Here is a 72,089-nt window from a genome sequence, read left to right as displayed (position 1 = left end):
AACAGACTGCACTTTGGAAATACTCCATCCCCACAACATGGAGCAAGATGTGAGCAGCATAGCTAGATATTAAACTAGACACTTTAGTGCCTGTGGACAACTTCAACTGTATTCAACAATGTCCCCTACAATAAATGGTTGTGCGTACAATCCTGTGGTCACGTAGGTATCCGTGATCATGTCAACAGGGCTGCTGACAGAAAAGTCAAAGATAAATTTGGTGCCACAGCAATAGCCATAGCAATTATTTGGCATGAACATGACAACAGAAAACTATTTGCGAAGTCTGTTAGACTGCTAATCAATCTGCTTTTCCTCTCCCTCAGTCAGAAAAGGAACCAGATACTTTTTAAAACTAGAGTCAACATACATAGCCAAATATAATGTTTTCCTATGCAAACACAGGAAAAGATTTTACCTAGCCTTACAATTCCTAGGCCTGTTTATTTCCTGATCTATCACCCTAAAGTTCTCTCCACGCTCTCGTTGGGAGATTCAACACCCCAATGTTTTTGTCACACACTGGTTCTCTTTATAAAGGTTAGGCCAGTTAATCAGGGAACCATGACTTGCTGACCCGTCATACAGATCAAATAGCAAACATAAAATTTTTATTAAGATGATGTTAAAAAAAAATAGTGAACAGAGTTTGAGCATAGAAGTTTCTGGTTATCAGGGAATAACATACAGATTATAGAGGGGGCAAAGTTTGGTTTAAGATAAGGTGGCATGAGGAATACATAATCTGCAATATCCCTGATTGGGGGGTAAAAAGTTGATGGGTCAAAGTATAGACATTAAGATATGAGGGTATTAAGTTCATAAAGTGGCTATGTTCAGGTGTGGATTATAATGAGTGGATATGATATGTGGATGGATTAACCCTCATTTGGTGAGATTTAATGTTCAGGGAGTTCATGGTTCCAGTTCATATGATCCAACGGAGAAGGTCACTTGGTCCCTTTCTCGTAGTGAGAGAACGATGTCACTCTGGCTCACACCTCCTGGTACTGTTGGTGGCCGGTGATGTGCTCGATGTAGATGTCCCTGGACCATCGGATGGCGTCTGAGACCATGAGGTGCCGCATGAGACGTGCGTAGTGTCGACCGATCCCGCAGGTCCGCAGCACACGCTTGTTGCAGGGGTCCCAGGTGCCCAGGGCTCCAACAATCAGGGCTTCCATCTGCACCTCATAGCCCTTCGCTCTCTAAATACTGAACACTTCTTACATGACCTCCGGCACCACTGGTTCTGAGCACCTTGCTAGGTACTTACATGACCTCCATTACCATTGGTTCTGAGCACCTCGCAGTCTTTAATGTATGGAGCATCAAAACACCCCTGTGAAATAGAAAAGTATTATTATACTCATTTCATACATGGAGAACTGATCTAGAGAGTCTTGGGGTATGTCTAGCTTCAAATCAGTGATATAAATTCCAGCTTGAGGAGATATACTCACTCCAGCTCTGATCTAGCTACCATGTTAAAAATAGAGGTAGCCAGAAAAGGTAGTTGACCGAAGTATATTCCTAGCATCTTAGAGAGGTACAGACTCAGGGTATCTAAGTCCTCCCACACCTACACTTTTAGCATCATTACAGCTAGTTCAGGTATATCTAGGATTTATTACTCTAGCTTGAAGTGTAGACATGCCCTAAGTTATAGCGGAGTCTGGAGTGGAGTAAGGAATTGAACCCAAGCCTCTTGAATCCAGACTGGCATCCTAACCATGGGGCTAGTCTCCCTCTTAAAGAGGCCAAAACTGATGTTCCCATTGAACTCTACACTTATTATTCCAGCTTGTTCTCGGTGCAGCATGAGCCTTAAGTAGGATAGGGAGATGAATGGCCACCCTTTCTGTTTCTCAGTTGAGTTGCCAGAGGTTCTCCGTTAAGAGACTGGCTTGTTTCAGAAGTGTCCACTTAGTGCACAAGGCCTTGACAATGCCAGCAGAAGGATCCTGTTGAAGTAGAGGCCACTCAGCAACTCCCCAGGCTTCCTACCGGAGTTAATAACATGAGGCAGCGTGCACAGCTGGTATGAGATAACTGCACAGCTTGGATACATAGAGAGGCATGAGAAGCTTGGTATTCTCACAACAGCTGCATGGCCTAGAGTGTGTTATTCCACTTAGAGCCAATTAAAACATTTTGAGGGGAAACAGAGATTTAAAACCTGTTTTTAAATAACTGGCTGTTAAAACAATATTTGGAGTTTATGAGTTCGTTCTTTTATACTCTGTCTGGCCTTGAAAAACTTTGAACCTTACTCTGATCTCACTCGTTTCACACTAGTGAAATTCAGTGGAGCTAATCCTGATTTACAATGGTGTAAGCCAGATCAGAATTGGGTCCTTTGTCTTTATTGTAAGCAAGTCACAAAAGACTATTCTTCATGATCGTATAAAATGATACATTGATATTGATTCAAAAAAGAGGTCTCTTGGCACAATCATTACTTTTTTCCATTTTCTATAGACAAACAAACCCATAAAACAGAACTGACAGATGTTATAACCCAAAAAATGAAAGAGAAAGTCCCACTGTATGGAAAAACAAAAGAAACCCCAAATAAACTCATACAGTGGCAACTCCTGCAATACATCTGTCCATATTCCAATATATGTGGGCCATATAATCCAAAGACAAAAGTTATTGCAGCTACTGTCCCTGTCTGATCAGGATGTTGGCATATATATCAGAAAGTTAGCATAACTCTTGTCTTGGTTTGTGCTGTAAAGTTTTCTCCTGTCTGAAATAAATCAGGTTTGACAAGTTATTCCAGGGTGATGGGAGAGTCCCCTCCCCCCCCAATTCTTAGTAACTGTGTGTTCTGCAATAGTTCAGCAAGTGTCACATACTAATCACCTCCCTCGACCCTCAATGTCCAAAATCTCACCCCATATAATTGCACAGTTGATGTCAGATCATGTTTTTATTTAAAATGTATTTGAATATATATCGCTACCCTGATATAACGCGACCCGATATAACACGAATTCGGATATAACGCGGTAAAGCAGTGCTCCAGGGAGGGGGGCTGCGCACTCCGGTGGATCAAAGCAAGTTCAATATAACATGGTTTCACCTATAACGTGGTAAGATTTTTTGGCTCCCGAGGACAGCGTTATATCGGGGTAGAGGTGTAACTACATGCTTTAAGAACCAAAATCTCTATTCTATTCAGACACATTTACATTTGACTGTAGTCTGAAGCCTCTGGAATAATAATAATAATAAAAAATAATATATGGAGATATCCTATCTCCTAGAACTGGAAGGGACCCCAAAAGGTCATCAAGTCCAGCCCCCTGACTTCACTAGCAGGACCAAGTACTAGTTTTGCCCCAGATCCCTAAGTGCCCCCCTCAAGGATTGAACTCACAACTGTGGGTTTAGCAAGCCAATGCTCAAACCACTGAGTTATCCCTTCCCCCCCAAGCAGCATCTTGGGGTGAAGCCACCCTCAACTCATAGAAAACATCAGTTCCTTTTTAAAAAAGAAGCCTTTTGCAGCCTGTCAGGACTGAGATCCCCACTTTGAACTTTAGGGTACAAATGTAGGGGCCTGCGTGAAAAACTTCTAAGCTTAACTACCAGCTTAGCTCTGGTTCGGCTGCCACCATCAATGGATTCCCTCCCTGGGAAGCCTTGAAAAACCCTCACCAAATCCCTGGTGAAAACAAATCCAAAACCCCTTGGATCTTAAAACAAGGAGAAATTAACCATTCCCCTCCTTCCTCCCACCAACTCCTGGTGAATCAGTTCCAACCCCCCCCTGGGATCTACAACAGGGAGAAATTAACCATCCCCCCTCCTTCCTCCCACCAACTCCTGGTGAATCAAGATCCAAAATCCCTTTGGATCTAAAACAAGGAAAAATCAATCAGGTTCTTAAAAAGAAGGTTTTTAATTAAAGAAAAAGGTAAAAATCATCTCTGTAAAATCAGTATGGAAATTAACCTTACAGGGTAATCAAACTTAAAGAGCTCAGAGGACTCCCCTCTAGTCTCAGGTTCAAAGTACAGCAAACAAAGATAAACACTCTAGTAAAAGGTACATTTACAAGTTGAGAAAAACAAAGGAAAACTAACACGCCTTGCCTGGCTATTTACTTACAAGTTTGAAATAGGAGAGGCTTGTTTAGAAAGATGTGGAGAACCTGGATTGATGTCTGGTCCCTCTCAGTCCCCGAGAACGAACACACTCCCAAACAAAGAACACAAACAAAAACCTTCCCCCCCCAAGATTTGAAAGTATCTTGTCCCCTTATTGGTCCTTTAGGTCAGATGCCAGCCAGGTTACCTGAGCTTCTTAACCCTTTACAGGGAAAAGGATTTTGGAGTCTCTGGCCAGGAGGGATTTATAGTACTGTACACAGGACAGCTATTACCCTTCCCTTTATAGTTATGACACGCCCCCCAAATCACAGGTAGTGTTGGATGTTCGGTTCCACACTGGCTGTGATTTCTTCCTGGAGTTTTAGGAGAAAACAGAGTTAATAAGACACATGTACCTTTAGACATACGACTGATTATATAAAAACTAACAATATGTTTCATTCCAAAAACAATTGTTAACCAGTTAACTCTGGGAAACTTTCCCGGGAGAGTGCATCAGCCACTTTGTTAGAAGCTCCCGAAATGTGTTGTATTTCAAAATCAAAATTTTGGAGAGCTAAACTCCACCGAAGAAGTTTTTTGTTATTTCCCTTGGCGGTATGAAGCCACTGTAGCGCAGCATGGTCTGTTTGTAGTTGGAAACGCCGTCCCCAAACATATGGGCGTAGCTTTTCCAGCGCATACACAATGGCATAGCATTCCTTTTCGCTGATTGACCAATGGCTTTCCCTCTCAGACAGTTTCTTACTGAGAAATACGACAGGATGGAATTCTTGATCCGGTCCTTCCTGCATTAAAACTGCTCCCACGCCTCGCTCGGACGCATCTGTGGTTACTTGGAACGGTTTGTCAAAGTCTGGGGCCCTTAGCACAGGGTCAGACATGAGTGTTGCCTTAAGCTGGTTAAAGGCCTTTTGACACTCATTAGTCCACTGAACTGCATTTGGCTGTTTCTTTCTGGTTAGGTCTGTCAGCGGGGCGGCGATTTGGCTGTAGTGGGGTACAAATCGCCTATAATATTCAGCCAAGCCTAAGAAGGATTGGACCTGTTTCTTAGACTTTGGAACCGGCCACTTTTGGATAGCATCCACTTTGGCCTGTATGGGATTTATAGTTCCTTGACCCACCTGGTGCCCCAGGTAAGTCACTCTGTTTTGGCCTATTTGACACTTTTTAGCCTTAACAGTTAGTCCTGCCTGCTGGATGCGCTCAAAAATTTTTTCCAGGTGCTCCATGTGCTCTGCCCATGAATCAGAAAAAATGGCCACATCATCGAGGTAGGCAACTGCAGATTCTCCCAATCCCGCTAGGAGACCATCTACAAGTCTTTGGAAGGTGGCGGGTGCATTTCGCAACCCGAAAGGGAGTACATTGAATTCATACACCCCTGCCTGGGTGACGAAGGCTGACCTTTCCTTAGCGGGTTCATCTAGTGGTACTTGCCAGTACCCCTTGGTTAAGTCTAAAGTAGAGATGAATTGGGCATGTCCCAATTTCTCCAATAGCTCATCTGTGCGTGGCATTGGATAGTTGTCAGGACGAGTTACAGCATTTAGCTTACGGTAGTCCACGCAAAAGCGTATTTCCCCATCTGGTTTGGGAACTAGAACCACTGGAGATGCCCATGCACTCTTAGAGGGGCGGATTATACCCATCTGTAGCATGTCCTGGATCTCCCTTTGTATAGCAGTTTTGGCATGAGGTGACTCCCGGTAGGGTGGGGTTCTAATAGGGTGAGCATTACCTGTGTCAATGGAGTGGTATGCCCGTTCGGTCCATCCTGGAGTGGCTGAGAAAATTGGTGCAAAGCTTGTGCACAGCTCCTTGATCTGCTGTCGCTGCAGACGTCCAAGGGTCATGGAGAGGTTCACCTCTTCCACGCCACCATCCTTTTTTCCTTCATAGTAGACACCTTCAGGCCACTCCGCGTCATCTGTTTCCTGGGCTGTAAACTGGCAAACGTTTAATTCTCTGGAATAAAAGGGCTTAAGAGAATTAACATGGTATACCTTAGGCTTTATGTTGGAGGTGGGGGAGGCTATGAGATAGTTAACAGCTCCTAGGCGCTCCTGGACCGTGAATGGTCCTTCCCACGACGCTTCCATTTTATGGGCCTGGAGCGCCTTTAAGACCATGACTTGGTCTCCTACCTTGAAGGACCGTTCTCTGGAATGTTTATCATACCAGGCCTTTTGCTCTTCCTGAGCATCCTTTAGGTTTTCTTTAGCAAGGGCCAAAGAATGTCGGAGGGTGTTTTGTAGGTTGCTTACAAAGTCTAGAATGTTTGTTCCTGGAGAAGGCGTAAACCCCTCCCATTGCTGCTTCACCAACTGTAATGGCCCCTTAACCTCACGGCCATACACAAGTTCAAATGGTGAAAACCCTAAACTGGGATGTGGTACAGCCCTGTAGGCAAAAAGCAACTGCTGCAACACGAGGTCCCAATCATTGGAGTGTTCATTTACAAATTTACGTATCATGGCCCCCAAAGTTCCATTAAACCTCTCCACCAGGCCATTGGTTTCATGGTGGTAAGGGGTGGCAACCAAGTGATTCACCCCATGAGCTTCCCACAGGTTTTCCATGGTTCCTGCCAGGAAGTTAGTTCCCGAATCTGTAAGGATGTCGGAGGGCCAACCTACCCTGGCAAAAATGTCTGTTAATGCCTGGCACACACCTTTAGCCCTGGTGTTGCTTAAGGGTACTGCTTCCGGCCATCGGGTAGCAAAATCCATGAAAGTCAGTACGTACTGCTTTCCTCTGGGTGTCTTCTTTGGGAAAGGACCCAGAATATCCACAGCTACGCGCTGAAATGGGACCTCAATTATGGGTAGTGGCTGGAGAGGGGCTTTAACCTGGTCTTGGGGTTTTCCCACTCGTTGGCACACCTCACAAGACCGGACATAATTAGCAACGTCCTTGCCCATTCCCTCCCAGTGGAAGGACTTCCCCAACCGGTCTTTGGTTCTGTTCACCCCAGAATGGCCACTGGGATGATCATGGGCTAAGCTCAAGAGCTTTACCCGATACTTAGTGGGAACTACCAACTGCCTTTGAGGATGCCAGTCTTCCTGGTGCCCACCAGAAAGAGTCTCCTTGTATAAAAGTCCTTGTTCTACAACAAACCGGGATCGGTTAGAAGAGCTGAGAGGCGGTGGGGTGCTCCGCGCCGCCGCCCAAGCTTTCTGAAGGCTGTCATCTGCTTCCTGCTCGGCCTGGAACTGTTCCCTTGATGCTGGAGACATCAGTTCCTCCTTGGACTGTGAACTGGGGCTTGGTCCCTCTGGAAGCGATGCAGGTGCTGGGGCTGTTTCCATTGACTGTGAACCGCTGTCCGCTGGTGCACTATGTGGTATCTCAGGCTCTGGCTGAGCCTCTTGGGTAGGGTTATCTGCTGCTTCTGCCAGTTCAGGCTCGCTGGTGCCCTCTGGCGTTGGAGTTGTAGACGGGTTTGCAAGGGCTGGACTCAGGGCTGGCAATGGTTCTGGTGCTGGTTGCGTTGCCAGTTCCGGTTCTGGGACTGGCTTTGGCTGGGTCTCTGGGATTGGATCCACTACGGCTGTTGCAGTCGTTGGCAGAGGATCCAGTTCCACCACCTTTGTCTGGGTCTCCGGTAACACAGACGGGGCCCTGGTGGACGGCTCAGGAACAGGGATGGGGGTGAAAGCTTGCTTAGCCTGGCTGCGGGTGACTATTCCCACCCTCTTGGCTACCTTCACATGGTTGGCCAAATCTTCCCCCAGCAGCATGGGAATGGGATAATTGTCATAGACTGCAAAAGTCCACATTCCTGACCAGCCCTTGTACTGGACATGCAACGTGGCTGTAGGCAAGGTTACAGATTGTGACACGAAGGGTTGAATTGTCACTGTAGCCTCTGGGTTGATGAGTTTGGGGTCCACTAGGGATTGGTGGATAGTTGACACTTGAGCCCCAGTGTCCCTCCAAGCGGTAACCTTCCTTCCGCCCACTCTCAAGGTTTCCCTTCGCTCCGAGGGTATGAGAGAGGCATCTGGGTTTGGGGATCTTTGGTGTGATTGGGGTGTAATGAACTGTAATCGGTTGGGGTTCTTGGGGCAGTGAGCCTTTATATGTCCCAGTCCATTACATTTAAAACATCGCCCTGCTAAGGTATCACCGGGACGAGGTTGGTTGGTGGAGACTGGTGTGGTGGGGTGAGAAGGCGTCTGGGGTTTCCCTTGGGATGTGGGTGGGGCCTTGGGTTGTCCCCGGTGGTAAGGTTTTGTTTCGGCTTGCCCCTTCTGATATTCGCTCCAACTGCTAATAGTTTTTTTCTTTTCTGCCACCTCCACCCATTGGGCTCCAATCTCCCCCGCCTCAGTTACAGTTTTGGGCTTCCTATCTAGGATGTACCTTTCTATTTCCTCCGGAACACCCTCTAAAAACTGCTCCATTTTTACTAGGGAAAGCAGATCTTCCAGAGATTTAACATTTGCTCCTGATACCCAGGCATCACAATTTTTGTCAATGTGGTAGGCATGACGGGTAAATGACACATCCGGTTTCCACTTTAGGGCTCTGAACCGCCGACGGGCATGCTCGGGTGTTAGCCCCATTCTGAGTCTGGCCTTGTTTTTAAAAAGTTCATAACTGTTCATGTGTTCCTTAGGCATTTCAGCCGCCACCTCTGCTAAGGGTCCACTGAGCTGCGGCCTCAGCTCTACCATGTACTGGTCTGCAGTGATGCTGTATCCAAGGCAGGCCCTTTCAAAATTTTCTAAGAAGGCCTCAGTATCATCGCCTGCCTTGTAGATGGGGAATTTTCTGGGATGGGAAGTGGTACCTGGAGGGGGGTTGTTAGCATTGGCTGGTGCATCCTGCTTAGCCTTTGCTACTTCCAGTTCATGCTTCCTTTCTTTTTCTCTCTCCTCCATCTCTTTCTCTTTCAGCTCCATAGTTCTCTTGTGAGCCTCCTCTTTGGCTTTTTCCAGCTCCATCTCTCTTTCATGGGCCTCCTTTTTGGCTTTTTCTTCTCTTTCTCTCTGCTCTGTCTCGAGTTTTGTTAATTGAAGCAGTCTCTGATGTTTTCTTTCATTTTCTTCTGCTTCTAGTTTGGCCAGTTCTATTTTTTTAGCTACTTCTTTGATAGTCATTTTCCTGTTTTCTTGTGCTGGGTCACCAAGTTGACTGAAACTGGGAAGCTCTCAGCTCTGGCTGCTGCTGAGTTAACAGAGAGTTTCTAACTAGCTACTCCCGAGGAGGTAAAAAGAAAAAAAAAAACAATTCAGCTTGTAAAGTCCTTTTACCAGTCAAGTTTGCTAATTGAACCCTTCTCTTAACAAAGGACCTGTTAAAAAAACTTAACACCTCTGCCTTCAGGCAAGGAGAGATAAGATATGCATCTATCTACTTCCAGCTTGGCTTTCCAAGCAGCTAGAAGGAAAAAAAAATCTCACTGGCTTTTGGGTTTAAAATGATCCCACCGCTATTCACCATGTCAGGACTGAGATCCCCACTTTGAACTTTAGGGTACAAATGTAGGGGCCTGCGTGAAAAACTTCTAAGCTTAACTACCAGCTTAGCTCTGGTTCGGCTGCCACCATCAATGGATTCCCTCCCTGGGAAGCCTTGAAAAACCCTCACCAAATCCCTGGTGAAAACAAATCCAAAACCCCTTGGATCTTAAAACAAGGAGAAATTAACCATTCCCCTCCTTCCTCCCACCAACTCCTGGTGAATCAGTTCCAACCCCCCCCTGGGATCTACAACAGGGAGAAATTAACCATCCCCCCTCCTTCCTCCCACCAACTCCTGGTGAATCAAGATCCAAAACCCCTTTGGATCTAAAACAAGGAAAAATCAATCAGGTTCTTAAAAAGAAGGTTTTTAATTAAAGAAAAAGGTAAAAATCATCTCTGTAAAATCAGTATGGAAATTAACCTTACAGGGTAATCAAACTTAAAGAGCTCAGAGGACTCCCCTCTAATCCCAGGTTCAAAGTACAGCAAACAAAGATAAACACTCTAGTAAAAGGTACATTTACAAGTTGAGAAAAACAAAGGAAAACTAACACGCCTTGCCTGGCTATTTACTTACAAGTTTGAAATAGGAGAGGCTTGTTTAGAAAGATGTGGAGAACCTGGATTGATGTCTGGTCCCTCTCAGTCCCCGAGAACGAACACACTCCCAAACAAAGAACACAAACAAAAACCTTCCCCCCCCAAGATTTGAAAGTATCTTGTCCCCTTATTGGTCCTTTAGGTCAGATGCCAGCCAGGTTACCTGAGCTTCTTAACCCTTTACAGGGAAAAGGATTTTGGAGTCTCTGGCCAGGAGGGATTTATAGTACTGTACACAGGACAGCTATTACCCTTCCCTTTATAGTTATGACACAGCCATATACCCAGGCTGGAGAGATTTATCAGTTTCTCTTATTTGAGAGTGGTTTCAAATGTAGAGATTTCAAAGCCCTCACTTAATAGATGCCATGGCTCAGGCTGAAGTTGAAAGTGCTGGTTAACACAACACCGCAGGTTTTAGGATTCCTGGAATTAATAGTGGATTACACTGAATAAAACAAAAAAACATAAACCCTACACACACTCAAAGATTGTTTCCTATGTTCCCCTTTTCCTTGGATATGGGGGTGTATAGGAGACAAATGTAACTCCTATTCCAACTCATGAATTATTATCTCATAACAGAGCACCATTATATCTAGTTATTAAAGCAGAAGACTAGAAGTCAGTACTTTGAACTCCTTTTCTATTCCCAATTCTGCATTTGACTGACTGACTGACTGACTGACATTGGGCAAATCCTGTAGATACCATATCTGGACTCGATATTCAAACGGAGAGGACTGAGTGTACATGCATTTCTGTGTGCCTATGTTTGCAATTGGACATAGTAGATTATTGTGGCATCCATCTAGTTATTTATATGGGCAATCACTGTAACTGGAAGTGAAAATGTAGAAGTTCAATTGCACACACAAAACTTAATATACAAGAGGGCATCAGTTTTAATTATCAGGTCTCTGTGCCATCCTTTACCCAAATTAAAAGATATAATACCCATCTTCAGTAAATATCACACAGTGGTAATCTAAGGCTCTCTTAATGTTTTTAAAGTGTTCTGAGGTATGGGATAAACTGAAGCTAAAGACAGAATGAACTGATCGTGCATGTTTATATGTGTTTAAAAGGTATAGAACCAGATTTATTGATATGATCTGGGTGCTGAGTGTTACTCCAGCAACACAAAGCAGCCATAAACCTGGCTTATCCAACAAGCTAAGCTAAGCTAATGGCTGTTTTACATCATGGTAGTGGATGCTTTGGGTCACCGGAATAACACAAAGCAGCCACAATGTACTGGTGAATCCAGCCTATATAGTACACCAGATCCTTTAGAGCCTAATCCAAAGCTCGTTGATGTCAATGGAAGTAAACTGCTGATCACAATTAGTCTAATTTACTGGAGTGCATCAGGCATTTCCCACTGCGTTGGTGATCTGAAGATTTGCTTTCTTTAGCCTTTTCTCTGCTGTCCCTCTAACAGGCCTTGAACAATGTCTTAGGACTGAAGGTCTCTTGAGTCCATTCATGAGTCCATTCATTGTTGCCTGGAAACACAGCACAAGTAGGTAGCTGCTGTGTATTTTAAAGGTAAACTTATAACTATCCCTATGTTGTGGATGGGATTTCTGCAGTTAAATTCTCAGCCATAGCTTTGCTTGCTTTCAATGACTGATGCTGCATGAGTAATTCTCTGTTGCCGAATATTCATCTTGACTGGTTTGGGTTTTGTGGCAGCTTCAATGATGAATGCCTAATCTCTTCACTATAGCTTGTTTTTTCTTATTCTTGCCTGCCACAACCTCCTTTGCACAGATTCCTCCAAAGGCTGACATCGCTCTTCCCTCTGCTTCCTCTCGCTAATCACTAGAATCCAGAAAGCTTTTCTTCAGAGTAGCATAAATATTGTAATAGAAAAGCAACCAAAAATGACAAGGCTTTTATTCTGGTCCAGTGTCTGCCAACTTCATAAGTCACGACAATGTTGGTTATTTATGATAAAACCTGGATTCTAAAATCTTGTATTTTTAAATATTTTTTTCTATCTTATGTTACCCTAATTCTGTTCTGCCTCTCCACGCTCTTGTTGCTGATTTGATACCCCTTGTCTCTGTGCTAAAATTGAAACTGCCAGACATAGCTTTCTATGGCATGTTTTAAACACAAGCTACTTTAGCTTTTATCTTTAAAATTTTATTAAGAAGTTAAATCCAGTCTTTGTAATGTTCCCAATATGGGGATTTTCAATATAAAATTAAAGTTATAAGTGCATCTGTGGTAAATTCTATGGACAGCCAACTTGCCAGCTGGCAGTTTCAGCTTTTAAAATCAGTGGGGGTTTTGTTTTCATTCTGGGCAGTTGCTCAGCTGTCAATCAAAAATCTTGTTATACATGAATCTGAAGTCAGATCAATATTTGACAAGATTTTTGACTGGCAGGACAAATTGTTATACATGGATGCCACATCCACGTATAACAAGGTCATGTATAATAGTTGCCTAATCATGGAATTCTGCTATTTATATGTTATATCAGGGAGAGCTGCTCCCAGCATTCTCATATGCTCAGTAACTTTCATATCATGAATCCATCTCTACACCTAAACCAAAACTTATTAGAAGCATAGGGCTCGGTGGAGGAAGTAAGGAACCTTGAACCTTTGAGTTTCTGGGTTTGACATTCAATAGTAACATTAGAGTTTTCTCTTCCAGCAACATTTTCTTCAAGGTAACGTCTGTACAAGAGCAAGGTACATACTCTATTGAAGCTATGGCAATAGAGATGTGGTGTGTTAGTGTAGTAGATCACTAGGGAAATCTGGGGACTATAATGGCAATAAATGGAAGGAATGGAATTGAAAAAGAAATAGTTTCATTACATAACCAAGGAGCTGGAGATGGGTCACATCAGTATATTCACTCGTAGCCCTCAAAATGCTAGCATCTATAGCAAAGAGTCACATTGTGCATATTTATTGGAAGCTCTACATGACTGTCATGGAGCATGGCTCCTCTCCAGCCTTCTCCTCCCAGAAACTGCACCGACTCCCTCGGTTGTGCCTTTACCGTGTTCTTTTAAGTTCCCTCCACCCTTTTCACAATGATTCCCATGAAACAGTCTATTTATAATATTATCCTAGCTTTTGGCCCTTTCACCAGGAACTTAAGTCTCCCTACTCTGAGCCCTGGTCTACACTGGGGGGGGGGAGGGAATCAATCTAACTTACTCAACTTCAGCTACGTGAAGTCGACGTACTTAGCTTGACTTACCGTGGCAAGTCACTGCAGTGAGTCGACTGCTGCATCTCCCCCGTCAGCTCTGCCTGCACCTCTCGCAGCACTGGAGTGCAGGATTCAACGGGAGAGCACTTGGGAGTTGATTTATCATGTCTAGACTAGACACGATAAATTAATCCCTGCTGGATTGGTCGCTGCCCGCCGATCCGGCAGGTAGTGAAGACATACCCTAAGTCTCTGTGTGGCTAGGCTCAGCTAGCCCCTGTTCCTCCCTCTCCCCTTTCCACTTCCTTCCTGTGCCTCTTCTTATCAGCCCTGGGCTAATGGGGTAATTGGCTCAGTCCACCGGCCTGACTGGCTAATTACCCCCATCAGCTTCCTCCAGGGGAACTAATAAATATCTGAGTGATCAGAATGCAGGCTCACCTGTTTGCTCCCTGCACTCTGTCACAGTGACACTTCCTGAAACAGTGTCACAATATGGCTTTAGAAGGATAAGCAGGGAACAACAAATATACAGTTTTCGTGTATACTGTGATGAGCATGATCCAAGTTATTCAGAACCTTGGCTCTCACAGAGTTGCGAGAGCTCTAAACTGAAAGGGAATGGGAGGCATTGTGGGAAGCATGTTTGGAAAATAGATTCCCTGTGAAGAGAGAAGTTGAATTTTAAAGAAAGTGAGAAAAGGCACATAGATATAGGAGACAGAGAGGTGTGAAATGGAAGCTGACAGCTTACCTTCCATCTGTGTACCATAGGTTTTTCTACAGGGCCCATTACCATGGTATCTAAGCACAAACTACCATCCCATTATTATGGTCCATCTCAGATCCAAGCTTAAACCACTACTGCTGATGTTTAGATCATTCCATCAAAGCCTAAAACCTCCATTGCTATTGTTTGTAAGACAAATGTGGTGGGAATCTCCCCCTTCTCAATGGTACCCATAAACCATCTCTAGACTTGGTCGTTCATCGGGTATCTGACCTTAAATCTGTCACTGACCCAGGACTGATTATTTCCTATTCCTTGTACTTTGCAAACCCACAAAGAGATAATTTCATCCACCAATGAAGTGCAGCCATCTTTGGGCTGAAACACAGCAAATGTTTAACAGAGCACAACACTACAACCACAGTTTCTGGATGAGATGTGAAGTACACATTATCCAAGTGGCACTGTCAAGGAAATGTAATGGGTAAATATTAGTCCTGGTCCTGGAAATTGGCTGAGATGGCAAAGTCAATGTCCGTTCTCTTGCAAAGTCTGTCATAGGGCTTTTATGGAATGTAAGTGTTCAGGACTTTGGTTTTACATCTGCCTATCTTATACAATTCTAATGTGCTCATCACTATGTTATCTAAGCACCACATCATCAAAAATCACTCCAGCACCAAGATAAGGCATTTGATCAATATTGATTTAGAAGGAGTACAGTCACCCATTTGGTCAATGGTATCTGGATGTTCCTTGGAGGACTCCATTCCAATTATTGACCCAGCCAAGCTTGTGATATCCCTCAGGATCACAGTACAAAGAGGCATAGTTTCAGGCTATCTATATTAATACAAGATAGCACTCCGGGTCTTACTTGATACAGCAACCAGGACACTTCAGCAGAAAATACAGACACAAGGGAAAGAGAGATAGAACAATGAAAAGTCTGTGATTCTATGAAGACAAACCACAGCAAAAGATATTCAGGGCAGCTGTGTTGTGGCTTTCAAAGTAAATAAAACAAAATGAGTGTAAGACAAGATTCACTTGAACTTGAAGTGATATATCTTAAAAAATCAAGGGTGGGGGGGAGACAGTAAATAAAATTTCCTTAGATACAGATCAGCAGCTCTCTGCAGGATTGCTTTACAGTAGTGTCATACATCCAGATCCGTTTTACTTATATTTCTGAATATCATACAATTTAACACATGCATTTTATAAGCCTACTAAACTACAAATGATACATTGACAAACCTGTTTTCAGGTACGATACTCTGTACTTCTGTTTGCTGACAATATATTCTATTTATGTAGTTGGTTATGAATTGCTTTAAGTCATCTGAGCTGCATGATTCAAAGATGTTCATATTTCTCCCCTTCCCTGATGGCAAAGAACTACTTTTCTTCCTCGATCTTTTCAAAATTATAATTAGGCTAGATCCTTGCCTCTGTACTCATTCATCATTCTCTCCTATTACTCTTATCACTTCATAGGGCTTGGGAGAATTGGCTAGTAACATCACCACTAAGTCAAATTTGAAATAAGGCTATCAAAACAGGCAGGCTTAAATGTCAAATCTTTGGATAAATTATCATTGTACAGAATGGGACAAAGTTGCAGTTGGAGGGAAAAACCATGAGCCTTGTGAATCCTGTTCTGCACCTCTTGCATTTTTCTCCTTCTGCAGCCAATTTTAAGTTGCTCATCAAGTGGGAGACAAAACCAAGGAGGATTCACTGAAGTTAATCATATTATTTATGTAAACACTGCTCTATGCTGGTTAGTGTAATAACTGTTTATTATGGGGTGTTAAAATGGGATATCATTGTGCCTCAGCACACTCCTCAGCACTGATATGTGGAATCAATCTTAAAAAGAGCTGCCATCACAAATTGTGACATTACAATTTTCTGTCATGAAAGTGATTATGCTGTTATAAACACCAGCTTGTAGCATCACAAATGAATCAGGCAGTAAGAACAGGCTGAATAGAAAGGTTTCAACACTGACCACATATCATGGCAATCAGAAATGATAATAAAGGAATCACAGAAAGCAAATGACAATTAAATAGATTATTAACTTGTGCTGCTTTACAAAATGTTCTGGAGTGCACCGAGGGTTCTTTAATGCTACTGAAGTTCTTGATGGCCCTCGTGTTAATGAAGGTGATGAAAGTTATAAAATCATAATTGTCTGCAGACAAATACAAAGTAATCCCATTCATTGTCTTAACAAAACAACTTGCTGTTCACAGAACCATCTATGCCTCTTCCCCAAATTTAACTAGGTCCTACAATGGTAGGTGAGTGGAATAGATGACCTCTTCTAATGGGGGCTGCGGGAAGCGGCGCGGGCAAAGGAAGTGCTGGCCGTGGCTTCCCGCCACCCCCATTGGCCTGGAGCAGTGAACTGCGGCCAGTAGGAGCAGTAATCGGCCGAACCTGCCGACATGGCAGGTAAACAAACTGGCTTGGCCCTCCAGGGTGCTTACCCTGGCGAGCCGCGTGCCACAGGTTGCCAACCCCTGCTCTATGGTAAGACTAATATAGTGATCCAGGAGTTCACATTAGTTACTGGCTTAGCAAAATCTAATTATAGACTATATCACCATAGTCTGCACTATTTTCTGACAATCTGACCTGAGATTGGCACTCACAGTTGTGAGTCTCTCCAGATAGCATGATGGTTGCGAAGGCTAAAATTTCCAAAATGTAAGTCATTTAGGAGCCTATATCTCATAGAATGTAAATGAGATTTAGACTCCTTAGTCACTTAGTCACAGTTTTTACAAATTGTATCTTAAGTGCACATGAAAGTGACTTCCTTTCCCTTTTCTCTTTGAGACAGCAGCATATGAAAAAGACAAAGGTATCACTAAGTGGGGAGGACAGTTGGATGCAGTAACAGGATGAGTAGCCTCATATGCTACTTTGGGGCTGTCACAGACCTGGGGACAGCTTCTGAAAGCAGGCAAGAGGGAAGAAAAGGGTAATTAGCTATAGTCATCTGTGGTGGACCCCAAAAAAGACACAAGGGAAAAGGCAAATGTAATGGTGTGTCTAGTTCAGGGGTCGGCAACGTTCGGCACGCGGCTCGCCAGGGTAAGCACCCTGGCGGGCCGGGCCAGATTTATTTACCTGCTGACGTGGCAGGTTCGGCCGATCGCGGCCCCCACTGGCCGCAGTTCGCTGTCCCGGGCCAATGGGGGCAGTGAGAAACTGCGGCCAGCACATCGCTTGCCCGCTCCGCTTCTTGCTGCCCCCATTGGCCCGGGACGGTGAATCGCGGCCAGTGGGTGCCACGATCGGCCGAACCTGCCGTCTCAGCAGGTAAATAAAACTGACCCGGCCCGCCAGGGTGCTTACCCTGGCGAGCCGCGTGCTGAACACTGCCGACCCCTGGTCTAGTTGCTTGGGAAGTGTTATAGGAGCATAATAAGAATGTTAGTAGGTTTCCAACAGTAGACTTCATGTGTCTGTGATGTCCATGTGTTGCAGATAGCAGATTTAGGGATGAAGCTTGTGGTCATGGGGAAGATTTTTCAGTTCTATAATTTTGCAGTAAAACTTTCTGTCATGCTTTCTGGAGTGGCTCACAACCATGAGTGCCTTCCTCAGGACAGACCATCAAAAGAAAGGCACTCACCCCAAACTGGTATGTTCTATAATTAGATTTCACCAACCCAGTAACAAATGTGAACTCCTGAATCAATATAACAGTCCCCCTTAGACTCACCAGTCTATCTTGTCACTTAGGCAAGCTGGACTTAGTGATAAATGGTCACTTGCACCAAAAGAAATCACAAAATATTCAGACCCAAGAGACCAGTCACTTACTACAGATCAATTTGTATCTTAGATCTCAGAACAAAGACAAAGCCTGTAGCCCAGGGGTCGGCAACCTCCGAGGGATGTACTGGCCGCCGCTTCCCGCCACCCCCATTGGCCTAGAGCAGCAAACCGCGGCCAGTGGGAGCCGCCATCGGCCGGACCTGCAGACACGGCAGGAAAACAAACTGGCTTACCCTGGCGAGCCGCGTGCCAGAGGTTGCCAACCCCTGCTGTAGCCACTCCTTTAATAAATGATCTAAAGGTTTATTAACTAGGAAAAAAGAAATAAGAGTTATTTACAGGTTAAATCAAGCAAACGTATACATACTCAGGTATTACCATCTATGATTCCTAACAATGACAGAGATGTGGTAATCTGTCAATTCAAGATGTTTTCCAGGGTGGACCCAGGCGTAATCCCTAGGGCTCTCTGCCTCTCTGTGAGCGTTCAAACAGCAAAGAGATGAAAAATTTTCTTCTGACCCTGTTTTATCTTTTACATATGGCCTTCCAGTCCATGAGATGAGCTCCCTTGCATATAGCATTTCCAAGGTGTGATAGGGCCATTCACCAATCCTTTGTATTGTGATGTTTCTTAATACAGGTATGACAATCATTGTTCCTTCCCCACCCCCCTGCCTGTTTAATCTTGATAGTTCTTAAGGGCAGGGGGGTGGGGAAGGAATAACAATTGTCATGCCTGGATTCACAAGATCAGAGCAAACATTTTTAAAATTATAAAGCAAAACTTACATATTTCCTTGTACACGGAATACAGCCATTACAAGTGAGATTAATGCAGGCAGCAATTTACAAGCCTTTCATAGAGTTTAAACACTAAATACATTCTTAAAAGACTAATACTTAATTTGAACAAAACTAACATACAGGTGAGCTGGTTTGGTTTCCAGCTATGAGTTTGTCAGTTCTTAGTTAACACCTACAGGCTTGATTTACAAAAATAACACTTACAAACACTGCTATCCAAAAAATGACTGTTATGACCTTTGGCCCTTTACTCTGCAATTTGATGGTCTCTGTTACCCATTGGGTGATTCTCACCCCTACTCCTGCCACTTTACGCAAAGTCAGAGGGTAGACCAGTGTGAAGGGGTTCTAAACGACCTGTATCCAGCTAGGAGAGGATTCCCTCAGTGCAGGATCTGAGGAAGATAGCCATAGGTTGCCTTTCAACATCTCTCTCACAAACTCAGGTGTAGGGGGAATGCCCAGAGAGCAGCTGGGTGAGGGAGGAGCATATTGGGGTTCAAGCTAGTGTACATAGTGCTATGAAGATTCTGGGTAGCCCTAGGAGGCTGGGCCTTCAGGGCTTAGTTACTCTAGGGGACTAACCAGCTTCTGGAGTAGCCTACAATCAGGATCAAACAAAGATGACGTAAAACTATTTATCTCCCCAGGTTGGGAGTCCAGTGCTGAACCTCTTAGAGGCCTGGCACAGAATCTCAAACCTGGTGATTAGGAGAATGAGAACAGGGACCTGACATGATGAATAAAAAAGAAAAGTGCCTACAGTAACAGTATAACAAAATTACTTACAGGTTTAGAGAGAGTGCTACAACATTATCCTTCTTCCCCCAGGTTCATAAACATTTTTCTTAAACAATACTCTGAAATGTCTTATGTGGGATAAGACAACATGTCCAAATGGAACTCATCCAATTCTTCTTCCACTAGATTTTCATAGGAGCTTTAATGACCTCCACTCATACAAATGGACTGCTTAATGCATAGTAGATTATTATTAGTATGAATCAATGGGAGCCTTTGACAGGCAAAGCCTTCACGGATTTGCAAAGCGACTAATAAAAATCACCTTGGTACCATCTTCCCTTTGTGAATCACTGATCTTTATGAAGTCAGAATTAATTAGTGGGGAATGAGATGAGAAATTCAACCCCTAATATATAAAGTGGCAGGGCTTTTAAAACCCTGTTTTGCCCCAGTTTCTCTCCTTGCCTGCTGTCCCTCTGCTACCAAGAGCATAAGAAGAACTCGTTAATGGAGAATCTAAGAGGGTGTTATGAGCCTTCCTAAAATAAGTATACTTTCTTTTACCATAAAATCCCTTAATTTAAATATTCTTTGGTGGTACAGAGGACTATTAACTGGGTAGAGATCTGGCCACCATGGAGCACGTGTGAGGCTACTTGTACTTTAGGATCTGAGGTAGGTAATCTCCACAACATTACAAACTTTAAAAAAAAAAAAAAAAAACCTAAAGGAAACTGCAGATTTAACATCAAATAGCAGTGGGATAGTATATAGTCCCAAGCACAGCAAGGTTTCCTCTCAAGTAAAAAAAAAATAATTCAAACTAAAAATGGAACATTCAAATTAAATACTGCTTGACAAGAATATTACACTGCTGACTAAAGTGAACAAGAGCTCACAGATAAAAATCAGAGCTCCACTACCTCATCACATTGAGGCACGGCTTTCATATTACCTGCAGGGAGCCCTGTTGAGTTCAGATTTTATCTTTAACTGCAAATTTCCATCCATTGGAATTTCCATCCATTCCTTGAAGGCCAACCTATAAAGTTCATTTGCTATCATTCTCCAGGTGAAATTTTGTAACACCATAACTGTATTATATGGAAAGTATAATAATCCATTTTTATCAGTAGAAAAACAAATTGTTGTAGAACTCACACCACCTCCTCAAGTATAACCAGAGCCCATGGAAAGCAGCCAACTTGCTGATCCACATGTATCTGCTAAAATTGCTAAAGCAGAATAGACAATAAGCAGGGGAGCACACCAGAGTATGGAAAACCAGCAGGTTACCAACAAGGTTGAAGAATACAAGCATTTTTTTACCTCAAGTACTAATGGCAACTTCAGGGGAGGGAAAGTAATAAACTGAATCAAAAAAATTATTGGTTCCACTCAGCTGGGTATTTTACCTGAGGCTAAATGTTGGTCATGTGTTTTGGATGAAGCTGTGATTTGACACATCATTTGGGATTGTCCCTTACGGTCCCCTTAATGATATTTTTTGAGAACAATTGTCTTGACACTGGAAACTAACATATAAAAAAGAACCCAACAGCTCTTATTCTTGGAAACACTAAATCTTGTCATATCCTTCACTGGCAGAATCAGAGATAGTTTCTAACTCCATGTTTGTACAGTCTCTCACAAAAGAGCCATCGGGGATTCTGGGAACTACTGCTCTTTAAATAATAACAGCAGAACTATGACTTCATCTGGAAACCATTCCTGGACTTCAGATTTTAGCTGTCTTTGTGGGGGAGCCGTCTGCTAATTTGCATGTTTGATGTGTACATGCAACTGAACAATCATGGTTCTTTTCTCCAGCTTTTTTCTTCTTTAATTTATTTATTAAATTACTTACCTACATTTGATGGGGTTTATGTTTTCTATATTCTGGTGTCTGCTTCATGCTTACCCTTTTACTCTTGACCGCTGAGAAAATTATGGGTAAAACTGGATTGTTTGTCAATAACATCATGGCATCTGTTGCATTTTGTACCAGTTTATATTTTATTGATAAAGTATAATGTAGGGCTATGTAACCTACTTAATATTTAACATTAGTTCCTATTTTAATGTGGAATTTGGTGAAAAAAATAATTAAATTTAAAAAGTTATTTTAAATTTTAAAATATTTATTCAGATTTTAAAAGTTTGAGTAGTAGTTTCAAACAGTTTGGAGGGATTTGTATTTGTGGGAGGATTTGCAGCATATTTTTAATATATGTATTGCTTTTCTGTGAAAATTATTTTTTTTTCTCACCAGAAGTGTTGGCTAGACCACTCTGACCACTGTATTCCTGTACATAGCCAATAGAAAAGTGCAGCATGGGCAGCACCAAAGAAAGCTCTCCTACACCGTCCACACCAATGTACTTCAGCATTCGCCGGCAGAGACTACATATGACGGGGTAAAGGTAGTTTGGTCTCCAGGCCTATTGAGTTTGTGGCCTTCCTGCTTCCTGACTACCAGCAACAGTGACATGGTGGTGATGGATTTGTAATCCTGTCTCTAGAAATTAGGATGTGATTTTCAAAAGTACACAGTATCACTTAGTATTGGCCTAGCTCAGCTCCCATTGAAGTCAGAGTGAGTTTCACCATTTATTTCAGCGGGAATAGAATTAGCCCAATGCTAAGTGTTTTTGAAAATCCTGCCAGCCAGAAAGGCTGTGTGTCCCATTACCAGTTCTCTGAGCTATCTAATTTCTCATAATTTTCTTAATATGTGACAGAACCTAGTAATGTCATACTTCTCACGTGCCAGTGCGCTTAAATAAATAACTATTTCATTATACCTCTCACCCAGCGAGAAACCTTTTAAATGTGATCAGTCAAGGTTACTAAAACTTCCAACCTAAGTATCACAGAAAGTGCACCAATGACTTCAGTCAGGGGACAAAAAATAATAGAAAGTAATTTAGAAAAGTCTGTATGCCTAGTTAGCCAATGTCTGGGGAAAACTGTAAATGTCTTAACTATGTTACCCAAGATAGCATAAAAGCATTGACCTTTAAAGGACCACATAATTGTATATGTGTACACACACACACACACACAATTACCTGAAGGTCTTGCAGGGGACAGAGTAAACCATGATTGGATACTTAGATAATCATTCTTAGACTTGAAGGCCTTATAGTCAATTCCCTTGATTACAGAGGAATCTGGGGAGCAAGCAGGAACCCTAGGAGGGGTGATTGGGGAATGAGATTTGGAGGGAAGCCTGAGGAGGATTAAATTAACCTCTGTGAAGTGCTTTAGTAGAGGTGCTAAAAGATTTTAACAGAGACCAGTTACTAAGTGTTTTGAGATGGGCCTTAGCTAAGGTGCTTTAGCTTCATCTTATGAATCAGTCAACCACTTACTGATCTCGCAACCCCCTTTTTATCTTTCAAAGATAAGCCTCCTAATAAAGAATTTAGAATTAGTATAAGTACTAATTATTCTTAAACCAATAAGAAATGTGAGAAACTAATTAGCTCAGTAAATCTGATCTCTGTGAAATAACTACTCCCTCCCGAGGGCAGTTCTCCACAGTTTGGGGTGTGTGTACAGTATGTACCCCTCCCTTCTCACTTTTGCCCCATACCACTGTCCTCCATTCTCCTCTCCCCATGGCAGGAGCTCTCTCTGTCCCCCATTTCCCACTGTGCAAGGGTTTCTGTGTACACCCTATTTTACCCATCTTCCATACAAGGGCCGTTATTCCACACCCCCACCCAGGTCAAGGACTCTCTGTGTCCCCCATTCCTCCCCTCCTCTTATGCCAGAGGTTGTGTGTGCCACTCATTAGCCCCTCTGCCACCTGTCAGGGGATCTGTATGTCCTCATTCCCTCTACTCCATACCAGGACCCCTCATTCCCCTCTTCATGCCAGGAGCTCCCTATACCCCCTCTCCCCCAATATTTCTTTTTTTCTCTCTGGAAACTAAGTCATTCCTAATGCTGCATTGGGAAAACAGGCAGAGCTGATATGCTCGTGGAGAAGGTGTTATGCTGGTAGGTGTTAATGATTGCCACCAACTGGTTCTTTGATCTATAAACAATTCATACCTGATTGAAGCTGAAGGATCTACTAACCAAAAGCATGGGGCTCCACGCATCTCATTTCCTCCTTCTGGTTTTCTGATTTTCACAAAAATCAATATGGTTTTGCCCACTGATGCCTAGAACAGTTTCTGAAATTGGGGAATTGATCTTATGTGGCATTCAAAAGCTATCACATTTAATCTAAACCGACAAACTGGCTGAAAATCACATTTTGTGATTCAAATTTACGAGTATTTAGAACAACCAGAGGTGTCAATAAAGAAACATGCTGGAGTTCTTTCCGAACCACCTGCTTGTATGACTGCCACGACAATACTATCTGCACCTTACAGGTATTAAAATTATCCTCACAGCATCATTGTGAAGCAGAAAAGTGTTATCCCAATTTTACAGGTAGGGAGTTATAAGTGACTCAGCCAAGGTCATACTGGAAACCTGTAACAGAGGCCACTATTGAATACAGGTCTCCTGAGCCCTAGTGCACCACATTAACTATACAACCAACCTTCCTCTCTATCTGCTAGATGACTATAGCAGACATCATCATTGTATTTCTTAAAAGGATTGGTGAGTGGCTGAAGGCAATTTGCATAAAACAAATTGTAAAGAAGAAATGGAGTAGCCAATCCTGGCATCGAATTACCCTGTCCAATTTGGATTGCACAAAGATGGTTTAAGACTGAATTAGAAAGTAAATCAGCAATTACCCTAACATATTGTAAGCTTACTGGCTCTGTTATACTATAAGAATTTTTGTAATGGTCTCAGCATATTCCATATTGTGACTCACTTCAGTACTTTACATTGGTGCTCTTCTCAGCAAACAAGTTCTCCCTTTCTACAGAAGCAGCAGCAGCTTTTATTATATCATTCTGTTTTTTCAAAATGGAGTAAGTCTCCCAATTAATGTAATAATCCTCTGCCTTCTTTTTTGTCAGTTTTTTTAAAAATAACAATTAATCAAAATGAGGGTCTGTTTACTACTGCAGAAATTGAATCAAATTCTACCTTTAGCACAGGGTGTGCTGAGCTCTCTGAGCAAGATGTCATGTTACACCATTTCCTGTGATTCTATTTAATGGAGTTAAGGATCTGATAGGCACTCAAATATTATAGTGGTGGGAGACATATAAATATTTAGATTGGGTACAAGAGATTTCATTTCAGGTCAAATTAACAACATGTGTTTTATTTATTTACAGTAGACTACTGCCACTTTAGAACAAGAAAATGAACAAAGTACATATTATATTACTTGCAGAGTCCCCCATGCATGAAATAGTGACTCAATTATTAGCTAATTGTCCCACTCTATTTGGCACTGGTGGGGCCTCAGCTGGAGTACTGTGTCCAGTTCTGGGCCCCACCCTGTAGGAAAGATGTGGATAAATTAGAGAGAGTCCAGAGGACAGCAACAAAAGGTTTAGAAGATCTGACCTAGGAGGAAAGGTTAAAAAACTGGACATGTTTAGTCTTGAGAAAAGGCTGAGGGAGGGGGGGGAACCTCATAGCAGTCTTTAAATATGTTAAAGGCTGTTATACAGAGGACTGTGATCAATTATTCTCCACTTCCACTGAACACAGGACAAGAAGTGATGGGCTTAATCTGCAGCAAGGAACATTTAAGTAAGATATTAGGAAAAGCTTTCTAACTATAAAGGTAGTTAAATTCTAGAATAGGTTTCCAAAGGAGGTTGTGGAAATTCCCATCATCAGAGATTTAGAACAACAGGTTGGACAAACACATCTCAGGGATGGTCTAGGTTTATTTGGTCCTGCTTTAGAGCAGGGAGCTGGACTAAATGACCTCTCGAGGTCCCTTTCAGCCCTATATGTCTGTGATTCTACGATTCTTCCATTCTTCTTGTTTGGGCAACTGAAAAGGACAAGACAAGAGGGGTTAGACAAGAGGGGTTCATTACAGAATAAATGGTCTGGTTTCAGTATCAACTCATTAGCTTCTGGAACTGGGCCACCAGCCAACAACAAAGTGACTTTATCAAGGAATTTTTTTTGGTCAGTAAAATGGTCAGAATCCATTTTTATTCTTATTGGATTAACGGTAAATGTCATGAGCAAGGCCACGGCGGGGAGGGCAGAGAATATCCTTTCAGCAGTAGCTGTGGTGTCTGGAGAACTGAGAGGGGGTGGGAGAGCAAAAGGGTCAAATCTCAGGAACCATGTGCTGGAAGAAAGGGTCCCAAATTACCAGGGTATTTTTTTTAAAATTAGACATTTACAGTCATGGTGCATCTTGTAATGACCTTCCATCATGAGCAGCCCCTTCCTTCTCCCCTACTCCACTGATGACTGAGGGTTCAGTGTTTGCTTATGCTGATTCGATACCATGGGTCCAGTTTTCCAGTTCCTCACTCAGCACTGAACCCTGGAATCTGGCCTGAAGGAAAACACTGTAGCAGCAAAAAGAGCATTCCAAAACTAGTAACCATCTGGCAAGGAGATGGAGTCTGCAATAGGGAGAATTCATAATCATTGCCAGGAGTAACATGATCCTAAAAACTTTAATTAATAACATGTAACACTGCTTTTCATTTCAGCTGCACTTTTCATCAGAGGTTTATCTGCATTTCTGCACAAACATATCTTAAATAACCCTCCAATATACAGAGGTCAAAGTGAAAAGAAAAACTCATCTTTAAACAATAACAACACCAGCATGAAATATCAGTCACAGTAGAATGTGCACAGCTTCATAAAATAACAGCCTCTCCATTTTTCCTTATGTGAACATAAGAATGGTCATACTAGGTCAGACCAAAGGTCCATCTAGCCCAGTATCCTGTCTTCCGATAGTGACCAATGCCAGGTGCCCCAGGGTGAATGAACAGAGTAGGTAATCATCAAGTGATCCATCTCCTGTCGCCCATTCCCAGCTTCTGGCAAACAGAGACTAGTGACACTTCAGAGCATGGTTTTGCATTCCTGCCCATCCTGGCTAATAGCCATCGATGGACCTATCCTCCATGAACTTATCTAGTTCTCTTTTGAACCCTGTTACAACATCCTCTGGCAAGGAGTTCCACAAACTGACTGTGTGTTATGTGAAAAAATACTTCCTTTTGTTTGGTGACCTCTAGTTCTTGTGTTATGAGCAGGAGTAAATAACACTTCTTTATTTAATTTCTCCACACCAGGCATGATGTTATAGACCTCTATCATGTCCCTCCCTTAGTTGTCTCTTTTCCAAATTGAAAAGTTCCAGTCCTATTAATCTCTCCTCATAAGGAAGCCATCCATACCCCTAATCATTTTGTTGCCCTTTTCTGAAACGTTTCCAAATCCAATATATCTTTTTTTCAATGGGGCGACCACATCTACATGCACTATTCAATATGTGGGTGTACCATGGATTTTTATAGAGGTAATATGATATTTTCTGTCTTATCCATCCCTTTCTTAATAATTCCCAACATTCTCTTTGCTTTTGTGACTGCCGCTGTACATTGAGTGGATGTTTTCAGAGAACTATCCACAATGACTCCAAGGTCTCTTTCTTGAGTGGTAACAGCTAATTTAGACCCCCTAATTTTATATGTATAGTTGGGATTATGTTTTCCAATGTGCATTATTTTTATTTATCAACATTGAATTTCATCTAACATTGTGTTTCTCAATCACCCAGTTTTGTCAGATCCTCTTGTAGCTCTTTGCAGTCTGCTTGGGACTTAACTATCTTGAGTAGTTTTGAATCATCTGCAAATTTTGCTACCTCACTGTTTACTGCTTTTTCCAAATCATTTATGAATGTGTTGAATAGAATTGGCCCCAGTACAGACCCCTGGGGAACACCACTGTTTACCTCTCTCCACTCTGAAAACTGACCATTTATTCCTACCCTTTGTTTCCTATCCTTTAACCAGTTACCAATCCATCAGACGAGCCTCCTCTTTTCCCATGACTGCTTTCTTTGCTTAAGAGCCTTTAATGAGGGACCTTGTCAAAGGCTTTCTGAAAATCTAAATACACTATATCCACTGGATCCCCCTTGTCCAAATGCTTGTTGATCCCTCAAAGAATTCTAGTAGATTGGTGAGGCATGATTTCCCTTTACAAAAAACATTTTGACTTTTCCCCAACAAATTATGTTCATCTATGAGTCTGACTATTTTCAACCAGTTTGCCCGGTACTGAAGTCAGGCTTACCGGCCTGTAATTGCTGGGATCACCTCTGAAGCCCTTTTAAAAAATTGGTGTCACATTAGCTATCCTCCAGTCATTTGGTACAGAAGCTGATTTAAATGATAGGTTACAAACTATGGTACAGTTTGGTTCATTTAAGATTTTTACTTCATTTGACTATACAATTTCACATATAGTGCCACTCCTCCACCAGCATGACCTGTTCTGTCCTTCCAATATATTTTGTACCCTGGTATTACTGTGTCCCATTGACTATCCTCATTCCACCAAGTTTCTGTGATGCCTAATATATCAATGTCCTCACTGAATATGCGGCACTCTAGTTCACCCATCTTATTATTTAGACTTCTAGCATTTGTATATAAGTACTTTAAAAACTTGTCACTTTTTAGCTGTCTGCCATTACATGATGTAATTGAATGGGCCTCTTTTTCATTTGATGGTTTCTCATTATATCCTACCCATATTTTATCTTCCACCCCCTCCTCCTCACTAAGACATAGAGAATCTCCATTAATAGATCTTCCCCTAAGAGATGTCTCTGTCCGAACCACATGCTCCTCTGCACCTGTCAGCTTTCCCACAACCCTTAATTTAAAAACTGCTCTACAACCTTTTTAATGTTAAGTGCCAGCAATCTGATTCCATTTTGATTTATGTGCTTTGATCAGCAGTGCAGTAGTTAACATTTTTATCATAAATTATCAATAGGTTTTGGATTATCAGTCCATTTTGATGAATGGTGCTGTTCACACTCCTGAGTTATTATTTCAGACTATCTGCACACTCAGGTAGATGTCATAACTTTGTTTGTCACTTAGTTCATGTTTATCTGTGCTCAGATATTACAGGGATGAGCATAGTATGAGAACCTATTATGACACACTGTACCCCAAATAACAACCTATATCCCCATATTCACCCTTGTTATATGGTTATGATATAGTTTGTACAAAACATGCCTTGGGAGGTATCATTTGAAAGGTCATAGTCTACTGAACATCATTGTCTTTTTAAAATGTGTGTATCAACACTGTGCGTGGAGTTATGAGATTTCGTTATACGTTTGTTACTAAAACATGTTGTGAATCTGGGGAACACTCACAGAGTAGCTCCTTGGAAATAACAACGTACGGTAAACAAAGGCCTTGCATGTCATCCCAAATGTCATGTACACAAAGGTGCGAACAAGAAATTTACAATTCACCTGAGAGTTGCTTCGAATCTCACATACACAGGATGTATATATACCTCAGCAGGGGTGGGAGGTGTTCCTCAAGTAGAGGAGGAGGAGGGTATAAAATAAGATACAATGACTTATTACCTCTCCTCCCCACCTCTACTCTCAGAGCAAGATCATTTAGAAAACAAAGAAATATCTTTGAACAAGAGGAGTGGTCCTGGGCTGTAAGGGAATCCAACCTGTGAACTGTCTGCAGCATCTGGTGAGGTGAGAAAGTTGCTTGCTTGGTAAAGTTTAGGAATTAGGTTGCAGTTCTATGTTTTATTTCTTTTGTAACCAATTCTGACTTTTATGCCTTAAACACTTGTAATCACTTAAAATCTATCTTTCCTTAGTTAATAAACTATTTTATTCTTCCATCTAAACCAGTGTGTTTTGGTTGAGGTGTCTGAGGAATCTCTACTCAGGTTAACAAAAGCTGTGGCATGATCATTTCCTTTGATGAAATGATGAACTAACTTATGAATTTACTCTGATGAAGGGGGTTTTGAGCAGTGTAAGACTTCTGGGGTGCAAGGTTGGGGGATTTGCAGGTGCCACCCTGTATACAGTTCATGAGTGGCTGGGAGAGCATTCATGTCACTTTGCTGGAAGTGCCTTTACATGCTAATGGCTGTGTGAGCAGATGGAGAGGCTGCTTTTCACTAGCAGAGCACTGTAAGACACACCCTTGGCTGGAGAATTAGGGGAACACCGCTATTCAAAAGTCCAGCTTGTACTCTGGGGGATGTCACACCTTTTATAATGCAGAATAGAATCTTCATCACCATAAGATTTAGTGACTTAATTATTTTTGTTTGTTTGTTTGTTTAAATGAAAGCTTAGGCTTTGGAGCACAAGATAGTAGCCAAAACAAAACACAAACTGGCTTGCAAAGCCACATTAAACAGTCAGTTAGCCCTTTGACAAAACCACAGTGACACAGGGAAAAAAGGGATAATTTTATTCACACTAAAATTCAGTCCACCGCTCGGGTGGAACACTGCAGCTTTTCAACAGCACACAGCAACACTACTCAAAAACCTCATTTACCGCTTGGAGCAGGCCCCTTTAGCCTATATCTTTACTAGACACTGAAGCGATAGCATTTATCTTGGTCATCCCCTCCCCCCACTCCACAGCCTGGTATAAATTCTTGCCTAATCAATCCCTAAAAAGTCCTACCCAAATGTCAGTCTGTCTAGCCAATAAGCACATTCCATTGTCCCTAAAAAACTCAGGCACATTATAGCGGGTGTCTGTGTGTGAGATCACTGAGCTACCTATGTCCAAAAAAAGACTCAGACAACCTCACAGCTTATGCTCTTCTGGGGCCTATCCTCATCATACTCGCCTCACAACCATCTCTGACCAAACTAATCTCAGGCTTGATCATGACTGTCTAACCCATTCCACATCTCTCTGAATCCTAACTCTCAAATTTATCCCAGGACAGGCCACAAGATCTTTCTCCCCTAGCCTATAACCAGAACATTTAGGTAGTCGACCCCTCAACAAATGCAGAAGAGACATGGGCTGATACCAAAACATGCCCCTTTTCCTCAGCCCTGAAGCTGCGCTTCAATCCACCTGGTGACCTGGCTGCCTACTGGTGGGGCTAATGCACTTAAGAGTCCAGACATTGAGCTTGTATCTGCTGTTCTGCAATTACAGAGAAACAGGGCTGGTTCGCAATCTTTACCCACTCCCGTTATCCATCAGTAGGGTCAACATAGACTCTTCTTACCCTACACCACACCCATGGGGGAGTGGGTGCTGTCCCCCTTCCGTTTCCCAGAGCTGCTGAAAAACTGTCTAATCCTGGTGGGTGCCTCTCAAGCCTACAATCCACCCCACACAGATCCAAGGAAGAATCACTGCCCACCTAAGCTGCCATGACTCTTAATGTCTCAGAGGTTGTTTGCAAACTGACCAGTGTATGCTGGAGGAGGTCTTGGCTTATCCCAAGCTGCTTCAGCATTTCTCCTACCTCTTGCCCTAGGGATAGCATCTACTCTAGCTGCTGCCCCACCCCTAACTCTCACTGAGGGGTAGATTCTGCTCTATTCACTGCTGCTGCTGCCTTATCTCAGCTTCTCCTAGGCATGGTGAGGAACAGACTTGACCCAGCTGCTGCAGCCATAAGCTTTCCTGCAGTCTCCCTTTCAGGGCATTGCTGCAATTTTCTCAGCAGCAATATGGCAAGATAGCCCCTGGATGCCTGGGAGATGAGCAGTGAGAGCCTATTAGTTCCCTCATCCCTTCCTGGCTGGCTAATGGGAGGAAGATAAGCCTGTCCCTCTGACACATTCCTACATGGGGAATCTGAGATCCTCTAAGGTAGTGATTCTCATCCTTTTCCATACCCTGACCCCATGTTATAACAGAAAAAAACACCAGAGTACCCCTCTAATATGTTTTGGCATGCTATCACATGCAGCCATAAAAAAGGGAAAGTGGTCACAACCCCCCCCACCATGAAAACTTTTTGCTATCCCCAGGTTGAGAACTCATTCTGTAAGGGACATAAAAATCTTGAATTGTCTGCATCTGCCATTCTCCCACCCCCTGCCCATAACTCACACACCAGTCATAGTCCCACCAAAAGTAAGCACACATTTCTTATTGAGGATATCAGGAACAGGATTCAGGAACAGGATTTCAGGAATGATTAATCGTGCTGTTGAACAGGAATAGAATACCATTTATTTAAATATTTTTGGATGTTTTCTACATTTTCAAATAAATTGATTTCAATTACAACACAGAATACAAAGTGTACAGTGCTCACTTTATATTTATTTTTATTACAAATATTTGCATTGTAAAAAAGCAAAAGAAAGAGTATTTTTCAATTCACCTAATACAAGTACTATAGTGCAATCTCTTTATGATGGAAGTTGAACTTACAAATGTGGAATTATGTAAAAAACAACAACCCTGCATTCAGAAATAAAACAATGTAAAACTTTAGAGCCTACAAGGCCAATCAGTCCTACTTCTTGTTCAGCCAATCAAGTTTGTTTACATTTGCAGAATATAATGCTGCCCGTTTCTTGTTTACCATGTCACCTGAAAGAGAGAACAGGCATTTGCATAGCAGTGTTATAGCTGACGTCGCAAGATATTTACATGCTAGACATGCTAAAGATTCATATGTCCCTTGACGCTTCAACCACCATTCCAGATGGCATGCGTCCATGCTGATGACGGGTTCTGCTCGATAATGATCCAAAGCAGCATAGACCGACACATTCATTTTCATCATCTGAGTTAGATGCCACCAGCAGATGGTTGATTTTCTTTTTTGGTGGTTCGGGTTCTGTAGTTTCCACATCAGAGTGTTGCTTTCTTAAGATTTCTGAAAGCATGCTCCATACCTCATCCCTCCCAGATTTTGGAAGGCACTTCAGATTCTTAAATCTTGGGTCGAGTGCTGTAGCTATCTTTAGAAATTTCACATTGATATCTTCTTTGCATTTTGTCAAATTTGCAGTGAAAGTGTTCTTAAAACGAACATGTGTTGGGTTATCATCCGAGACTGCTATAAAATGAAATATATGGCAGTATGTGAGTAAAACAGAGCAAGAGACATACAATTCTCCCCCAAGGAAGTCAGTCACAAGTTTAATTAAGTTTCAGATCCTTTACTCTCACAGATCTTGGGAGACAGACCTGTCCTCGCTTACAGACAACCCCCCAACCTAAAGCAAATACTCACCAGCAACCACACATCACTGAACAAAACCACTAACCCAGGAACCTATCCTTGTAACAAACCCCGATGCCAACTCTGTCCACATATCTATTCAAGTGACATCATCATAGGACCTAATCACATCAGCCATACCATCAGGGGCTCGTTCACCTGCACATCTACCAATGTGATCTATGCCATCATGTGCCAGCAATGCCCCTCTGCCATGTACATTGGCCAAACCGGACAGTCTCTACGCAAAAGAATTAATGGACACAAATCTGACATCAGGAATCAAAATACTCAAAAACCAGTGGGAGAACACTTTAACCTGTCTGGTCATTCAGTGACAGACCTGCGGGTGGCTATATTACAACAGAAAAACTTCAAAAACAGACTCCAAAGAGAGACTGCAGAGCTAGAATTGATATGCAAACTAGACACAATTAACTCCGGTTTGAATAAGGACTGGGAATGGCTGAGCCATTACAAACGTTGACTATCTCCCCTTGTAAGTATTCTCACACTTCTTATCACACTGTCTGTACTCGGCTAGCTTGATTATCACTTCAAAAGTTTTTTTTTTTTTTTCTCTTAATTAATTGGCCTCTCAGAATTAGTAAGACAACTCCCACCTGTTTATGCTCTCTGTATGTGTGTATATATATCTCCTCAATATATGTTCCATTCTATATGCATCCGAAGAAGTGGGCTGTAGTCCACGAAAGCTTATGCTCTAATAAATTTGTTAGTCTCTAAGGTGCCACAAGTACTCCTGTTCTTCTTTTAAGTTTAATTAATGCTTTTTCTTTTTAATAAGCATCGTCAGCATGGAAGCATGTCCTCTAGAACAATGAGCAAAGCATGAAGAAGCACATGAATCTTTAGTGCATCTGGCACATAAATATCTTGTGATGCAAACAACAACAGTGCCATGTGAACACCAGTTCTCACTATCAGGTGGCATTGTAATTAAGAAATGGGCAGCATTATCTCCTGTAAATGTAAACAAACTAGTTTCTATTAGCGATTGGCTGAACAAGAAGTAGGACTGAGTGGACTTGTAGGCTCTAGAGTTTTACATTGTTTTGTTTTGAGTGCAGTTATGTAACAAAATTACCTACATTTGTATGTTTCACTTTCATGATAAAGAGATTGCACTACAGTACTTGTATGAGGTGCATTGAAAAATACTATTTCTTTTATTTATCATTTTTATACTGCAAATATTTGTAATTAAAATTAATATAAAGTGAGCACTGTACACTTTGTATTCTGTGTTGTATTTGAAATGGATATATTTGAAAATGTAGAAAAACATCTAAAAATATTTAATACATTTCAATTGGTATACTGTTTAACAGTGCGATTAATCGCAATTAATTTTTTTAATCACAGTTAATTTTTTGAGTTAATTGCATGAGTTAACTGTGATTAAAAGACAACCCTATTAATTTATATTGTTCTCTTTTAACATAGGAACTATAAGGTGGATCTCCACCAGGAGCAAGTTATGATCTCCTAAATTTGCCACGCTTTAGAGTAGGGACAGACAGGGTAAAGGACACAGAGCAAGAGGAAAGGATCTAAAGAGATCTAAACTCAAAGGTCTAGAACAGGGGTTGGCAACCTCTGGCATGCAACTCACCAGGGTAAGCACCCTGGCGGGCCGGGCCAGTTTATTTACCTGCCGTGTCCGCAAGTTCGGCCAATCACGGCTCCAACTGGCCATGGTTCGCCGTCTCAGGCCAATGGGGGCTGCGGGAAGTGGCGTGGGCCAAGGGATGTGCTGGCCATGGCTTCCCGCAGCCTCCATTGGCCGGGAGCCGTGATCAGCCGAACCTACCGATGAGGCAGGTAAACAAACTGACCCGGCCAACCAGAGTGCTTACCCTGGCGAGTCGCGTACCAGAGGTTGCTGACCCCTGGTCTAGAATCTTCAATGGCTTTATACCAGCTGGGTACCTGGCCCAGATAAGAGCTTGAAAATATATGAGAATGGCCTTACTGTGTCGATAGTTGTCCTAGTATCCTGTCTTTCAACAGCAGCCAGGGCAGTTATCGAGTGATCCATCCCCTGTTGTCCAGTATGATATAACCCAGTAAACATATAGAATGACATATTCGAGATGCACAATGAGCTCATTTAGGGTTTGGTTTCTAGAGGATATTTTATCATCTATAATTAGGCATTAGAAAGACTGGCCTAATACTCCTAGGTCAGAGTCCTAGCCTCTCTTCTCAAAAGACACATTTATTTTCAAGAATTGTTCTGGAACATTTCTAATGTTACCTCTTCTGGAGTTTCTGTCTTTCTTTTCTTTTTTATAATGTGTCTGAATAGAAATTGACAAAATTTATGAATAATTCCCATTGGGAGACATGCTGACATTGAATGGAAAGCCATAATCAAAGAGAAGATTTCATTTTTCTTTTTATCATTGTAAAAAGCCCCCTTTTTGTCCTGAGAAATGCAAATTGGATTGGTGTATTCAAAAGAGGGTCACTGATAATTGCTCATGTAAGATCCCTGTCACACAAATGAGTGCTACATGTTATGCATGATGCTGAATCTGGTTTCAGAGATGCTGGATCTGGTTTCTGATTGGATAGTGCCAACCTGCTATGCAATCCTTTTAAATTTTTTGTTGAATCATTTCCCAATAGCTACATTTATATACACACTGTTAACTGAGTTTGACAGATCCGTGATCTGCAGTTTTGTGAAGGATGATTGGTTCTCTCTCTGCGATGCAAGGAGAACCCTGGGGTTAAGCGTAAAGGCCTCAGAGGTCAGTGAGGTGCAGAAGAATAATTGGGTATAGCAGGAACACATGATTTGTGCTGCATCACATGAGAAAATCAGTTTCTAAAGCATTGGTATATCTATCTTCTGTACATTCAATTGTAATATTTTATTAATGAAAAGGTGTCATCATATAATTCATTATTCCATGGGGAAAAAATGTTGTGACTGTGTACAGGAAAAGCTGTTTATTGTGCAGAAAATTCTGGTCATAGTGAAAGGAACACAAAAATCAGAAGGCCAAATTCAAACACACACCTTTTTGAGCAAGTTAAAAAAATGCAACCTAATGCATATATACACTGGACAGAATCCCTGGGGTCTTAATGATGGTAGAAATTACAAGATGGAGGAATTCACTTGTCATTCCTACCACTTCTTAGGTCACCCCTGAGTGTGGTCCAGGATTTTATTCCACCTTTGCACCTCCTTGAATCAGGGGCCAGCTGGGTAGCAAAGTTGTCCCTGAAGTAAGTCAGATAAAACCCTAAGAATGGCCACACTGCATCAGACCAATAGTCCATCTAGTCCAGTAGCTGTCTTCCTATGGTGGCCCATGCCAGATGCTTCAGAGAGAATGAACAGAATAGGACGATCATCAAGTGAACCATCCTGTGTTGTCTAGTCCCAGCTTCTGGCAGTCAGGGGTGTAGGGATAACCAGAACATGGGGGTGCATCCCTGACCATCTTGGCTAATAGTCATTGATGGATCTATCCTCCATGGACATATATGATCCTTTTTGAACCCTGTTATACTTTTAACCTTGACAACATCCCTTGGAAATGAGTTACACAGGGTGACTGTGTGTTGCGTGAAGAAGTACTTATTTTTGTTTGTTTTAAACCTGCTGCATATTAATGTCATTGTGTGACCTCTGGTTCTTATGTTATGTGAAGAGGTAAATAACAATTCCCTATTCACTTTCTCCATACTATTTATGATTTTACAGACCTCTAGCATAAACCCCCCTTAATTGTGTCTTTTCTAAAATGAATAGTCCCAGTCTTTTTAATCTCCTTGAATAGAAGCTGTTCCTAACCCCTACTCATTTTTGTTGCCCTTCTCTGTATCTCTTCCAATTCTAATGTGTCTTTTTTGAGATGGCACAGCCAGAGCTGCATGCAGTATTCAAGGTGTGGGCGTACCATGGATTTATATAGTGGCATTATGATATTTTCTGTCTTTTTATCTATCACTTTCCTAATGGTTCCTAACATGCTGTTAGCTTTTTTGACTGCCACTGCACTTTGAGCAGATGTTTTCAGAGAACTATCCACAATGACTCCAAGATCTCTTTCTTGAGTGGTAACAGCTAATCTGGATCCCATCATTTTATACATATAGTTGGGATTTTGTTTTCCAGTGTGCCTTATTTTGCATTTATCAGCATTTAATTTAATTTGCTATTTTGTTATCTGATCACCCAGCTTAATGAGATCCCTTTGTAACCCTTCTCAGTCAGTTTTGGATTCAACTATCTTGAATAACTTTGCATCATCTGCAAATTTTGCCACCTCACTGTTCACTCCCTTTCCCTGATCATTTATGAATATGTTGAACAGCACAGGTCCCGGGACAGACCCTTGGGAGACCCCGCTATTTTCCTCTCTCCATTGTGAAACTGATTTATTCCTTCCCTTTGTTTCCTATCTTTTAACCAGTTACAGATCTATGAAAGGACCTTCCCTCATGCCCCATGACTGCTTACTTTCTTAAAGAATCATCCATGGGCCATTAGTGCAACCCAGAATAGTCTAAGTGCAGTGCAATTGGGCCACAGTCTCTTCTACCAGCCTTATGCCAGGGATGCTTTCCGGCAGGAGGAGTGTCAGTTTTGAAAAGCTGGCATGCAAAGGCCTCAGAGGAGTCCAGAATCAGGGCCTGAGGAAGTAGACAAAGCTACCAACAAAGGCATGTAAGAAGGTGTGTGATAAAGCAGAAGGTGTCACCTTACACTTCACCATCTGTGCAGAATTTAAAATTTGCACTGATCCATATACCTTACGCTGCTACTTACATCCCTCTGAGTCTGGCTCAATATTTCCTATTTCTTCACACTGCTAATGGAAAATGAAATTGCAAAGTAGGTTGGGGTTTTGTTTGCCTTTCTCTACCCCCCTTTGGATCATTGTCCCTGGAGCAAGGAGATTATTCCTCAGTTAGGATACATGGATTCATAATCCCCCAGTGTCTCCTAAATGCTTGCACTATTTTTCATAATTGGGTGAGGAAAGGATAACATTATTTAGGGGATTTACTTCTTTGTAAGGATGCCTATATTCTCTACAAATAACAAGATAACAAAAAGACTTCAGAAAAGCGTATTGGCATTATGATAGCAGCAATTATATGCTATCCTGAATTCACTATGTAATTACTCAGGGAAAAAAGTACAGAGGCATATTCCACTGATGTATAGTAGCAGAATAGCAAACAAAGAGATGTGTGATGATACCATAAACCGTGAGGTGAAACTAGTTCGTTATTGCAACCAGGACAGCCCAAAGCAGTAACAGCATGTCATTCAAACCTTCATTATTCACATTTCAACTCTAAAAATATCACCTACTTTAGATGCTCCTAGGAAACAATTACTTTTCTTTTCATAATACAATAAAGAGCAAATGTGAATTCATTGTATGCCATCAATAGGCTGAGGCACTTGGTACACGCATAGTAGAAATAATAGAAATAGAGTGATTACATTTTTCGGTAGTGCAAAACAAGTGTTTCAGGAAAGTGAGCACACCTTCTATTTATGAACTGGCAAGCTTATTCCTTAAAATAATTAATGATGGATTTCAAATTAAATCAATCAGCCATGAAAACTTTTCGTCATTCACCAGTGAATGTGCCATATATCAAGTGATAGCAGACGGAGCAAGAAATGTTATACCAGAAGAACATAGAACGTAACTTCCTCTTTCATTGGCTCAAGGGAGTCCCACTCTTCCAGAGCTTCTCCTCCTTGTCGAGTGAGGTGAAGATTCACCAGACAAAGCAATCTGAAGTGCAAGCAGAAGTATATATTCCTGGGGCAAGCTGTCTTTACTGCTAATTTGGCGGAGCAGAGGCAGCTGCTGATGAGGAAGAGGCATCCCATCTGTGAGTCTCCCATTCATCTAAAGGAAGATCAGCTCACCCTCTCCACTGCAGTCTGTGGAACTGATTCTCTTCCCCCACCCATCCACACTGTCTGCTCTCTCTCCCCTTCCAATGATAGATTAGTACATAATACATAGATTTTGCATAACATCTCATCTTTGAAATACTTTGAAATCCTTTCTGCCAGAAATTGGATCAAAATTTGCCAGGGAAAAAGAATCCCCAGCCTACTCCTCACATCCATTTTAATTTGCTTTTACATTTGTACAGCTTCTCCATCCTGGTCAAATCCAGGCATTTGTAGGAATGGAGATGGGGAGCATGAGATATGTGCCGTTCTCTCTCATTACACACACACTTTTGCTTGGCTGGCTAGAAGCCTGTTTGGGGACACAAATCTTTTTTTCTCTTCCCATTCTCTGCCTTTTGTTGTGCCTGATCACCTCGCTATAGTGCAACACTGTCTTACCACATAACACTGCAACCCAAGATGACTGTCGCACTTGGTGAACTACCTCTTCTATTCCAGTCTGCTTAAATCACTAATCTTCCTATGGTAAATTTAATGCAAATCTGCTGCCTCACTAATACAACGACATGCTACATTTACTTTGGGACAGTACACTTACTGCAGGATGATTACACTCTGTGATGACCTCCATTGAATAAAAACAGCCATGCTCCACATTAAGAAAGGCCATTTAAATGGTCAAGTTAAAGAAGGCACAATTAGGACTAACTTCTTTCCAGAGTTCCCAAGGGTTGTTGCATGAACTTCGGGAAGGGAAGTTAGTCATATTTATCATGGTAACAATAGTAATTGACCTTAAATCTGTACCATGACAATCAATAATAAGTATAATCTGTGCATGTTTAATTAAAGTAAATGGAAGAAGACTTTCCCTACACAGAATTCCTGTTTAGCTTTTACTGACTAAGGAGGACTAACCAAATACTCAAAAGCATGGGAGGGTGGACTCAAAAGATAGATGGGAATTTTCTAATCAGATCTGTGATCAAACGTAACATTGGATCAAGCAAGAGAAAACTAAAGGTAATACAGGACTGAATAAATGGGGAAAATAGCATACCACACTCTAATGAAGAGTAGAAGACTATATCACTGAGTCTTCAACTTAAAAGAATAACGAAGGACTAGGGCTTATCCCTGTCACAAACCTCTGTAAAACAGAAAAGGATCTGACACATGTTTCTTAGTTTGAACAGCAAGCCAGAGGAGAGCTGGAAATAAGGGCCTAAATCCAAGTGCCAAAATTAATTCGACATTACACTGTAATATGAATCCCCCGTTCTATGTATTGTACATGTACATCTGTCTAAAAAACACCTTCTTGTAGTGCCTGGAAAGGATAGTGACAGGATCAAGGTAATGTTACTTAGCATAATCTCTCTATTTCTCAAATGTTATTTAATATTGTCCACAAAGAAGTGATTTTAAACTAAACTTGCCTGCTCGGAATAAATTAATTTTAGCAACTGAAGTTCAAGATCCCCTGCCATCATTTTAGGAAAATATACTTAGAGTGACATTTAGAGAAGGGGTAATACAGTGGGAAGCACATCTCCTAGCATTTTTCTCTTTCCTCCATTTGGAGAAAGGTGTGCCAAATTTACAACAAAGAGGTCTTTTTGAGGCAACCCAGCAAGCTTCCAGGCTTCTGATATTTTAATGGACATTTACTCTTTAGATGATCTGCCAGATTCCAAATGTACTTGTTTTACCATGCTGATTTTTGTCACCCTTAATGCCTCTTAACCCATTCCCAAATAGCTAATATCCTCATTATTTTCTTCCTTTCAAGACCAGACCCTTCTTTTACTGATAAAAATGACAATGGGAAGTTGGTTAGAAAAATGTCATATTCCTGTTCGTTGGCCTGTAATTTAGAAGAGACTAAAAGATGAAAGTGTGGCATAAAAGCCTTTATAGACACTTTAGATCAGGTAAGACCTCCTCCATGTATTTTCTGTTCCAAAAGGTTATCCTCCTTTCTCTCTTCTAAGTTCACAGACCAAAGAGTCCTCTATTTTATTGTCACTGGTAAAGCCCAATCCTCAAATGTGTGAGAGTTAAGTTAGATTTCATCTCTACAGCTCAGGCTAATTCTTGCTTTTGATAAGTCAGAATGTTCAAGGGAATGGGTGTCTGAATTTGGAATATACTAGCCCTAATTTCTTGCTCTTATTTTTTTCCCTACCTGGGAGAAAAAAAATGATCTGACCTCTAAAAGGCACAGTTTCAATATCTCCCATAAAACAGCATAAAAGGATGAAGATTGAGAATGCCATTCCATCACCTTGCTCTTTAAAAAGCTTTTAAAGCCTGTCTCATGCATTCATCTTTTTAAAAAGATGAATGAACACAACACCTCATATCATACTATACCTGGTAGGGCAAGTATAATGTTAAATCAGTGCCAAAGTGATCAGAAATGAGATCTGGATCAATGTTCTGATCTATTACTATAGACTGTGCTGTTTTAGATACAGTACAACCTCAGAATTACAGACACCAGAGTTGCAAATTGACCAGTCAACCATACACCTCCTTTGGAACCAGAAGTATGCAAAAAAAAAAAAAAAGCAAATACAGTACAGGGCTGTGTTAAACAGTAACTACTAAAAAAAAATAAAGGGAAAGCAGCATTTTTTCTTCTGCATAGTAAAGTTTCAAAGCTGTATTAAGGCAATGTTCAGTTATGAACTTTTGAAAGCACAGCCATAAGCTTTTGTTCAGAGTTACAAACATTTCAGAGTTATGAACAACCTCCGTTCCCGAGGTGTTTGTAACTCTGAGGTTCTACTGTATTAAAAAGAGATCCTTCTAGAAAAAGTATTCCCTGGAAGAATAGGAGTATGCCTCTGAGTCTTCTAATATATTTCACTCTAAATAAAAGCAACAGAGAGTCCTGTGGCACCTTTAAGACTAACAGATGTATTGGAGCATAAGCTTTCGTGGGTGAATACCCACTTCGTCAGACGCATGTCTGATACTTCACTCTAAATATTACCCAAATCCAGTTCACAGATAAAATTACAAATCCAAGTGAAAAAAAGCTAAAATGAGTAGAGGCTGTGACCATTACGAAATTAAAATACAATTAAAGTTCTCAAATAGAATGAAATACCCTGGGAGTTCAGCTAACCATAAGACAGACTACAGGGGGGAGAACACAAACATTGTAAGTTAATGAATATGTACAGCTGCAAAATGCTAACCCTTAAAATTACCATGGATGTCCTATACCTGCTGCAAAATATTAATTCAGATTCCACAGTGGAGAATGATAGCAACACAGAGATAATAGACCAGAACCTCAACTAGTGTAAATAAGCGTAGCTCCTTTGATTTCAATTCTCCCTCTGACTTCAATGACACTTCTCTGATTTGTAGCAGCTGAGGATCTAATCACAAGACTTTCAGATATAATTTTTTTTCTTTCATTTTCAGGTGAAGGGAGCAAAAGGAATGGACCCTTAGATAGGCTGCAGCATCTTGCTGATGGCTGGTGCACTGGGTACAGGGTGTAAGGCCTTCTTTCTTCCCACCTTCTCTGAAGAGTCTAGTGCTGACAGGCAGGTTAGACTCCAGTAGTTTTAGTGCATCCCTGAGCAGGAAGTCTGTGATCATGTCCAATCACTGCACAGGGGCAGAAGTGGTGAAGATCCTTGCGATCTTCTGCTCCCTTTGCAAACTTGCCCAGGGTGAGAATACTGCCTGCTGATGTCTCTCAAAAGGCAGATTTGGAAAGACTTTCTTTCAAGACATGAAGAACAATTTCTAAAAATCCAATCCCGCTTTGAAAAATATCTCTAAATTCCATAGGATTTAGCCACTTAAGTTAATGGGACAGATTCTCAGATGATGAAAACAGTCATAGCCCCATTGAAATTGATGGAGCTATGACAATTTGTACCAGCTGAGGATCTGCCCCCTAAGAGTTCCCTATACAGGCAGAATTACTCTATAAGTAATTTTGCTGGAGTAGAGGCAGCAGAACTGGTCTCCAGGGGAGTTGTGTTGCTAACTACAACAGTCTATATGTTTGGGGTATATGACCTGATACATGTTATCTAGTTGCCCATTTACCTCCTACTAACATAAAATTGAAATTACAGATTTGTGTTAATGTAGTATTGACCTTCCTCTTTTCTCCCCTTACTTCCTGTTTTTCTTTTCAGACACACCTTAGGGCAAATTTTCCCCTCTGTAATTGTGACAAGTATCACAATATCTTTGGAGGACCATGTTGTATTAAATTAATGTATGTTTTATGTATCACTGTGGGCCAGGGACGGTATGCAACTCCAGGACAGAGGGTTATCACAGCTCCTCCAGGAGCCAAAAAACAGTGTGGGGTGATTCAGGTGAATTGATCAGTTTGTAACACCTCCCGAAAGGCACCCTTCCCTTGGATGGTTTGCATATAACAGCTCAAACTAGGTTTTCCAGAGACCCACAGACAAAGAAATTACTTTTTGGCATAAAAGGGCTGCATATGAACTGACTCAGGGCCTTCTTTTTGAGCCAGCAAATGGACAGGAACTTCTGTCCAATGGGGGGGCCTAATCCTTGTGGAAGGGTTGGAAAGTTGTTGGCCTACTAAAGCCCCATAAGTCTGATGGGTAACTCCTACTATGCTTAGTGTGTGTTTTAAATCTGTTTATTTGTTTTTATTATATTTTCTTTATAAGACTTTTATCTTAAGAATAAATGTACTTGCTTGGAAAGAGCTGTGTGGTAACTTGTAACTGCTGGCAATACACTGGTGGGTACCCTTGAAGAGAGAAAGCAATCTACAGGTACTGACTGTTAGGCAGACTGCTTTGCTGAGTATAACACAGTGTAAGGCACGGAGCTGTGCAGACTTAAAATCCTTGGTCAGAAGCATGTGGGACAAAAGTCCCCATCCAGAGACAAATAATTTATGGACACCTGAGACCTGACTGGGCATTCCTGAAGTGGACCATGCAGGCAGGGATATTGGTGCAGTTACCCTTGAACAGTGACAGTAATAACCCTGCAATCCTATTGCAGACAACAGAGTTGTCCGAGACTAATTAGGAGCCAAATTTGTTCTGCAGTTCCTGTATATAAAGTGCCTGATAACAACGTTGTTTAGACTGATTTTATAGGATGTATAAGGGTTTCTTAAATTGTGCCACCTACCACCTGTATCAAGATATATGCTAAGTGTTTGGATGTAGATTTTGGGGGGGAGGGTTTGAGGGATAGATTTAAGGGAGTGGAGAGACCTTAATGGATAGGCAGACAGAAAGTCCTGGCCTATGCAGAGTTACCCAGAATAAACACTGCCTGCCTGCTACATCTTTATATCCTGTATCAACATGAGAACAATGAACACCCTATTCCCTGCACCATTTCCCTGAATACGACTTGCATAAATCCCTATAATATCACTGAAGGTCATCGTCAAGTATCAGAGATTCTGACATTTTTTAGATTTGTCAGTAGAGATACCTAAGGAATATTAAACATCCAAACCCTTCAACAACAATTATCCTTATTAAATAAAATCTGTATCAGCTGTATCTTCAGTACAAAAGAAATTACAAGCGCTGTGACACATCAGTAGCATAAATCCATAGCAGTACCTGATTTCTGCAAGAGAATATTAATCTATAAAAGTTTTAACTTTATCAACTGTGCTAATGAAAAGATATTTCCCATTACATATCATGCAAAGCTCGATGGGGCGAAGGAGAGCAAACCGTAATCCTCTAGATTTTAGCTGATGTATTACTTCTCCAAATTCACAATGATTTTGAAGTGCCTCAGATCTTAAATCAAGAAACATACACTGCATTGGGGATTTCCACAATAAAATTCACATCTTACTGACTTTGCACGTGCTAGTAATTTTGCTTGTCTTAGAATTTAAAACTGCTACATTTATGTGATAACAACCAGCATGTTCGTCTCAATAAAAAATGGAACCTATTGAACAGTTATACTGATTGCCACAGAAGCCCAAAAAGCAGGGGGCTATTTTAAGTATTGGCCACAGAATTGTTGATACTTATTGCTAAGGCTGAGAGTCTGTCACGGAAGTCAAGGAAGTCACGGACTTCAAGTGACTTCTGCAGTGGCTGGTGCTGGCTCAGGGCTGCCCAAGCCAGGTAGGCCCTGGGCCAGCATCAGAAGTTTGGGTGTGTGGGAAGGGGCTCAGGGCTAGGGGCAGGGGGTTGGGGCCTGTGGGGGGTGCCTAGCTCGGAGTGGGGGGCTCCCTGGCTCCCACTGGCATGGCCCCACTGCAGCTCCTAGGCAGTGGAGGGGTCGGGGGGGGGGTCTCCGCGCCACGCACTGCCCGCGACCACAGGCCACACCCCCACAGCTCCCATTGGCAGTGGTTCCCGGCCGATGGGGGCTATGGCAGCAAGCGCTTGTGGCGGGAGCAGCTTGTGGCGGGAGCAGCAGAGCTCCTGCCCTGGCCCCTTTGCCACCTAGGAGCTGCAGGAACACGGAACCAGGTAGAAAGCTCCTGCCAGCCCTGTCAATCCTCCCTCCCCCAGCACCAGCAGGGTCCCGGACCACCTCCCCCAGCACCCGCAGCACCCCAAACTGCCCTCACCCTCAGAGCACCCACAACCCCCTGCCCAAGTTTTAGTCACAGTGGGTATCTTTAGTAAAAGTCATGGACAGGTCACGGGCCCATTAATTTTTGGTTATAGCGTGTGACCTATCCAGGACTTTTAATAAAAATACCCATGACTAAAATGTAGCCTTACTTATTGCTTAAAAACCGTGTTACAATGCAAGCATAAGTACTTTTTGGGTTGTGACTGGCCAAGATATTATGAACATTTGTACTCAAGTACACAGCTATATAAGGATTCAATTATTATCCTTAGATTATAAATTCAGAAATCTAAAGGCAAAACCCATACACCTCAAGAACAGAATTTGACCCTGGGGACTTAATCAAAATAGTACTTCAGCTGAAAATTTCAGCAGATTTCTTCTCACTATGATGACTGTTAAACTTCTGCCAAATTAGAAGCCTTCACAAACATGACATTCGCTCTGTGGATCTGACTTGTGGGAGCAGTTTGCAGATCCACATTTTAGAACTGTATGATTGATGTTAAACCATTAATCATTTCAACATCAGATAACTGTAAGGCTTCCAAACACTGAATTATACAGTCCAGCAGAACTATACACTTGAGTGCTGTGCACTGCAGTATTATGCAAAAGGGACTGTAATATTTCACAGCATGTGGCATGCATGTCATTGGAGTCAGAGGGATGTTACGCAAATGCTTTTGGACTGTGATGGATTACCTGGGTTGTGCCATGACACTGCTAGTTTGTGGCATGCCACAGTCTATGTGTCACTACATGTCTGAAAAGGCACAATATGAATCTCATTTCACTGATATGCATGATCATGCTGCAAAATTTTGCAATTTCATCTCAGATCTAATGTTTTCTCACATACGACACTGTAAAACAGTTAAAAGAAAATTGTACCCATTCTTTTCAGAGAACTGCTAAATGATGCAAATAAACATATCAGCATACATGAAAGCCAAAGGAAATGAATTCAGCAAACTAGATCAGACACAGTGGTCACCATTGGAGGTCATGCATTGCCCGAGTTCCAGACATATTATTACAATTATTTATTTTTTGTGTTACCATAATGCTTAGAGGCACAAACACATTGCACCAGTCACTGTACAAACATATAGTGAGAGTCAATCGCTGCCCCTAAGAGCTTTCAATCTAAATAAACACAGCAAAAGTTGAGAGGGGAAAGAAGTACAGAGAGGTGAAATAACGTGTTCAAAGACACACGGTAGGTCAGAGGCAGAAATAATTGTCATGTGTCCCAATCCATTACTCCATCCACTCGAACACGTCTCTCCACATAGTCACTGCAGTTTATTATTTCAAAGAATAGTGAAAAACTATTTTAAATCTAATATGGACAGTGGTAACTTTTTAATGACACCCATGTATCAGATTACAATAGGGAAGTACCAACAACAAACATGTTACTTAAAAACTTTGCTAAGTAGAAGGAATGGGATGATTGACTCTTATTAATAACAAAAAAGCCTTTTCATCCAGTCATTCATCATTCACACCAGCCTAATAAACAGGTAGGCATATAAGCGAATACAGGAAAACCCAGAATCATACTACTTATTTTAATGATAAAGTCTAAAATATTTGAACCAGTGGGCAGTTCCTGTAATGATGTTTAAATGTCCCATAGCACTTTGCAAAGTCAACATAAGTCATTTCTCCAATTTCCTTTATTGGAAAAAAATCTAAACAGCATTAGGATGGTGCTGCATTAGTTGTCATGTATCCACTCTCAGTTTGGTCATGTTTAATAGTGCTTTTTTCTTTTCTCTGGACATATTGAAGCACTGGTCCAAAGAAAATTTGCATTTTTGTATATAATATGAATAACACTGGAGTACAATTATTTCTAACACTGTATATCTTCAGTGTACAATAGAAGGTTCTTCTTTTCCTGAGTCCTAAGTTAAAAGGATTATTCAATAAAGGAGACAATATTTCTCTTTCATTTTCCCTGAGGTTGCTTGAGCCATCTCTGGATAAGACTGGAGCTTCTGCACAGAAGCCAGCTCATGATGTGAGAAAACCTATTCTTTATAATCATTCATTATTAGCCACCCTCTACAAAAGAAGAGTGTGGAAGAGATAGTATTGAAAAATCACAATCCAAGCCCCATATTTCACTGCTGATCTTTGTTCACTGATGTCAGTGGGAGTTCCACATGCAGGATGAGGATACAGTTTGGCCATCAATATTTGCAAAGATAAACAGCCTTCTCTTTGGTTCACAGGCAGGCTGGGTGGAGGGGAAATAGGAATGGTGCAGAGGCAGCCTGGGAGGGAAGAAGTGATGTACAGGCTGGGTGTGGATGATGCAGAAACAGAGAAATGATGCAGCAACCAAAGCGGGGGAGGGAGGGCGGGGGGGAGAATAGGCTCCAGGCAAGAGGTCTGGACAATATCAGGGAGCAGGGGCTCAGTTGACCATTGCACAGATTACAGCCAGTGAAGAAACAGTATCCAGGCTGCAGTTGCAAGTAAGGCAGGGAGTTGACTCAACCCTTAGTGGTGGGAGCAGAGGGGAGGCAACAGAAGATAGGAAGATTCTCCACCCACTCAAAAGATATTCTTAACAAGTGGCACACCTAAGTAACAGGTTTCAGTGGTAGCCATGTTAGTCTGTATCAGCGAAAAAAATGAGGAGTCCTTGTGGCACCTTAGACATTAACAAATTTATTTGGGCTAGCCCACAAAAGCTTATGCCCAAATAAATTTGTTAGTGTCTAAGGTGCCACAAGGTGCCACAAGGACTCCTCATTTTTTTTCGCTTTGGGTTCTAGCCCACTTTGGGTTCTAGCCCATGAAAGCTTATGCCCAAATAAATTTGTTAGTGTCTAAGGTGCCACAAGGACTCCTCGGTTTTTTACACCTAGGTAAGACTCAGTTGGTCTAAGCAGGCTTGGGGCACTAGGCATTGGGAGTCTGAACATGGCAGTGAACAGCACAGCTTGCTCACTCTTTACATTGCCTGGCAAAGGTGCAGGCAGCAGTTGGTACAGCAGCTATGCCTCTTTCTAGAGGCACCACTTAGCCTCACTTCTGCAACTTTCTACATACTGTGTGAAAGCTTTGGGACAGGGACAAAGTTTCAGTTTAAAGATGAAGAAATACTAACAAATTATAGAATCGATGATCTTTCCTAACCATGTGCGATGACATCAGCTGTCCAAGCCAGTGGCAAAATGATTGCGTACTTAAAATCTTGGTATATATTATGCCATGTTATGCAAGGATTTTCTATTTTCTACACAAAGTAAAATTTGCCAGTAACACATATTTAATGTAGTTTATTAACCTGGAAAGAAACTCACTTACACGACTTTACTTAGAGATGCTCTTTAAACTGTGAGAGATTTCCATTCTCTCCAGATTTTCCCTCGCATGCCTGACACTAACCTGCTTATCTCACCTCATCAGCAAGCACTTAAAGGATGAGACTAAGTAGCATTATGTTCAGTGCTACACTGATTGGCTGGAAGACAGCAAATTCTTGTCAATCCCTTTGCTCCATTTACTTTGGTTCTAGATGTTACAGCTCAGTTTTCTCTTGAGGTATATAGAAGCAATAAGAAAAGAGAAAATAATGTCAGTTAGTCAACGAAAGTGAAGATTATTTCAACTCTCCCTTTGCTCATTCTTGCCATTTCTCTCTGTTTTTCTTCCTGTTTTTCTTCTTTTTTTTCTCTCTTGCCCGGAACTCAATATTTATATTGTCAACACACACCATGTTGTGATCATACTAAAGTCTCATTTGAACTATTTGAAGGCTCCTCCATAGTGTAATAAGAATTCTCAATCCTTCCCAGTAAAAAAGTATAGAAACCATGGCTCTGTGTCTGTTGTTTTCCCATACACAAAGAGGGACCATAAACTAAATAAATTATTTTAGATTAAAAGGAAAAAGAACAAAAGTAAAGTCTCCATGAAATGGCAACATGTATACATCTCCCCTGTAGCTGCTGCATATATGCTAGCTCACAAAATGCTATCTACAGACAGCAGGCTCCTACCAATTTAAAAGCACAGTATGCAGGAAACAAGACCATACTGTATATAACAGTTTCCTTATATAAAAAGTACTATACAACCTTGTACAGCAATAGACAAAGCACTGCAATAACACTATTGTACCTTGTACTGTGTTGGTCTGGACCATTGCTGTTGAATAATGGCAGAGATTTTATACATTTTCTGTTGTAAGGATTTAGGCCTCAGTGTTTCCTTCCCTATGCAAGTCAGAAGGCATCAAATAAATGCAAAATGGGAGAGAAAGATCCTGAATCTCACAGAATGGGGCGTAGCCCTTCTGTCACACACCCCTGCCATCCCCAACACAGGAACTCTAGAAGGCCCCTCAACGGAAACAGCACATAGGTTACATATATACTATGAGTTAGGCATGTAAGTCTTCTGCTCACACACACACACATGGTAGCAGAGGCCTGGCTGAGTCATGCCAAGTCCAAACCTGCCTGAAACCAGCAGGGCACGGTTTAGCCATGTCCCTGCCACTGCTACCCATGCTTTACTACTATATATACTCTAGCTAGCGCAAGTATGTGTACACAAGCGGGGGGGGTCACAGCCCTAGCTCATCGTATAAAGATAGCCACAGTTGGAGTTCACTATTACTAACCCCATGTGATCAAAGACCATGAGTTAGGCCCCCAAATCATGAAATTTAAAACTGTTCTTCTTATTATTATTTGTTGTGTGGGTTGTTTGTGTGTTTATTTTTGTTTGTTTGCTTGCTTTTTGTTTTGCTTTCAGGGGTCACATTTTCAAACTTTTCGCTATAACCAAGGGGACAAGAAACTTTTTAAAATGAAACCTGAGATATAATTACTTGATTCCAAGAGCCAGGGCTTTAAAAAACCCTAAATAGTGCAAGAATTAAGATAAAATACTGAGAGTTGGTAACACTGACTGCTGATTTGGAAGATGCCAGGGTGCAGGTGCACCGGCAAGACGCAGCATATTAGGCAACCCATATGGGATATAACTTGAACTAGCCAAAAACCAGAATTTCCTTCCTGCAAGAAATGCCACAATTTTGAAAATTGGTTTCATCTTCCATTGGGATGAAACAAAATCTCTGGGGTTTTTTTAAATGACATATTTTGTAAATATTTCAGTTCAACATTATTGAAAAATTGTATTTAGATAAGGTTGAAAATTTTGTTTCCATTTTATTCTTTTCATTTTATTATAAATTATATTACCATAAAAGTCATAAAAGTCAAAGCAATAAAGTCAAAATGAAATATTCAGACCTTATCAAAACACTTTGACCATTACAACAAAACGGTTTGATGATTTCCTGCAAAGTCTGTGGTAAAATAGATATGTTCCTATTGAAAAACTGTTCCACTGATTTTTTTTTTACTGGTTCTAGAAATAACATTAATAGAATTACCATTTAAATCCCCTATCTTAGGTACTTATATAGCTCCCATCACAGTATTATCTGAGCACCTCGCAGTCTTTAATATATTTATCTTCACAACACCCTCATGAGATAGGACCGTACTATTACCCCAATTTTACAGATGGGAAACTGAGGCAGAGAGGCTAAGTGACTTGCCCACGGGTTACACAGGAAGTCTGTGGCACAGCAGGGTATTAAACCCAGGTCTCCGAAATCCTTGACTAGTGTCCTAACCACTGGACCACGCAGTATCACCTGTCCTACCTCTGAAAGAGTGGTAGTGAACAACAGAATGGCAATAAGTTGAGGTTGCCAGATGTTAGGAGGAATGGAAAGGCCAATTCCAAGCCACTTATTTGCCATTTTGTATGAAATACTAAAATAGTCACTAGGCCAGAGAAAAAGCAAGAATGACTCTACAGCTCAGGAGTTAGGCCCCCCCCCTTGGAACGAGAGACACCCATATGCAAGTCCCTACTCCAGTGAGTATTTGTACAAACTGAAATAGCTTTGGCAGGCAAGACTGAGAGAAACCTATCTCAGACTACCCCATAGCACCAATGGTTAAGGCACTCAGGTGGGAGGCCTGGATTCAAATCCTTGCCCTTTACCAGGCACAGTGGGGATTTCAAGCTGGATCTCCCACATCCAGCATGAATGGAGTGCTCTAACCACTGGCCTATAGGTTACTGAGTGCAACCACCACCACAATTTGTGAAATAGTGCATAGGCCCCTAACCTAGGAGCAGGTCCATGGCTATGAATCCCGACAGAGTGGGTTGCCTCCTTCCAGCCCATACTGAGGCGCGTACGTCCCTTGTGGGGACTTAAGCCACATCCCACCCAGCATCCCCCATTGACTAGCTCAGGCAGCTCCCTGTTCGGCATGCTGGCTTTTGTGAACCCCATTTTTAGGCACCTAATTCTCCCCAGGCATCATATAGGGATGCTGGGCACCTAACTCAGGGCTGTGAGTGGGCACCACCTAAAAGTGAGGTGTTGAAGCATTGAGTCTTGTGTGTCTAGACCTATGTAGCTATCTAATTATTCAGGCTGGAATTGCTCAAAAGAACCTAAAGGAGTTAGGCACCCAATCCTACTGAAATTCAGCAGGAGCTGAGTAGCCATTTCCCTGGGGTAACTTTGAAATTCCCAGCCCTCTGTGCTTATAACAATGGTATCAGAGCACACAAGGCCTGATGTCCTCATACGAACCAAGTAAAGGGGTTACATCAATGCTAGGGCTGCAGTAACTCCTCCAGTTACTCCAGAAGTTAAGTGACAAATACAGACTCATGGATGGACAGCTGGGATTAGAACTCGGAGCTCCTTATTCAGTCCACTAGAAGGCAGTGCTAATTAATGGGGGCATGGAGGTTAAAGTAGGGGGAATGCAATGGAATACATCTCTTCCAATGAAACAGAAATTGTGCTCTCCCATCTTTGTTAGACTTAAGGAAAGCTCCCCATCCCTTCACTACTGCTCTGCCTGGTGATGTGACATGACTGCTTATGGTCATCTGGCAGGAAGCAAGAGAAATCCTGACCTGGGGGTGAACAGGGAGGAAAAGCACCAGCAGGTTTCTTTCCAGTCTTTGCAGGGGATTAGAGCAGAGCTGGATTTGATTGTCACTGTAAATGGATACACCTGCTGCCCTTCACACTCCATATAAGGAGGGGGAAAGTACATTAGGGTGTGCGATTCATGAGAAATGAGAATGGGGGCTGGCCAGTGGGTCTATCCCACCCACTCCCCAACCTGTCCACACATATACTCACTCTCTGTAGGGGAACATGAGGAGAGGGAAACTTTTGTTTGACTGGCCATAGGCCTGCTTGGGAACATTAATTCCTTTCAGATAAATTTTCTTGTCTCCTTTCTATTCCCCATGCTCCAATCTACTCCCACAAATAATGTAATTACACAGCTGCATGTGACAGTGAAACCAATCATCACAATGACCATCCAAACTGGTGAGCTCTCCCTCTTGCTTTGATCTAATGTAACCACTGGACTGACAGGATGGAATTTTACAAGCCCTTTGCAAAAATCTCATGAAGGGTCTCAGTACTGTTATAATAACTGCAGCAGAAAACATGGCTCACCAGCCCAGTAAAATGTATTATTACCATATCATCTTATCATAACAGCTTTAATCATCTGTTATTTAAATTACATGCATTATCTTGGAATTATTTAAGATAAAAGGGGGGCGTATAACTTCTAAGGGTACATCTTCACTGCAGAGTTAGCCTGAGCCCTTATCCGAGTGTTGCTCCTAACTCCCCTCCTATCCACACACAAAAACCTCTCACCCAAGTTAGTGATGCTTTCAGCCCATAGGCTAAATCACTCGAGTGCTTATAGTCCTCCAGTGCCAGGAAGCGGCACGGGCGAGGGATGTACTGGCTGCGGCTTCCCGACGCCCCATTGGCCTGAGATGGTGAACCGCGGCCAGTGGGAGCCGCGATCAGCTGAACCTGCCAACGCGACAGGTAAACAAACTGGCCCAGCCTGCCAGGGTGCTTACCCTGGTGAGCTGCATGCCAGCAATTGCCGACCCCTGAGCTATAGGCTATCAGCCCTGATCTTAAGGGTTTGGGCAAATTAAGCTATGTAGAGCTCATTTGCTTAACAAATAGACTATAAAGGGGCATGAGAAAAAGTAACACTGAAGAGCAGGTTAAATAAAGTCAGATAATGTAAGGTTTGCCCTGTAAAGGCAATTCATGCTGGCAATGTCATGCATACTTTCCAGCACATTCTTTGAACTTGTCAGTGCATCTCCTCCTGAATGCAAATAATGTATGCAACCAAGAAACCTATTAAGGCCTATTGTAAAAAATCATCAGTCATTTTAGAAATTGTACTAAAGCAAAATCTGTGTTACCTGATTTCCAATGTAGAAACATCCTAATATAATATAGAATATGACAACTAGATGGAATTCTATCTTCCAGCACCTGGGCAGGAGAAAGCCATCCCAATGTGAGGTGAAGGCAAAGAATTAATATTAATACTGTAACAATGGATACTCATGAAAAACGTTTGCATTATCTGTCAGCCCATTCCCCTCAATAAACTCCTCAAACACCAGTCAGGCAAGCACGAGCTTGCAAAAAAATGAATGACACTTGTGCTGTGTTTCTGGCTGATAGCACAATGTCCAGGTTTTAAGACAATGACAGATTCCACCACATACTGCTGAGAAATAATTATACACCATTGAAACCAGGCTGGACTAGTGTTCCAGACCTTTCCAATACCTTTCAGACCATGCACATATCAATTTTAATTGTGCATACCTTTTGCCAGGAACTCAGAAACTAATTACATGACTGGGCATGGTGCAATCTCCCCTTTAGTATGTGTCATTCACTATGGTTTCAAAATCAAACAATTAACATGTTGAATTTGAAGTCAATTATTTTCAAATAATCTCCAATTATCTAGCTATTTTTTTCTAGTTTAGTTGGGTGAAGTATATAAAATTTAAAGAGCTCTAAAATATTTTTAAAGGAGCACTAAAGAGAAGTGTGCTTTTATGTTAAAGTCATTCCTGTGAACACCTGTGAACTGTTGAGTTTAATTGGGCTACAGCTGCTGCTGATTTTGAGCGTGCTGACTGATTATCTGTCCTTGCATTGTGTTGAGTTGTCGTCTTCTTTCTTCCTTTCCAGTTTCTTGTTTTGCATAGCTTGTAAAGGACCATGCATCTGGGAAATCAGTGATCTAAAAGTCTGCAAGCTCTCATGCTTCTCAAATGAAAATATTTAGAGGCAGGCAGATGCACACATGAGGCCATATCTTGTTCACCTCATTCACATAAGTGGTCACTATAACTTTAATAGGACTACCTGTGTCACCAAGGTGAGCATGGATGTGGCCAACGGGGTGTGTTTATTGATCACCCAGAGAACGAGGATGTGGATCTGGAGAGTCAAATTCGCACAAGAAAAAACATTCAGAAGAAAGAACATTTCATAGATGGAGTATTTAGAACCAAATTCTGCCCTGAGATACATGTGTGAAGTTCCCAATCACTTCAGTGGAGTCCCACACATATCCAAGGGCAGTAGGTGTCCCCTAAAGTGGTGACTCCAGCAAGAACAGGCGGAGCTACAGAGCCAAATCTTGTCCTAAGAGGTGAGAAAAGAAGTCTGCAGCTCTGCATGAAAATCAATGGGAATTGTGTATGTACACCTATCCCAAGACAGAATTTGGCACTGAGGCCCTGATCCGGTGTCCACTGAAGTCAATGGAAAGGGTCACGTTAACTTCAGTGGATGCTGGATCAGGCTCTTAGAGCATATGTTATAAGGCAGAGTAATACTGGGATCAGAATTCCCTCAATGAATTCGGAAGGAGAAAAAAAAGAAGGAATAATACCATAAGAGATAGTGGAAAATAGGTAGCAGAAACTGTAAAGCAGTTTCTCAGTTATAGAAGAGGCTCAGGCAGATAACAGAAGCTTAAAGTTTTATCACAAAGTTGCTATGAAAGACACCCTGACCAGCCAGGGGAACAGAGAACAGTGCATAGGAAAAGACAAGTGATTTTTAATGGTAGTCAGACTCTTAAATAACTTAGTTGCTTTTGAAAATTTTACCCAATGACCAAAGCACATCAGATGAGAACTACAGACCTACACACATAACTTTTATATAGGTATAGAGAGATACACTTAACATAGTATACACTATGCTACATACACTTGACGTAGTCCACAGTGCTTCTGTGACCCTAAGGCTTCCAGCAGCCTGTGTCTTCTCTCAGGGTTGGGGAGCAACACTTTACCCAGGCAGTCTGGGCAAGAAGGCAGGGGAAGAGTGCAGTGTGGTTTCAGCAGGCGAGACACTGAGGCCAGCAGCTGCAGCAGGGATGGCTCCACAGAGACTGATGGTGTTCACCATGTGAAAGATTTATGGGGGCACCCTTGCAGCAACTGTCGCCAGGTATGGACAGAACTTGGACAGAAAATGTATCATTCTTATGAAGCATTGTACCTCTTTCATACCAACTGTAGCTGCCATGTCTCTCTGATTGTCTTGATCTCACTGAGATCTCTTTTCAGACCCTCTGCTGTGAGCAGATATCCAATGTATGCCACCTCACATTGTTTGAGTCACATTTTTTCTGGGTTGATCTTTAAGTTCTTGTTTCTGCACCGCTATGGAAAAGCTTGTAGTTTTCAGTCAGGGTCTCATTTAGCTTTGTATCATTGCTCCCTTCATCTACAAAGAGGATATCATTTACAATTATTTTCACCCCAAGCAGTGCTTCCAATGCTTGAGTGAGTCTTCTTTGGAACATCTCTGGAGCTGAGTTCATGCGCATCGGCATGCACAGCCATCAGTAGTAACCAAATGGTGTTGCAAAGGTGATCAGCATACAGGACTCTATCCATTCTTACGTGCCAAAACCCATTCCTCACATCACAGACTGTAAAGACTCTGGCTTTAAAAAGTTCTGTCAATATGTCATCAATTGTGGATAGTGGATAGTGACTTCTTTTCAATGCCTGGTTCAGATGCATAATTTGCCTGATATGTTCTCTACCACCAGCATGCTACTTACCTAGGTTATAGTGGCCTCTACAGGTGCTATGAAACCCCTGCTCTGCCGACCTTTGAGGTCCTTGTATACTACATTACATAGTCCCACTGGAATTTTCTTTCCTGGTAAACACACAGGTTGAACTGCAGGGTCTACTTCCAGTCACAGCTTTCCTGCAAAGCTCCCATCACCTTTGAAAACATTCCCATATGCTTTTAAGATTGTCTCCATTGTCCATGGAACTCCCCTTTTTGCTTCTTGTACCTTCAGCTGTAAAATTATGATTAGATCCATGGCTCATATGGTTGTAATCCCCAACAGGGGTCTGTGATGCTTACCATCCACCACAACCAACTTTAGTTTGTATTGTCAGTTTCCGGGTTAGTTAGTATGAGGTCACATTTCCCTATGGGCTGCATTGTGCTCTCACTGTACATTAGGACAGCACCAAGGGGCAATACCAATCTCTGTGAATGCAGCAATGTTGCGTGCTCTTTGTAATGGGTCCAGTTCACCCTGCGGAATCATGTTATAGGAGGCTCCTCTATCCAGCTGAAATCCAACGGGGCATTTCCTTATCAACATTGCTGCATGCACAGAGATTGGTCCCTTGGTGCTGTCCTAATAACCTGAACCTTATATGCTCTTAGACTCAAGGAGAGAGTCATGATGTCATCACTGCTATCTCATGTGTCATCCTCCTCTTGTACAAATCTGAGTGAATCCTTGAGATCTTCCTCTATGCTTGTACATACTGCTAAAATCTTTCAACTTTCAATGCTGTCCTAGCATGGGGCACTTCTACTTTACCTACTCATGCTGGTTCCTATGGTAAGTGCATCTCACTATTTTATGGAACTTTGGCCATCTGCTTTCCTTTGCTGTTGTCTTACTGCAAGTACTTCTGGGATGCCGTGTAGACATACCCTTGGACTCTGCCTGCTTAAACATTCTGTTCACTTTTCTTGTCTAAGCCTCTGAGCTTTTTGTCTGGTAAACTGCTACTCCAAAGCTGTTCAACCAGGATTGCATAGTTACAGTGTTGCTCTCCAACACAAAGAAATTGAGAAAGGTTAAAATATACCTTCAGACAAAGAAGAGTGCTTTAACCCACACAATCCCCTTAATGACTATCTGGGTGTGGCTAATGCATGGATTTTCTTTGAGGAAAATTTCATATTAAGTGCTTGTATCTCAACAGTTCATAATGTCCTGACATATATTTAATTTGTCATAACAAAATATTTCCCATGTGCGAAAGAAACAGCCAAGTAATTAGAAGTTCTGCAAATTGAAATCTCTAAGGCTAGATGGAATCCATTTCCAAATTTTGAAACAAGATTATGCAGACTGAAACATATTCTGATGACACAAAAGATGAAGCTGTATCCCGGAGAAGGGTTAATATAATATTGTATTTATTTTTGGGAAGGGAACAGAAGGAAATTACCAAGGATTTACCTTTTTTATTGATTTCTGCAGTGGGAAGATAGCAGGGTGCAATTTGTAGCACTACTGCCCCTGAGATAAAATACAATACAGTTTTGTATTACAGTAGTGCCTAGGCTCTCTAATTCAAGGATCAGGACCCCATTTTGCTAGACACTGTACAAACATATAGTAAAAAGACAGTTCCTGTACCAAAATCTTAGTCTAGATTTATGACAAAATATAACACATGGCTGGAACAGACCAATGAGCGGGGAAGGTGGGGATCAAGAGGGGCAAGGATTTGTATTGCAGTCCCACACTGGTACTTGGCCTGAAACCCAGTGCTAATGCTAATGCTAACACTGGAGGCTGCGCTATTACAGCTGCAATCCTCCAGATGGGCAGGCAGGCTGGTTGGTGTCCAAGGTCCTAAGGTTTCCTTTTATCTAAACATTTTCTATGTTCCAAAATGTACATGGTTCCTAAGTGAGTTTAATCAGAATGCTGACTAATTGCTACCTTTCACAATAGATGCAACATCCACTCAAACCCAACAGTCGATGTAAAAAAACCTCAGCTGATTTATTCACATGAAGGAAATATTAGATTTATTTTTTTCCTATTATTCAATTGTGTGTCCTCTTGCAATCTGGGTTACCATCAACCAAATGGTGTCTGCTGGGGACATATTTTTAGAACTGCTAGTGGAAAAATAATATTGCTGCCTAAAAAATTTCAAACAAAGAACAAGGAATCTTGACAAATTTGACAATCTGTATAACACAAAGCTGCAGAGTAGAAAACAATACAGAACTGAAAGAATAATAATAACATTGCTAATGTCAGGGAAGGGGTTGTATTTTTTTTTCAATAACATATACTAGTATCTTTTTTATTGCACTTTAGTGATGCTAAGAAAAGCATCAGTTCTTATCTTCACTGTAAAGCTCAGAAGGAAATTGTGAAAACTGCTTTATCCTTTACAAGTAAATGTGCCATTTCTGTAATATTGTGAGAATGAGCAAACTCCTTCAACTAGTAAATAGGCTGTAAAATAAAGAGAGCAGTTGTTCTTCAGGCTGGAATGTATTTATTTAATTTGTTTGTATATTTTTAGTTTGAGATTGGCCCTCAAATCATGAGAGGGTTTTTTTTAAGATTATATTGTTTTTTCTGTTCCTTTATTGTTGAACTACCTTGCCCACCCACAGTGCATGTGGCATTAACATCGTTGCTAACTCTACAAAATGTGTGGAATAGGACGATTCTGGCCCCTATAGCAAGAGGTATCACTTGGTGCTTGATCAAGGGCATCGGAGACTTCCCAAAAGTGTGGGGGGAAATCTGGGGGCACCACCCCTTCCCCTCCTCTTTCCCTCAAGCCCCACCCCCCAGATGGGGAGCCCAGGCAATTGTGGGATCTGTGCGGATCCTCCACCTGCCTGTGGTGGGGGGGGCACTGAGAAACGCCCCCAGCCCATATCATCCCCCCACCAAGGGCAAGCGGAACTTCCCACAGCTGCCTGTGCAGCTCTTACATGACGGGCTGTGTCTCCGAAGTCCCACCCGCGGCCGGAGCCAAGTCGGGGAGAGCCACGTGGGCAGCTGTGGTGAGCCAGCATGGAGTCACGGACCCTCCACCTCCAACTGCCTTGGGATAGGCGGGGAGCTGGGAGTGGGGATACGGGCTGGGGACTGCTCTCAGCCCCCTGCATCACATGCAGGTGGAGGGTCCACCTATCTCATAGAGCTGGAAGGGACCTTGAAAGGTCATCGAGTCCAGTCCCCTGCCTTCACTAGCAGGACCAAGTACTGTCCCTGACAGTTTTTCTTTTTTTTTTGCGCCCCAGATCCTTAAATGGCCCTATCAAGGATTGAAGCCAAACACTTCAGCTCTTTTGTCAGATATTTAATAGGATAAATGGACAAATATAATGACTCCTGTCTATGCAGATCCCTCTGTTCTTGCTCAGATTCAGAAATAGCCACATTTTTTCCAGGTACACACATGTACTCCTAATGTCACAGAACTTCCCTCACTGGGAAAATCTAAACTAAATCTTGTGTTTCAGATCAGGTCACGTGAACTGAAACATTCTGGTTTGACAAACTGTTCTGTTTCAGGTCATTTCAACATTAATCTGTGTCTGCTTGAACTGCTGTGGTGCTTCATGGGAGTTGCACTTCAGATGCCCCGTGCCCCCATTTTCTTCTGTGAGCTGGGCTTCCTGGCTGGACTACATCTCCCATAATGAACTGCCATGTATCAGGTGGGTCACATGACCACGGTGCATAATGGGTGACACAGTCTAGCCAGATAGCCTACCAGTTGGAGGAGAATCAGGACATAAGGCAGCTGAATTACAACTCCTATGATGGACTGGTGCAACTCAGTAGGACATAGATTAATGCTGAAAGGACCTAAAATGAAACTTTTCAAGTTGGAAATGTCCACGTTGCATTTTGATTGAAAATGTGGAGATGAAACATTTTGACATTTCTGAACTGAAATTTGTTGGAACTTTTCTTTCATCCCAATCTAGGACCAAAACAAATTTTGAAATATCAGAATTTCCCTACATGCTGGAAATTCCTATTGTTAATCAGTGTTTGTGTGTGTGCGCTTGTGTGTATATGTGTAAGTCCAAAGTAAAGTTCTGTCAATGAACCAAATGGGTAAGAGGGAAATTCAGCAAGTGCAAACCTCCCTTAAGAGACACACTGGATATGTCTATGCAGCACATGGAAGTGAGCCTCCCAGCCCAGATAAACAGAATCAGGTGAGTGGAGCTCACACTAGCACTCTAAAAATACCAGTGTAGAGAGTGCTTTGAAGATGCTGCCTAAGCTATTTCTAGAGTGTCATGAGCCCGGCTAGCCAGAGTCCGTTGTTTCAGGCTGGAGGCTCCTGTGGGCTGTGTACACATACCGACTCTTGCTGCACCCATGGTAGCAGTGAATGGGGAGAAGCTCCCACGCTTGCTGAAGGAAAGTGAGGCCAAACTTGCTGAGAGGCCCGAAGTACACCAAGGAGTCTCCTCTTTTGTGACTTCAATGTTTCAGCTCATTTCTTGTGACAGAAGAGTGTGCTGAGAGCCTTTAACGTGAGAGGAGGGGTTGCCATCTTGATAACAAGTGGGTGGGATTTCAAAATGTTGATTGGTCTTTAGTATAAGAGAGAAATTTTGTATTTTTATCCTTAAAAAAAGTTAATGAGCAAAGGAGTACTTGTTGTGGCAATAGATTGTGCTAAAAACAATAAGAATTAGGCAAAGGATAACAATTAAAACTGAAAAGAAAACACATTTTGTTGATGGGCAGCTGGGAATAGTTCCTTTAAAAAGAAACTCACAAGATAAGCCCAACATTAACTTAATCCCCTTGGGTTCCCCCACCAGTGTAAAGTGAGTGAATGCAAAACTCTGCCATTCTGATTTAGTAGTGTGTTATAATCACTTTGCACTGGTGTCAGTCACAACACTACACATTGTGCACGGCAATGGAAAATCTGGCCTCCTGTGACTTACATGATCCCCATCACTATAGTATCTGAATACATCACAAACATTAATTAATTTATTCCCACAAAAGGTTTAGTGAGGTAAGGAAGTATCCCTATTTTACAACTGGGGAACAGAGGCAGAGCGAGACTAAGCAATTAGCCTAAGGTAACAGAGAAAACTGTAGTAAAGGCCAGGAATTGAAGCCGGATTCCCAAGTACTAACATAGTACCTTAACTACAAAGCAATCCTTCTTCTCTAACTTTGCTCACATATTTTTATTGCTTTCCCTCACCTCCTTAATACAGTATGTCTTGCCTTTTTAGATTATAAACTCCTCAGGACAGGGATTTTGTCTTCTTATATACTTGTAAGACACTACACAATGGAGCCCCAATCCTCAGTGAGATATTTGGGAACCTCCATAATAAAATAATAAATAATATTAATAATAAGACTCTCTGTTTGCAGAATGCCCATGGATATCAATGAAAATTCCAATTACAAAATATGCCATAGGGAATGCAATAGAGATCTACAATACAATGAAAAAGAAGAGGACTTTGTCTTAAATTCTTGTGATCCGTTATTTTAACTGTTGTCTTTGCTGTTATATCCTGAGAAGATTATTTTGAATGGGGCTAGCTGAGTAGATATCTTATCTATAAAAATGTTAATAATCAGGAAGCAACAGAAATCTTAGGAATAAAGAAAGGGACAGATGCTGTGTATAAATACATTGCTTTAATGGTGAACTGACATACTAGCTATAGTGACTGGAAATAATTATGGGCTGAGATGCTTGTGAATAGCCAGTGACCTCATTAATCATTGTGATGGAGATACTGGTAGCTCCCTGCAGTGAGTCATTATAGAAGTGCATCAAATAACAAGCAATGACAGCTAGCTAGTAATGACTGAAGGCAGACAGATGGTCAATAAATTCAGAACTAAATTTTGTCACTAAAAGGTAGGTTTGAATGTTTTTTGGGGTACTTACAGTGCTTCTCCTGTTCTAATCTGGGTCATAAAAGTTAACATCTACATTCAAATGCTTTAAATGTAAAGGGGAGATAAAAAACCAAATTCTTCAGAGAGTAATCAAACTGTGATGTTCCCAAATACCTAATACCACTGACACTTACCAGTTCACTCCAGTTGGGAATGCTGCATCATTTCAAGTTTTCCACCACACCATGCTGTGCTACACCACAAAGCATTTTATGCTAATGTGATGAGACATCACACAGTTTGATATGATGTGGAACAACACAGTGGTGAAAACTTATGGACCAACCTAATTACTTTCAGATAAGAATTATGAATTCAGCTGGCAGAACTCTGATCTAAATGCACACGATCTGGGGATAAATAAATAGATTAGATAGATTTACTGAAAACAATTTGCAAGAATAGATATTCCATTGTGCCTGCCTCTGCACACAGCTCTATTTAAAGTGCTGCTCTCTATAGAGGAGCACATACATGTGTTAATCTCCCTCTTGCCCTTTGCAAAACTGCATTCTTTTATTAGTATTTGCTTGTTTTCCTGATTTTGCCCCTTATAATTAATTAAAACAAAACTTTTGGGGGTGAGGGGAATTGTTGTTTTTTAAAGAGGCTGAATTGGCAAACATTGTGTTAATGAAATCAGTCTCTTTGGAAAGAAATATTATTGAAGGGATCATCACAAAACTCGTGATTAAAAATAGATGGGTAGATCCTCAGTTGGTGTAAACCAGTATTTAATTATGGAGCTATGCCATTTTACACATGCTGAGAATTTTCCCCAAAGTCCTTATGGCCAGTTTATTGAAGGAGTCATATTGAACTGGAGAAATACAGGGGGGAAATGGCAAATGTTCTTGCAAATAACAGCACTTGCCAAGTGACTTGGCTTGTACTTGCAACTCCTTTTATTAGCAACCAGTCAGGAGAGCACCGTTTTATTCATAAGAATGTTTATGAAAGCAGAAGTGTTGTGCAGACTAGTGTGAATAAATATTCAAGAGGATATACATGCAGACACTTTGTGCTTTTGGTAGGTTAGGTGACAGAGGGGGAAGGGCAAAAGTTTTTTTGTAGATGTCGGAGGTCAAAGTAAACAATGAGCAACTACAGCAGGGGATAGATGAAGTGGGGGAGTGGCGGAGGCCACTACGAGTGACAGAGACATTTTCGCAGTACTTCAGGACACGCCAGGTAATTCAGCTGAGTGAGTGAAATACAGCCAAGTACTGAAGAAGGGGAATGACTAGAGAAGACAACCTCTAGTACAACTTGGTTTGGGACACTTCACAGAGCAATAAGACAGCACACTCAAAAAGCCCAAGCAAGAGACCTGGCACTAACATGCTTAATGCAAGTCAAACAACACTTTGCACATATGTGCTGTCAAATGGAGACCAGTGCATTCTATCCATGCTTTTCCTTGGCAGACATATAAAAGTGTGTTATTGTTTATGGGATGAACAAATTACACAGCAGTATCCTGAAGACCCCTGACCACCCTTTCAGTTCTAGCACAGAAACAACTAGATGATCAAAACAAAGATCTGGCTTCATTAGGACCATACAATTACTTGGCATGAAGAGAAAATTGAATGGAAAGTCTTGCTAGACAACCAATAAATCTTTACATTTTTCATCAGTCAAGAAGGAACCCCATTGTTTTCAAATCAGGAGTCCATATATGTAGCTAAAAATAATGTCCTGTTTTGTGCAAAGGGGGACATCAAAACATTTTAATCTCCTATCATTCCCTTTGACTGTTTATCACTTGCTATATTTTGTTTCCTAGAATGAGGGTCTTCACCACTTCATCCAATCCCCAACAGAATCAAAACTTCAGTTATTTCTTCAGGCACTTCTGTTTAGAAAGCTTAGTTTATCTAACCAAGGACCAGAAATGTTTCTATGTGATATGGGGAACCAGTCCTGCAACTCAAATACCAAATCATGAATACTTACGGTGAATTGTTCATGAACAACTGATAGGCTGCAATTTGTTCATACAAATTATTCACCCAACAATTATGCATAATGAACTAATCAGTGAAAATCACTTCTTGAACAAGGATAATTCACAATCAGAAAAAGGGAATTAATTCATTGAATAAACTATTCATCATGGCTGCAGAATATAAGTGGTAGAGGCAGGAAGAGAACCCAGGTTTCCTTATACCTATTCCTGTGTCCTCTCAACCAGCCCTTTCTGTCTCCCAGGCCCCTACACATTCTGACATAGTAGTGGATGTGCCAGCACTTTTTCATTTTGTTGCTTGTTTTGCTTTGTATTTTTATTCCTTTTCTGTCTCTTTCCATTTAAGTAAAAATATTCTCAATAAGAACTACTTATTTTTAAAGGGAGGACTCCTGCAAGGCTAGAATAGGCTAATGGACAGAGAAAAATCCATGTTTGTTAAGTGTTTCTTCATTCTTGCTCACTAACTTTAGACTTTTCTTCTTAAAAAACAAAGAAATGTCCCCACCCAAGCCCAATAACGTTTTCACAGGCTATACTGGAAAACAAATGTAAATGATAGAGTGCTTTAGGAGTTCTTCAAGCATATTGTTATGAAAATGAGTTGACTCCATCCCTTTTTGTCAATAAAATAGGATATTACCAAATGGCTGCTTTTACGATCACATCTGAATTGGTTTTCAGACTTCATAGAAAGGTCAATTCAAACAGTGACAAACATCACCTTGGTGGGCACTACTGCCTACCTCCAATTTGGAAAGCTTTTATTAACTGACTTTCAAGCTAGGGGTCATACTTTGACTGAATTTTTCTAAGAGACTGAGGCATGAAAGCTCTTGAAATCTCCATTTCCTTAATGAAAATAATATTCCTGAATGAATGATAATCAAGTGATGTTTTCATTATGCCGGGTAGTTTTCTACCAGTATTTCAGTTCTCCTTTCTCTGTGAGAAATACAGCCTTTAGGTTCTTTACCATAACTGTCGCTCCCTCCCTCAAAGGACATCTGAATCAGCATGTCAGAGAGGGTCATTTGACTACATCAAAGCACTTATCTTGTTACCTTGCACTGCATTCATTGCTCTGTACCTTGGCAGTTTTTTATTTCCTTTTATTTATATATAATACACACACACATTTCTATTAGTGCTGAGAAGCCCCATTTTTATGCTCAGACTGCTGTTGCAATTACTACAAGGGAAGTGAGCCTTTTCTTAGAAGAGTAAAAATACAATAGCAAACCAACCATGTTGTACCTTGCACAGCACAAATCATAGATTCATAGATTCCAAGGCCAGAAGGGACCATTGTGATCATATAGTCTGCCTCCTGTATAACAGAGGCCAGAGAACTGGCCCAGAATAAATCCCAGACCAGATCTTTAGAAAAGCATCTAATCTTTATTTAAAAAGTGTTAGTAACAGAGAATCTATCTTGGTAAATTGTTCCAATGGTTAATTATTCTCACTGTTAAAAATATATGCCTTATTTCTCAGTCTGAGTTTGTCTAGGTTCTGCTTCAGCCATTGGATTGTGCTATACCTTTCTCTGGTAGATTGAAGAGCCCATTATTAAATATTTGTTCCCCTTGTAAGTACTTACAGACTGTGATCAAATCACCCCTTAACCTTCTCTTGATAAGCTAAATAGATTGAGCTTCTTGAATCTGTCACTATAAAACATGTTTTCTAATCCTTTAATCATTCTCATGGCTCTTCTCTGAGCCCTCTTGCATATATCAATGTTCTTCTTCAATTTTGGGCCTCAGAACTGCACACAGTAGCTCAGCAGCAGTCACACCAGAGATAAAATAAGTTTTCTATTCCTATCTGTGAGTCCCCTATTTATGCATCCCAGGATCACATTAGCTCTTTTTGGCCACAGAGTCACAGTGGGAGCCCCTGTTCAGCTGATTATCCACCACAACCCCCAAATCTTTTTTCAAGTCACAACTTCCCAGGATTGAGTTCCCTATAAGCCCCCATTCTTTGTTCCTAGATGTATACATTTCCATTTTCCCATATTAAAAAGCATATTGTTTGCATGTGCCAAGTTTACCAAGTGATCTAGATCACTCTGAATCAGTAATCTGTCCTCTTCATAATTTACCATTCCCCCAATTTTTGTGCCATCTGCAAATTGTATCAGTGATGATTTTGTTTCCTTCCAGGTCATTGATAAAAATGCTAAATAGCATAGAACCAAAAACCAGTCCCTGTGGGACCCCACTGGAAACACACCTGCTCGATGACGATTCCCCATTTACAGTTACATTTTGAGACCAATCAATTATCCAGCTTTTAATCCATTTAATGTGTGCCATGTTAATTCTATACTGCTCTAGTTTTTTCATCAAAATGTTGTGTGGTACCAAGTCAAACATCTAAGTATATGACATTGACACTATTACCTTTATCAACCATATAAACAAAAGGAACTACAAAATTGCCTAGGCACAGAGCAATGAAGACAGTGCAAGATAAAAAGACAAGTGATTTGATGTAGTCAAATGACCCTCCCTGACATGCTGATTGAGACATCCTCTGCATGAGGGAGAGACAGTTATGGTAAAGAACCTAAAGGCTGTACTCCTCACAGAAATGTATTACTGAGGAAAATTGAAATACTGGCAGCAAACATAATAAATAGCTTATTTGTTTCTTTTTGGAGAAGGGAGATTTTGGAGAATCTCCTTTCAGTTAGCTCCTAAACCCACACAGCTCCCCCCTCAAATAAATGTTATATTTAGAAATCAGCCATGTGTAGGTCACAGTTCATTAGACTTTATGCCCTACAGTGCCTTTGCTAGTGACAGACTTATGTACTTTAGTGTGAGGAGAAAGTTTCAAAGCAGCACGGGCCACTAAATTGCATGGGGTTCTTTTAAGTCTCAGACACGTGAAATGGAGTGCTGCCCAGTGAAGAGAATACATAGGGTGACCAGATAGCAACTGTAAAAAATCGGGACAGGGGGTGGGGGGTAATAGGAGCCTATATAAGAAAAAGCCCCCAAAATCGGGACTGTCCCTATAAAATCGGGACATCTGGTCACCCTAAGGATACATGACACTCTTCACTTCCTGTTGTAATGGATTTAGGGTTTGAGCCAATTCCTGCTACTACAGTCAAAGGGGAGCCTTTCAATTGATTTAATTGGGAGTTGAATTTGGCTCGGGGGGGAGGGCTTTTCAAAGGCAAAGAAACTAGATGTGCCCCCTCTGGTTTACTGTGGAATTTTCAAAGCTATCTTACTCTAGCCTCACTCTAGCACAAGGTAGAAGATGTCTGCTGCCCACTTTTTCAACAGAGAATATGCGTGTGACCCCAACATGTAGTCCTGTGCATTTTTAAGCACCAGCATCTCACTGAAATCACTCATTAATATATGCTAATGAAATATGCATGCTCATAGAAACACCTGAGATGGGATATTTTCACACACACACATGCAGCATGGGTAATGCATCAGCCCTAGGAGATCTTAGATAGGATCCTAGGCAGGGAGATGGGTCTGGGCATGGCAATGGCAGTGGGGAAGAGCATCCCAAAAAGGGCCAATAGGGGAAGATCAGCCTGACCGAGGGAGTGAATGATAGAGTCAGTATGATTGGCCAATCAAGGATACACTCTGTAAGGGGAGGAGAAGCACATTGTTTCTTATGTCGAGCATCAGGCAATCAGGGCTGATACTGCTTGGGAACCTGTCAGGCAACTAAAGGACATGAAGAGTATGTGCATAACAGTAGTGGAACTCCTTGGATGGGAGTTAGTCACTGTTGAGGCAGCTGTGCTGTCCCTGCTCCTCTCCCCCAGTACGTTCAGCTATGGCCCGCTGAAAATGAAGAATCCACTCTGGAGTTTGAGTGTGTGCGACGGAGTCTCCACTGCCGCTCCTACTGGTCCTCTTCATTCCTAGCCTGTTACTAGATAAAAGAGTATCTAGGCCCAAGGACTAAATTATGCACATAAGCCCGAGGGATGTGCAATAAATAGCAATGTTTGACCATACATGTGTACTACTTAGCATTATTATAGCACTTTTCAAATTAAGTTCTCGAAAGGACATCATAAACATTATTAAATAATAGCCTGATTCTGCAAACTTTAACCACATTGTGATCTGAAACTAGGTTAATTTTGCACAGTTTTAGGGTTAAACAAAAATTTATGAAACCCTGGGTGTAAAGAGCAGACTACTGTACCAGATTCCCAAGTGAATTTGAGAATTGTTATAAGCCCTGTGAATTTTCCAATGTGTTTCAGTTCTAGAACTACTTTGCTAAATATCTTAGTGCTAATCCACTGTGGGATAACAGGTGGCAATATAATTATAAAAGATGTAATTATGGTTCTGAATCCATAATGCAATAATTCCAAAATGCAAATACACTTCTTATATGCTTAAGTATGCCTTTATGAGAGTATGCATTTTCCATAACATAGACTAGACTACATAGGTTATGTTAGATTACATAAAAATACATAATTACGTAAGAACCAAATTGGATTTGTTCAGATAATGACAGACAGAATAGGTAGAGAGACAAGCCATAAAAGAAGAAAGGTTATGAAGTGTCTATGAGGTGGCATGGAAAACATTCTGAGGTGTGTTTCTCACTATGGGTACAAATGTTGTGCATATTAAGTAGTATATCAATGATTTGGGGAATTTGTCAAGAGTTTAGCAAATTTCTTCACTTCTACCCATTTGTTTTAATACACACTTGGTGAGTGTCAGGTTCAGAAAGTAGTATGAACAACACCAATTATTATATGCAGTGTAATTGTAGCCGTATTGGTCCCAGGATATTATAGAGACAAGGTGGGTGAGATAACATCTTTTATTGGACCACCTTCTGTTGCTAATACTCTCTAATACTCCAATTATTGGCAGATACTAAAGAAGCTACAAGTATATGGTTGAGTTATATGGATATCTTGAGTGATTTCTGCCAATATGTATCTATTAAACCATGGATTCATTTGTTGCTGTTAGTAAAACACTATAGATGTGCTAAGTATTACTATTGAGAGTATAGGTGCTATGGCCAAATGATAAATTAGTAACAGTTATAATAATAATAAACACCACTAGCATTTCTTCTATAGAAAATAATAGCCAGCAATAAAATTAACTCAGTGAAAACATGATCGATGGTGCCGCATTATCAAATGATAATACTGCTATTAGCGTGCACTAGCCCTGTCAGCAGCTACTCATGTGCTGGGAGCTAGTCAGACCACTTTCGTCAATCTCTACTCATCGCAATGCATTGTAATTTGGAAACCACCATATGGCAATAGACATGGCTGCAGATATAACATAGTCCCTTTATGAGAATGTTATTAGACGCTAAGGATATTATGTGACAAAGAGAGAGCAAGATTGTCTAGGGTCGCCTTGTTGCTGACTACATATCTGAAATATGTTAGCATAACGTTTTGCTTTGCAGCCACAGAGAGATAAATATCCTTTCTGAAATTGAATAAACAAATATTTCATTACTGTAGTCACTTTTAATACACAAATCCTTCCATGGGCACAGTTAAAGAGCTGATATGCATCTCAGGGAGAAGGTTGAAATACTCACAACCTACACAAAGGATTATAGACAGTGTTTCTTATATAGTTAGATTGGTCACATTTTCTTCCACAGAAGAGATTGCTTACATCATTATCATGTATTTGGGAAAAGTAAAGAACTTAAGTTGACATCTTTAAAGCAGAAATATTTAAAGCTTGATAGAATCTGAAGCATGTACTGCTCTAATTTTTTTTCTGCTGTGCACATCTGTCGGGAAGCTGTAGTGTGTCTCTAATAACACAAACTGGCCTCTGCTTTCTCATGTCTTTCAGTATTACACTTAAAGTGCAGCTACCTGCTGAGACAATAAACATGACTTCCCATGACTTTTCAGTAATGAAGCTCACTCCTGAGGCCCGAGGGTAGAGTCAATCTAAAATATAGATATGAAGGCTGGAATTAGAAATTTCATGATCAGCCAAGTATACTTATAGCAGCTATATTTTGAAGGGGGCATTCTTTCATCTATTAATTAAGTTCCATTTCCCCCTCTCACCGATACTAGCAACTCATCATTTTACATATTTAATGAAACATGACTAAAAATACATCAGAATTAATCGGTATCTGTACTGTAACAAAGAACTTTCAGAGTTATCATTTATTTCTCTTAGATAGGCTGCTACTTCCTGGAGAAACTGCAAACAAAAAGAAGGGATTAAAAATATATATATATTTATAAAATTTTATATATTTATATAAAAATATACATATATATATATATATATTATGAGATTATGACTGCAGGATATAAAAGAAACTCACTGTTCACTGCATAGCACAATGAAATATAAAATGTAATTTTCCCATCTTTTTCTGTGTCTTTGTCTGCCTACTTTCCCTAAGTGTCATATAGCCCAATATAAATTGTGCAAAATAGATTCCATAGTGACATAGTCAATTCCCAGAGGCCTCTTTTTAAAAGTTAAACATTACAGAAATGGGGTGGGAGAGGTATACAGATTTAATTACTTTAATGACATTTTAATTTCCTTGCTCCCTCAAATTACAATAAAATTCCAAATAAGTAAATTAAAAGCAAAACAACAAACAAAATAAACCCACAACCAATAAAAAACCCACCAAAAATACCAAGATGTGTACTCCTCTGATTTTTCTGTTGGGTACACTTCAGCTTGTGCAGTCTATGGGAACATACTTTCATATTTTGGGCATTGATTCTCTGCTGGGAGGAAGAAAAAAACAAAACCAGATTTCTGATTTCCTTTGTTTCCTAATTATTACAGGTTCAAATCCTGAAATTCTTACTCAGTGTGTTCTCTGGAAAATGGGACTAATATTAACAGCCAATAGAGCACTTTGTAAAATCTGAGTAAGGACTTCAGGATTTGGTACACCGTGTTGTTGTTTTTTTAAACAAAGCTGTTGCCAAATTACTGTGAGTTTCTACCAGCAATATAAAAGAAGAATCCAGACATAACAGGCCAGACAACACCTGCTCTCATATGCTCTTGTGCAGCTCTGTCTGACTTCAGGACCTGACCCAAAATGTTTGCTCACACAAACAGGCACTAACACAAATTGAAAGCTGATGGAGGGGACATCAAAATGGCTGTAGTTTTTCAAATTATCCTTAAAATCCTGCATAAAGAATACTAAAACAGTTTTACACTCTAAAATGTGTTTGGTTTATAAAAAGGGAACATGAGATAACACGCAAACCCTGTCCATGAAGCTGCACTGACATCATTGATGGGATTCTATTACATATTACACATTCTATTTTTATACTGCCTTCCTCACCGTTTGTATCTGAGTGCCTTCCAGTAATGCCTTAAGCAACATAACTAACATCTGTCACATGTGGATAATTCTTTCTCTCATCCTTTCCCCATGGGGAGAACTGTGTGTGCAGTGATGAGTTTTGTTTTGGTAGGGTTTGGCTTGCTAGGGTTTTTCTTTTTCTTTTTTTAAACATGCGCACTGCTATGTGCTTATATTAGAGAAGGGAAAGTCGAAGAAGTAGGTCAGGCACGTACAGAGAAAGTGATGAGTTCATTCCACAGTCTTGGACCAGCACCTGAGAAAGCTTTGTCTCTTGCACAGATGAGCTTTACCCTTATGGGAGAAAGTTCCATTGTGCCAGAGGAGCAAATTTGTCAACCATGGTCTTCCCCTCGATGAAGGTGATCTTTTAGATATGCAGGGCCCCTGATCATTGAACCTGATATTAGTATTAATTATTTATTCTTGTATGGTTCCCAAAAGTGGGTCAGGTTGCTCACAGTAAAATAACAAATAAAAAGGTGGTCCCTCTTCTGAAAAGCATACACTGTTGTTCCAGAAACAAACGCACAAGTGGGAGTTAGTTGCCAATTTTCATTGACTAACTCCCATTTGTGCCTTTGAAAATCTCCCCCAATGTAACAAAGCAGGAAAGGAAAGATTAGGGGTGGAAGGGTGGGGATAACATCTACAATTACA

Source organism: Malaclemys terrapin, chromosome 1, assembly GCF_027887155.1.
Source record: "Malaclemys terrapin pileata isolate rMalTer1 chromosome 1, rMalTer1.hap1, whole genome shotgun sequence".
In the NCBI taxonomy this organism is placed as follows: Eukaryota; Metazoa; Chordata; order Testudines; family Emydidae; genus Malaclemys; species Malaclemys terrapin.
Note: the sequence above shows the minus strand (reverse complement) of the source record.